Consider the following 52,780-nt stretch of genomic DNA (forward strand, 5'->3'; position numbering starts at 1 on the left):
CCGGCCCACGGCCGCCGGGTCTTCCTGCGTCCCGACCTCCCAGCACAGCAGACCACGATCCAGGAACAGGCACCAAGTTTCCAAATAAGTGGATTTTGCTCAGCCCCTCCCGGTCCGGCGTAGGCGGGTCAGCGGCAGGGCGGAAGGCGTGGCCACCCGGGCGGGGGCGGGGTTACCGACGGGAAGTGGTCACCCCGAAAGGAGGCGTGGTTATTGATGGGGCGTGGTCAAACCGGAGGGAGCCGCGGCTGCTGATAGGGCGTGGTCACCCAGCGGGAGGCGTGGTTGTTGGTGGGCGTGGTCGTCCAGGAGGGAGGCGTGGTCAGCCCTCAGCGCCGCGGGGCCCGCCTCCGCCCGCAGGAATGCACCGCCCCGCCCGCCCCGCCCCCGGCCGCCAACCCTTGCTCCAGGTCTCGCAGTCCGGCTCCGTGGCGTCCTCCCCCGCGGTCTGCGGCAGTCCCTGGAATGCAGGCGGGCCTCACTAACTAGCCGAGTGTGACTTCACAACGCGCACGTGTAACAGGACCTCGGGGAGGCCGCGCTCTGGTGTCCGCGCCCCAGGAAGCCCGACCTCCTGGGTTGAAGTTCCAGGAAGGCGCCAGAAGCCCGTCCGGGAGGCCGGGAGTTCACTCACCCAGGCCGGGGATGGGATCTGAAGGGATCGCCCCCCACCCCCCGCCATGGGCTTCCTCAGCGCGCCAGTGTCGTCCCTCCCCGAGATGCCCTCCGACGACTCGGGGGCCTTTATGCCTTTGGGGCTGAGCATCTGCTCGCTTCTCACCAGAGGCCATCTGACAAGGAGCCCCCACACTGCCCGCCCGGCCCCCCACCCCCGATAGATCAGGGCGGGCCCCCCTTTCCCAGGGAGCCCCAGGAACCCTCTGAACCCTAGAGACCCAGACCACAGGGTGGTTCCGGATCCTCCCTGCGCCAGTCAGTAGTGGGGACCCTGTGGAGCTGAACACAAAAGTATGGTTTTCTTTGAGAGAGGGAAAAAAGAGAAATCTGGAAGTGGGCCGCACACAGCTGCTTGAGGCCACGTTGGGGGAGTCGCTGCGGCTGCCTGTCTCCACTTCCTCCCTCCCAGGTCTGCTTGGAAATTGGAGTCAGCCAACTGCGTGATCTTCCAGGAGGTTTGGAGGGGGAAAGGGGGCGGAGGCCATGTCCTTGCTGCTCTCTGCTCTTTTCTGCTGACAAGCAAGATGGAGAAGGGGTGAGCAGGTTCTGATGCCTCCTCCCAGCTGCCTGAGTGCTGGCAGGCAGGGACGGCAGTGACAGCAGCTGCAGGAGCATCTATTTTGGCTGCCACAGCCTAGGATGGCGGCTCTGGATGTTTGGCAGACTCCTGACTCTGGAGGCAGAGCCAGAGGGTGGAACCTCACCCCCACCTCTGGAAGTCGTTCTCAGAGGCCCAGTCCAGAGCCTTGTGTCTAGTGTCAGCCTTGCTTAGATTATCTGCAGTGGTTCTGCTCCCTGCACCCTGATGGCCACATGTTTGGCTGCCACAAATGATGTGGCCTTATCGGCACTGGTGCGGGTGGTGTGGTGATGGGTGGTGTGGCTGCCCTCCAGCTAAAGACCACAGGAGCACACCTATCACCGAACAAGTTGGCCTTACTCTGGGCACTCCGCTGGCAGACCAGAGGTTAGAACTCCTCACTTCCCCTTCAGGGTCAATCCCTGGTCTGGGAACTAATAATAAGATCCGACATGCTGTGAGGCACAACCAAAAAAGAAAAGTTGACTTTTCTCTGCAGTTACAATAAGGGGAACACACACCCGGGAGCCATGAAGTTTCTCAGTTGGTTATGGCCTTGCACGAGGCGATTTTGTTGTTGTTCAGTCGCTCAGTCGTGTCAGGCTCTTTGCAACCCCATGGACTGCAGCACACCAGGCTTCCCTGTCCTTCTCTATCTCCCAGAGTTTGCTCAAACTCATGTCCATTGAGTCAATGTGAATGAGTGTGAGTCCACTGAGTGATGTCATCCAACCATCTCATCCTCTGTCATCCCCTTCTCCTGTCTTCAATCTTTCCCAGCATCAGGGTGTTTTCCAATGAGTCCATTCTTCGCATCAGGTGGCCAAAGTGTTGGAGCTTCAGCTTCAGCACAGAGCTGGTTATGGGCTTGTATGAGGTGGTTTTGGTGAAAGTTGAATCGGAAGCAGGGCTTTGCTCTGGATTAGATGCTGTGGGGAAGTGGGGGAAATTACATGCTTGAATATCGTAACAACTCATCTCTGAGGAGGGAAGCCTGCACTTGGTAAAGAAGCATTCATCACTCATAGTAGCTAAGAGTGGAGAGTGTTGGATCATTTTTTGTGGATTTGAAAGCATTCACACTTTTGTCTGTGTTTGGACCTGATTACAGAGCGCTCTTGTTTTTGTCTTGATCCACACCGATCACGTCCTGTGAACTTGTTTCTGCTCAGCGGGAGGCCACCGCGGTGTCACTGTGAGGGCAGGCCGGCACGCAGGCAGGCAGTGTGCATCTCTGTGGGCTGGGAGGCTGGTGACCCTGTGCTACGACCGCCGGACGTTTGGTGAACTCGTGTTCCTCGGTGCCTTTGAAGGTAGACCACGTGCCTCAGGAGTCTGTCAACATCTGCTCGTAGGCTGTCTCTCTTACCTCCTCCGCCTGCCCGGTCTCCCACCCACAGTCCAGACCTGTGGCCTCACGGGGAGGGCCTTATGACTAGTTGATTGAGGAGGAAAAACCTCGCTCCTGCTTTACGGATGGTCCAGAAGTGGATGGCTGCAGCCCTACAGTCCCACCTAGAGGTGGCCCTAAAGGAGAGCGATGAAAGAAAAGTCTCCCTGTGGTCTTCACTTCAAGCATTCAAGTGCTGGGTTGCTGACCACTTTGCCTGGACTGCAAGGTGGTGAGAAGTATGGCTCTACATTTGATTAATGGGCAGTTGCTACTGGGTTGGGCTGGACCATCAGAGAGTTGGAAAAAACAAGACTGGAAGACTGGTAATGGGGTGACCTGGGGAAGAGACAGGAGGCTGGACCTCCTTCAACTGTGAAGGGACTTTACCACATGTGAATACCCACCCTCAGGCACCTCTGCAGAGGAGGATCTCAAGAGTCAGTTGGGCAAGACAGTCTGTCCTGTGCCATTCAGCCACTTTAGCCATGCCCCCAGGTGCTTGTCCAGTGGGCCCATGCTCGAAACAACCAAGGCTGCAGGGATGGAGGCTACGAATGGGCCCCGCATCACGGACTTTGCCTCAAAACATCTGACCCGGCTTCATCACCATCAAGGATCTAACCTGCCCGCAGCAGAGACCAACACTGAGCCCCTATTATGGTGTCATCTTCCAAGGGAACACTAGTCACTTGGTGAAAAGTCAGTGACATTAGATTTCTTCCCCTGGGGAAGGAGCAGCTGCTTGCCGTCCCTGGGGCGGACGTTTATTCTGGATATGGCTTTGCCTTCCTGCCTCTGATGCTTCTGCCAGCACCACCATCGCAGATTTGCAGGATGCCTTGTAGACCTTCCTGGTACCCAGCAGACTATTTCTGTGACCAAAGGATTGATTTTACAGCAGAAGAAACGAAGTAATAGGCGATGCCCATGGAAGGCAATGGCCCTGTTTCTATGTGCTCACCGGAAGTAGCTGCCTGATGGGAAGGCGAAGTGGCCTCTGAAGACAAGGCAGTGCCAGCTGGGAGGCTGCACTCGGAGAGGACGGGGCTCCATCTTACGGCTTCTGACGTGATCTTTTATCAGGGGCTAATATTTGGTGCTGTTTTCCCCACGGTCAGAATACAGGAGTTTGGGAGCTGAGGGGTGGTGGAGGAACTCTAACCGTTGTACCCAGAGACCGAGTGGGTTCTTTGAGATGCCTCTTGGTATTTCCGTTCCAATAGTAAAAGGTTATCACAAAGCGGTATCAACCAAAAAGTGGCAGAAACCTACCCAGGACTCGTATCCTTTGGGAATGTATGCCTGGGTCTTTCTACTGGGTCAAGAACTCTAATCAGCCGAGGTCCGGGCTGAGAGGAAAGAAAACATGGAGTGGATAGGGAACAGAGGATAAAACTCATACTCAAAGTTGCTGGGAGAGTAGATCTTTAATGTTCTTATCACAACAACAACCCAAATGATAATCATGGGAGGTGAAGGATGTGTATTCTAACCGAACTGTGTTAATCATTTTGTACTGATAACATACATGTGTATCAAACCGTCACTCTGTGCACTGTTAATGTGTACACAGCATGACAGTGTACATTACACAGTGTTCTGTGTCAGATATATCTCAGTAAAACTGGGGGAGAAAATCAACTATGTTGTCAATGAAATACTAGCAAAGAGAATTTAACAACACATAAAAAGGAGGAATTTATTCCTGGAATGCATGAGGGGTTCAACACACAAAAATTAATCCATGTGGGACTTCCCTGGTGGTCTAGTGGTTAAGACTCCGCCCTTCTAACACAGGGGGTGTGGGTTCATTCCTGGTTGGGGAGCTAAGATCCCATATGCCCAGGGGAACAAAGACCCAGTGTAGACAAAATTTAAAAACAAAAAAATCAATGTATATACCATATTTAATTGATGCCCAAAAAATAATTTGACAAAATTCAAACCCTTTCACGAAAAAAACACTCAACAAACTAGAAATAGAAGGAAATTACCTAAATGTAATAGAAACTGAATATATAAAAGCCTGCAGTGAATATTATACTCAGAGATGAAAGGCTGAAAACTCTTCCTCTAAGATCAGGAGCAGGAACAGGGCAGAGATGTCTGCTTGCACCACTTCTATTCAACATTGTACCGGAATCTTAGCCAGAGTAATTAGGGCAAGTAAAACAAATAAAAGGCACCCAAATTGGAAAGGAAGAGGTTGAAGTATCTCTGCTCACATGATCTTATGTGGAGAAACCGGTAAAGATTCCACGAAAGAGAAACAACTCAAAACTGTTCAGTTCAGTTCAGTTCAATTGCTCAGTTGTGTCCGACTCTTTGCGGTGGTAAATTCAACAAAGCAGCAGGATACAAAGTCAACAGACAGAAATCAGTTGCATTTCTATACACTAACAATGAACAATCCAAAAAGGAAATTAAGTAAACAATTCCATTTACAATACCATCAGAAAGAGTAAAGTACTAGAAATAAACTTAACCAAAGAGGTGGAGAGACTTGTACAATGAAGATGACAATCCGTTGCTAAAAAGTTAAAAGACACAAATAAATGGATTCCATGTTTATGATTGGAAGACCTCATCTCATTAACATATCAATACTACACAAAGCAACCCATAGATTCAATGCAATCCCTATAAAAATTCCAATGAGATCTTTTCAGAAATAGAAAAACTTACTGTAAAATTCATATGGCGTGCTAAGGGATCCCAAACAGCCAAAGCAACCTGGAAAAAGAATAAAGCTGGAAGACATACTTCCTGGTTTCAAAACTGCTACAATACTTTAGTAACCAGAACAGTACAGTACCCGCATAGAAGACAAAATATAGGCCAAAGGTATAGAATAGTCCTAAACCTATGTTTTCATATGTCCAAACTTGGAAACTTTGAATTTGGCAGTGATTTATTTGAAATGATGCCAAAGGCACAGACAACAAAAGAAAAGCTGGACAATTGGATTTCATGAAAAAATTTGAATTTTGTGCACCAAAATACATTATCAACAGAGTAAAAGGGCAACCCACAGAATGGGAAATAATATTTGCAAATCACATACCTGATACAAAATTAACTTCCAGAATATGTAGAGACCTCCTAAAATTTAACAATGGAAAAATAACCTGATTCAAAAATGGGCAAAGAGGGACTTCCCTGGTAGTCTAGTGGCTAAGACTCCAGACTCCCAATGCAGGGGGCAAGGGTTTGATCCCTGGTTGGGAACTCAGATCCCGAATGCTACATGGCATGGCTGAAATATAGAAAAAAAAAATCTCCGAAAGAATTCTCAGCATCACCAGTTCCCTGGTGGTCCAGTGGTTAGGACTTGGCGCTTTCACTGCTGAGGGCCCAAGTTTGATCCCTGGTTAGGGAAGTGAGATCCTGCAAAAAACAAAAAAACTTACATCACCCACAATCTGAATAACACAAACTGAAACCATAACACATTGCCAAGAAAAAGATCTGTCCATGCCGAGTGGTGGGGCACTTGGAGACTCGGAAGCACTCACCCTGCTTGTGGGTAAGTGACTGTTCCGTCCTCTTTGGAAACCAGCTTCGCATTCCCCAGTTATACCAGGCGCCGAGCACACAGTCTACAACCCTGTCTTATGTGAAGGGCTGGAGATCTGAGCACCCCTTCCCAGCTGGCAAGTCAGGCTGCCACAGTTTCACTGCCCCTCACCCGGGCACAGTGCTTCCAGTACCACGGCACCCTGACAAGGGGTCCTGTCAGCCACTTGCTAACTCACCAAGGCCAGAGGGATGCAGGCAACTTGTAAGGAACGTAAATAAATTAGAAACTAGAAATGCGGGAAGAGAAAGAAAATCAGGGTGTGGGTCTTTAATTGTGTGTGCGCGCGTGCATATACACCCAGAAAGCTGCTTCATGCATAGTCCTGTGGTCACAGGAGCTCATCACATGGGCCCAGTCATTCGTGTTGACTGGTCATGACCGGTCAGTTAGGAACGCCCCTGGCCTCCAAGCCGGACACCTGGATCTGAGTGGTAGTCTGAGACGAGTCTAGTAATTTAAAGAAAGAAATGGCTGTATGTGCATTTTTTTCCTGAATCAGGCCTGATATCCAGAGGGCCTGAGATCCAGGGACACAAAACCTCCCCAGAGCCCACAGCATAAGCAATTGGAGTAAGGCAGGGCGAAGGGGTCGCCCACTTCCAGTCCTGGGGACCCAGCTCTCAGGGCTGGGAGGGGACTGCTGTTCACCTTCCCACTCCCATGGCTCCCCCAGCCACCCCGGGCTTTCTCTGTGCAGCCCACATCTGGTCAGGGAAGGGTCTTGGGTTTTTACCTCCGCTTCAGCAGGAGGAGGGGGCAGTGTGGGAATAAGATGAGGCCAGGAGAGGCTTCCTGACTGCCCACCCCTCCCCCCTCCCTGTGTCTGAACCATCCCCTTGGAGAAATGATGATTCCGGAAGGGGGTGTGAGGTAACACTGCCAGGAGCAGTGACCCCAGGAGAGAGGGTCAGAGGAGAGCCGTAGGCTAGCTGGGTTTCAAGGCTCGAAAGGAAGCACCCAGCCACCCCATCCCCAACGTCCAGGGGAAAGAGAAAGCAGTAAGAGACAGGGGAGGTCCCGGCCTAGCCCCCTCCTTGGGGTAAACTAGTTCTCAGGCACTGTGAGGTTCGAAAATATTTGTGTGTGTGTTAAAATCCATTCTTCTAGTCAAACATGATATGTAAATATAACACCCAGAGCCTAGTATAACCGCCACTCTGTAACTTTCCTTTAATGGAATTATTTTAGACCTCAGGCAGAGCTTTGTTGTTATATTTTTTTCTTAGAAAGATGTTCAAATGGCTATGGGCTTCCCTGGTGGCTCAACTGGTAAAGAATCCGCCTGCAATGTGGGAGACCTGGGCTCAATCCCTAAGTTGGGAAGATCCCCTGGAGAAGGGAACAGTTACCCACTCCAGTATCCTGGCCAGGAGAACTCCATGGACTATATAGTCCATGGGATCGCAAAGAGTCGGACTCAACTGAGAGACTTTCACTTCACATGGCTAAGCTAGTTCCTAAATTTTAAAAGTTGGTTGCGGTGGGGGAGGTAAAATTGCTAACTTGTGCAAATAAACACAAGCAACTCATATCAAAGACTAATTTTTTAAATTAAGCCAGTGCAAGAAAGATATCTACTATCATTATGTGAAAACTATACAAAAAGATTCATGTTTTGTTTCTATTTCAGTACTGGTGTTAAACTAGGCAGGTATTCAGACAACATATCTGACTCTGGCAAGAGACAAGTAAAAAAAAAACTTGCAATTGAAAGCACTTCTGCAGAAACAAAGATGCGGGGCCATTTTCACTCTAGTAACTAACTTGTCCTGGAAAATAACTGAAAAGCAAAGATATGGTGTACAGAAACCTTAGGAACTGGAGCTTAAGTTTTAGAAAGACAAATATCAAAAACTATCGACTTCTAAAGTCATTTTATTTTCACTTAATCGACAGATCGACAGATGCAGAAATCGACTAGATGTCAATTACAAAACTGAAGGCAGATCTGAGCTATCTCTGCCCGAGTACACAGTTGATTTTTCCCCTCCCAGAGTATACAGTATCCCTTTCAAACCATGGCTATGTATGTCATAACTATATTTAGAAGTACGCAGAGAGGAAAATACTACTGCAATTCAAGGCTGTAAATGAAAGGGAAACACATCAGAGCCTCATGGAATGGAAAGCTGAAACGTCAGTTCGTGTTCCTCAATCAATATCAAACGTCAGATGACACTGGAAGGTGTTAATTATGACCAAAAAAAAAAAAATCCTGTAACAAATTCCACTGAAGAAAAGGGTAGGCTTTCTTCATACAGGAGGTAAAAAATTGATTTTTGGTTTCTCCTCCCAGCACTGTCAGAAGTAAACACAGTTGCAAAGTTCTCAACAAATATTTAAGAAGCTCTGTGGACAGTCTGAGGCACGGATTTGAGTCAATATATAGAAGTAACCACTTGTTTACAGCGGAATAACTTTCTTTAAAAACGCAGAGGAGCAAAGGGAGCTTCAGAAATCACGAAAAGCGACGAATACAGGCAAGAGGAACCGCCGCGCGTCAGCCGATGAATCTTTCGGACGGCCACGTCTCCTGCGCGTTGGTGGGGACCGCCGGAACCACTTCCTCGGGCGGGGCCAGGGCCTCCATCTCGCGCACCACCTGCGTGAACACCTGGTCCACCATCAGTTTGCTCTTGGCCGTGACCTCCAGGAACGGGCACCGCCACTCGCGGGCCAGCGCGCGGCCCTGCGCCGTCAGCACCTGGCGCTGGGCGTCCAGGTCGGCCTTGGTGCCCACGAGCACCAGCGGCACGGCCTTGGGCCCCCGCAGCCGGCCCATGCGCTCGCGCAGCGGCCGCACCGCCTCGAACGAGGCCTCGCTGCACACGCTGTAGAGCACCACGAAGCCGTCGCTGTTCTTGATGTACAGGTCCTTGAGAGTGACCAGGTGCTCGGCGCCCACCGTGTCCACGATCTCCAGAAGGGCGGGCGCCGCGTTCACCTCGATCACCTTGCTGAAGAGCTCCTCCACCGACGGCTCGCACTGCTCGGGGAAGCTGCCGCAGGCGAACTGCGTGGCGAGCGCCGTCTTGCCCACCGCCACGCTGCCCAGCAGCACCACCCGGTAGCCCTTGGCCGGTCGCAGTCCCAGGCCCGCCATGGCCGAAGAGCGCGGCTGGCGGGACGCGCGGCGGCAGGAATGGCGCGCGGAGGCGGGGGCCTGGCGGGGGCCGCGCGGGGCGGGGGGCGGGGAGGGAGGGGCGAGGGGAGGGGCGGGACCCGGGGGCCGGGGCGCGGGCTCCGGGCCGGGGCGCGGGCTCCAGCCCGGGCACGGGTAAGCTAACCCCTCTGCGCCCAAGCCCGCCCTGCCCGGCCCAGCTCTGCCCCCTGCGGCTCAGAGGCCACCCGCCCCAGACCCTGGGCCCCGCGCGCCCCTCCGCCGGCCCCAGTTCCCTCGCCCCGCGCAGCGTCTGCCCCGCCCCCGGCCCGAGCGGCCCGGTGCCGGCCTCGCCCACCGGCCGCGCCGCCCTGGCCTCTGTCTCGGCTCGGTCCGAGCTGCCCGGCCCCGCTCCGCCTTCCCCAGGACCCCGCGGGCGGGCCGGCGGGGACCCCGCCCTCAGCCCGGGCTCCCTGCCCTCCCTCCGAGGAGAACCCCTTCCGTCCCGGAGCAGATGGTAACCGGATACCTTCCACGTCAACCGGGAAATAGCCGCATTTCTTCACATTTAAGATCCAGTCTCGTGGCCCGAAGCCAGACTGGCCTCACTCAAGGTCAGGCCTGGGGAGCCGCGGCCCCTCTGCAGGCCTGGGGACCCCAGGGAAGAGGTAGCGTGTGAAGGAGCTTCAGGCCGAGGGTCCCTCGTCACTCCCTCCTGGCACCCATTCCATGGCCTGGGCCCCTCTTGCCCCTCCCTGCCTTCCCTCGGGCCCCGCCAGCCCCCTCTTGTCACTGAGCGGAGTCCAGAGTCCAACTTTTATAAAGTCCAGAACTCTATAAAACGTTGATCACATTTCACTCCCCTACTTAAACCCTCCTGGCTTTCTGTTGCGCCCTCCTAACCTTAGAGTAGAGATCACGTAACTCCATCCCAACCCAGACAATGGAAGCGTGTACCCATTCATCCAGCAGCAGGCAGCCAGGGAAAGCCCTGGGCATCCGCGCTTTGGGGTCATCTAAAGGGGATCCCCAAGTCTGACTCCCCTGCCCCAGTCATTTTCGAGCTTCTACACCGGCCACACAACCGTCTTGCTGTTCCTTGATGTCAGAGGAGAAAGGCTGTGCGGGGATAGAGGGGACAGGGCATGCAGTCCTGGGATTGCACACCTGAGTAAGCCCCGCCCACTGTCCGCTGCAGGCACTCACAGATGCCCGAGGGCTTCAGGAGACCTGCAGGCCTGGGCTGGAAGTGGAGATGAGATAGCCCTCCCCTAGGCTTGGGGTACCGATGAATCTCCCTCGTTCCAGTGCAGCCTGAGGGGCAGCACCCCAAGACCGACGGAGCTGAGGTTTTCTGCCTCCCTGGCAGCACAGACTCAAAGTTTAAGTGACAGTAAGACATCCTGCACTTAACTGTCTGTGGTCAGTGACAGAATGTGCTTTTCTATAAATAGCACAGAACATCTGCAGTGTATAATATGAAACATATACTTATTACAACAGACAACTTGGTTTCTAAACAGATATTACAAGACTTATTCTCTGACTGCAGGATAACAAAACTAAAAAAATGTTTAAAAGATAAGCTGTAAATATTCTCTGGAGAAATGCAAGTTCCACACAGGTTTCAACAACTCCCCTTGGATAACTTTTGAGGGAACTTAGGCAACTCAGGGTCAAAACAAGTCACAAAACACAGGAGGAAAACTTCACTCTGAGTGCCAGCCGATGGAAACACCAGACAATAAAATCACATCCAGAAACCTGCGGATATTAGTATTATTAGACATACAAAATAATTATGTTATATGTGTTTAAAGATTTAAAAGAAAAGCTTAAAAATATGAGCAAGGAATAAGAGACTATAAACTATGGTCAAATAATTTGAAAGAAATTCTACCCTTACCCCGCCCCCCCCCCCCCAAAAAAAAGTACCTTTGGCCACCTGATGCAAAGACCTGACTCATTAGAAAAGGCCCTGATGCTGGGAAAGATTGAAGGCAAAAGGAGAAAAGGGCGGCAGAGGATGAGATGGCTAGATAGCATCGCCAATTCAATGGACTTGAATCTGAGCAAACTCCAGGAGATGGTGAAGGACAGAGAAGCCTGCTGTGCTGCAGTCCATGGGGTCCCGAAGAGTTGGATGTAAGTTAACGACCAAACAACAACAAACCTTCTAGAAATGGAAAATATAATAATTTATTATTTTACTTAACACAAAACACCCATTGATAGGTTACATAGAAGTTTAAACATGGTTGAAGAGAGAAATAGAACCAACATTATTCAGCGATGTGAATAGCCCTGGACTGGTTTCCACGGTACAGTGCCCTGCGCCTGCAGCAGGCAAGGGTTTCTTCAGGCTGCCGTGAGACTAACGGACATTCGCAGAGTGCCTTAAGTTGACAGTTGGCTGGTTTGAGCCTGTCATTATTATCTGAGGCTTTTAAAACCCTTAACAAAGTCAGCCAGCCCCGTAGTCTATCTTATTACCGTTGCCTCAATGCAGTTAAAGTTCCGCTGCTAGCATGGAGGCCCATGCTTCCCCTGCCGCCCGAATCACATCCTAATCCAGCCCTAGCAAGTCATCAGAACTGTGCCACAGGCCAGAGCTCATCACCGGCTCACTCAGCACCAGCAGTAAGGGCCCTACCATGGGTCTGAAGCGTGTGTGATGCATCTTAGAATTCTACCCCTAAGTTTTGCTTTCTACAGCCTCTTCTGGTACTAACTCTCTTAATTCAGATTCCCTCCCAAAGCAGAATCTATGACATGGGACTTGGTCTAGTGGGCGAATAGTTTATTTTTGGAAGTGATCACTGGGATCCAGAATGGAGGCGCTGGAAGAGAGAAACAGGGAAGGTGCGGGGAATCCCACACCACGTGTATTCTTGAGTTATCGCTGTGCAGTACTTGAGAAAAGGTGTAGGATGTCAGAATTGTCCACTGATGCACAGAAGCCCGGGAGGCATGTATCCACTGGCACCCATTCCTCACGGCTCCAGGGTTGCCCTGCGAACTCCCTCTTCCAAGGTGCACATGTGCCCAGGAGGTTGAGTGAACTCCAGAAGCATCCAAGCAGCAGCAGTGGAGACCCAGGGGTGTGCAGTGCAGCTGAGGCAAGTGGCAGCCAGGCTCCACCCGCACAGCCAGATGGCTGCTGCAGCCATGACTAGGGCAAGAAAGTGGACCCAGGGGACATGAGACTCAAGCATAAGAGACAACCGACTCAGCTCTATTTACTTCTAAATTGAAGTACAGTTGCTTTACGATGTTGTGCCAATGTCTGCTGTATAGCAAAGGACTCAGTTATACACATATATGTTCTTTTAAAAATTATTTCCCATTATGATTCAGCCCAGGAGATTGGATATAGTTTCCTGTGGTATATAATAGGACCTTGCTGTTTTATGGTTGTTGTTTATCCATCCTAAATGTAATAATTTGCATCTACCAACCCCAAACTCCCGGTTTATCCCTCTCCCTCCTCCCCTCCCCCTTCACAGCTGTAAGTCTGATCTCTGTATATGTGTGGTTCAGTTCTAATTGCTGAAAATACCTCATTGTGGGGGTGTGTGTGTAGGAACATATTATCTGCAAAGGAGGAGAATATTACTTATTTCCTCTTCTTTTATTGCTTTAGCAAATATAACAATATTGAACCAAAATAACAATATTGAACCAAAGAGGTAATTGCTGGCATCCCTCCACATTTCTGAACAACAGAAGTGTCTTGACATTGTGTGAGTAATATGCTGTATGCTTGTGTACTCCGATACTTTTTACCATAAGAGAAGGTTATTGTCTACTTATACCTTAGCATTTTTACTGGGAACAACAGCAGTTTTTTGTTTGTTTTGGTTTTGGTTTTTTGGACTCTGACAGATTCATAAGGTTTTTCTTCTTTAATTTTGAGAATTCAATAATTGTAAGTTGATGGATTTCCTGTTGATGAATCATTCTGTTTCTCACCTCCTCTCTTACCACCCTTCTCACTGCCTTCTCGACACAACGCCCTGTTCCTCTGGCAGGACAATCTCTTTTCCCATCACAGAATTCTCATATTCGCTCTTCTCTCCCCCTAGAATTCTGTTCCTCAGATGTCTGCCTGGCTCACTCCCTCATTTTTAAAAACATTTATTTGGATGCACCAGGTCTTAGCTGCGGCGTGCAGGCTCTTCTTTGTGGCATGCGGGATCTAGTTCCTTGTTGTTGGTCAGTCACTCAGCCATGTCCAGCGCTTTGCAACCCCATAGACTGCAGCATGCCAGGCTTCACTGTCCTTCACCGTCTCCCAGAGTTTGATCAAACCCATGTCCACTGAGTTCAGTGATGCCGTCCACCATCTCATCCTCTGCAACCCTCTTCTCCTCCTGCCCTCAATCTTTCCCGGCATCAGGGTCTTTCCCAATGAGTTGGCTCTTCACATTAAGTGGCCAAAATAGTGGAGCTTCGGATTCAGCATCAGTTCTTCCGTGAATATTCAGGACTGATTTCCTTTAGGATTGACTGGTTTGATCTCCTTGCAGTCCAGGGGACTCTCAAGAGTCTTCTCTAGCTCCACAGCTCAAAAGCATCAATTCTTCGTCCCTGACCAGGGATTGAACCTGAGCCCCCTGCATTGGCCGCATGTAGTCTGAACCACTAGACCACCAGGGAGGTCCTTTACTCCATCCATTTTATTTAAGGCTCTTGCTCAAATATCACTTACTGAAAGGGGTCTTCCCTTATCCCTTTAGTAAGTTACAGGTGGAATTGTATCCCCCCAAATCCATGCATTGAAGTTTTAGCCTTCAATACTTCCGAATGTGACTTTATTTGGAAATAGGGTTTTTTCAGATATACTCAGTTAAGATGAGGTGCTACTGGAGCAGGGTGAGCCCCACTCTAGGATGACTGGTGCCTCATGAAAGGGGACATGTGGGCGCAGACACAGACAGGAAGAGCAGCACGTGGAGAGGAGGGCAGACTGGGGTGGCGTTTCTGCAGCCGAGGACGCCAAAGGTTGCTAGAAAATCACTAAAGATTGAGGGAAAGGCATGGCACGAGTTCTTCCTCACAGCCCACGGAAGGAATGAACCCTGCCAACACCCTGATCTGAGGGTTCTGGCCTCCAGACTGTGAGACTGTAAGTTTCTGTGTGAGTCACCCAGTTAACAGCAGCCCAAGGAACTAACACCTCAACCTGTAAGAGGGCTAGGGCTTCAGCCCAGGAATCTGGGGGGATACAACTCCACCTGCCATGAACCCACAGCTCACTGCCCTGCTGAGCTCCTTTGGGCTGCTGTGACAGAACCCCGGAGACTGGGTATTCATCGCGCACGTTTCTGGAGACTGGGAAATCTAAGGCCGAGGCACCAGCAGACTCGGCATCTGGTGAGAGACGCTTCCTGGCTCATTCGTAACTGTCTTCTTGCGGAGTCCTCCTGTGGTGGAAGGGCAAGGGAGCTTGGGCAGGGGTGGGAGGGGTCCATTTTATAGAAACACTAATTCCGTCCAGGAGGCTCCTCTCTCAGGACCTAATCACCCCCAAAGGCCTCACCTCCAAACACCATCACCGTGGGGGTTAGGTGTCAACGTGTGAACTTGGGGGGAAGGTGGTATGCAAATTATATGAAATGAAATTGATTATTTGTTTATTGTTTCCCTCATTACAATATCTCCCATGAGGGCAGAAACACTATACTGCTGAACCTACTGTGCGTCGGGCAGTGCCTCCCACACAGTAGATGCTCCACAACTACAGTCCTGCTCTGATGCTTGCTTTGAAAACGTGAATCTGTTCCAACACCATTTAACAATTAGGAAACAGTTCGAGCATAATGTGAATTTTGCGTTTTGCGTGATTTTGTTTACAAGAAACCCTACGTGAACACCGAAAACTCCACCGGCTGAACTGAGGTGTGTAGGAGAACACACTCAACACTTCAGATGTCTCCCAGTTTCCTTCTAACCCTCGTCCACACTGGAGTTATGACTTTCCAACCACCTCACCAATACCTCAGAAGCTGCAATTCTTCTGATGCCTACTTCCAGCTTCAAGCTTCAGATAAAGAATCAAGCTTCAGATGAAGGATCATATCTTTTGCAGTGAAAAAAAAAAGTGAAAGTGTTAGTTGCTCACTCGTGTCCCATTCTTTTCAACTCCATGGACTGTAGCCCACCCGGCTCCTCTGTCCATGGGACTCTCCAGGCCAGAATACTGGAGTGGTTGCCATTTCCTTCTTCAGGAGACTGAACCCAGGTCTCCTGCATGCAAGAGGATTCTTTATCATCTGAGCCACTAGGGAAGCCCCCTAGTATTTATGTCTTTTTTAAAAACAATTTAACTTGTGCAACTGTGTTAACCTTTTTTTTACTAGGTTCCCATCTTTATTCATTTTTGGCTGTGCTGGATCTCCACTGCTGAATGCAGGCTTTCTCTGGTTGCAGCGCGTGGGCTTCTCGTTGCAGTGGCATCTCTTGTTGCGGAGTATGGGCTCAGTAGGGGTTGGGTGTGGGCTTAGTTGCCTCACGGCAGGTGGAATCTCCCCCAACCAGGGATTGAGCCTGTGTCCCCTACACTGGCAGACAATTTCTTAACCACTGGGCCGCCAGGGAAGTCCCATGCTCCCATCTTTTTAAAACTGTATCATTGATGAAGTATTTTGAGTATCCTGCCCTAACCTCATTTCCCCCGTAAGTCCTGTATTTTTTATTATGCAATTTTGTATGACACCCTGAATTTTAAGAATGCTTCTGATACATCTTAGCTAAACTGACCATATTTGTTGAATAGCTGGATAAATGCTTGCCTTTCTGAATGAAACCCCAATTTATCCTGGTATTTCTTTTCAGTATACTAATGAAATAAATTTGCTAATTGCTTGTTGAGGCTGTTTGCATGCAAAAGACTGTGTAGAACCATACAGGATAAAAGAAAGAAAAGAAAGTCGCTCAGTCATGTCCAACTCTTTGCGACCCCATGGACAGAGGAGCCCGGTAGGTGGTAGGAGACCTCCCCAACTAGACATGTGCAGAAAGGCTCTGTGGAGGTCAAAGGGGTATGATGCTAAGTGTTGCTGACTACCCACAGGCGTCTTCCGTGAAATCCATCTTGGCTGAGAGCTGTACGTGCTCGCGTGGGAGGATCGTACGGCATACCAAATGTGGACTCTGAACCAGGCAAATTCAGAGATTGGCCAGGGCTTCCCCGGGGGCTCAGTTTTAAAGAATCCGCCTGCCAATGCAGGAGACTTGGGTTAGATCCCTGATCCGGGAAGATCTCACATGCTGCGGAGCAACTAAGCCTGAGCGTGTGTGTAAGTCGCTTCTGTCATGCCCAGCTCTGCAACCCTTCAGTCATGTTCGACTCTGCAGCCCACCAGTCTCCTCCATCCATGGGATTCTCCAGGCAAGGATACTGGAGTGGCTTGCACTGCCCTTCTCCAGGGGCTCTTCCCAACTAAGGATCGAACCCACGTCTCTTACCTCTCCTGCATTGGTAGGCAAGTTCTTTACCATTAGAGCCACCTGGGAAGCCCTAACTAAGCCTGTGGGCCACAACTACTGAGCCTGCGCTCTAGAGCCCGGGCTCCGATACAGAAGAAGCCACAGCAACGAGAAGCCACCGCTCGCTGCAGCTAGAGAAAGCCCGTACACAGCAACAAAGACCCAGTGCAGCCAAAATAATAAATAATTTAAAAAATGATTGGCCCAAGGAAAACGGGAAGAAATGCCCCATAAAAGTGATTCAATCTGCCACAGGGGCTTGACTCAAGGGCTCTCTTGAGTCTGTCCACACATACTCTACTCTTTTTCCTCCTAATAAATACTTGTTTCACTAATTCCCATCTTTGTGCAAGTTTTTTTTCTGCCAAGTCAAAGAGTCAGGCCCTTGTCACTGACCACTGATCTAGGGGCTAGGATTCGGTGCCCTTACCGCCTAGACCTGACCTCAGTCTCCGGCCAGGAGCCGAAGCCCCGCTTCAAGCCACTGCAGGCTGAGACCATTCCAGATCAACACTAAGTAAAAACACTGGCTTTCGCAGAATACAGTTACCCAGGTAAGTGGCATCAAGAACTGACCTCACTGTCTCAGCCTGCGTTCATGGGGCTCCAGCTCCCACTCAGAAGGCTGCAGGCCACTCCTGTCCTTCCGTTCCTGCCCTGTGGACTCGAAGCGCCAGCATCAGTCCCGGAGACCCCCACAAGAGCCCCCACTACGGCTATCTTGCCTGAGTTCTCCTCCTCAGACAAGACCTGGACACGCAGCTGCCTGGCCCTGACAGGGGCCCTGGCTGGAATAAGGAGCAGGTCTCTTCCTGGTGCTCTGTCCTTCCCTCCAAGGTCGCTGCCCGGCAGTCTGGCCCCTCTCGACAAAGTCAGGTTAGGAAATCATCATCGCAGCCACTGAACACTATATATGTATTCAGAACATGTCAACTAGAGCCAAGACATCCAGTTTCTAACCAAGTTTGCTCTTAAATAAACATGCCTGAGAGAAAACAGACAGAAGTGCTACTTGGGTTTGCAGTGATTTGCTTAAAGGAAGCTTTATCTATTCTAAAGCAAACTGTGAATTGCCTTTCCTTTGTCTCCCTGGAAACTGTGACCAAGGAGCACTGGACCTGGGCCAACTGCCAGGGGAGCCCTTCTCTGAAAGGAGGGCGTGCCTGGCGAGAGGACAGGAGCGCAGGGGACCCCGGTGTCCCCAGCGCTTTCTCGGGGAGGTAGGTTTCAGGAAAGAGCTCATATGGGAGCCCAGAAACTGGCAGTGGGTTCCTTTAGAGCTGCAGGTCCCTGCCAGTCCTTGAAAAGTTCTGGTACTCCTCAGAATGCTGGAGAAGACGTGTGCTAGCGTGGGGCGTGGGAGGACAGACATTCCTGAGTCGAAATCCAGGTTCCCAGTGGAAGAGACGGAAATGATTCCAAAGGCTTCCTCGATTCAACCTAATCGGCGCCTCTAGCGGTGCAGTTTCAGAGCCAGAGGCCAGGACACCCACGGCCGCCTTTTGCTCATTCGGGCTGTTCTGGGACATCCAGGCTGGAGGGGGACTCGCCAGGGGTCGCCAGCCCGCCTCCAGCTCCTCCAGCAACCCCTCGTGGAGTCCGCCGGGGGTGAGGGAGAGGGGTCTCCCTGAGGCCCTCTCCCGCCACTCCCTACAGCGCCTCCTTTCTCTCCGCTCCGGGATCACCCTTCTCGGCAGCCTTCTCCCACCCCACTACCCGCCTGGCGTTCCACGGCCCGCGGTCTGAGGCTCGGGAGGACGGACTTGGCATTTCGAGGCCGGGGGACGGGCCGGGGAGCGCGCGGCCGCGGGCGGAGCTGGGCCCGCGTTGGGGGCGGGGCGGGCTCCTGGGGCCCCTGAGACCCCCGGGCCCCCCAACCCCGGCCCCCTCTCTTCCTGCCCGAGCAGAACCGCGCTTCCTCCTCGCCCCCGGAAGGGAGGTGCCCCGCCACGTCCCCGCGAGCCCCTCCCCGCGTGGCCCGCGCGCCCCCCCGCGGCTCTGATGGGCCGCTTGGGGGCGCCGGTGCGGAGCGCGCGCGCGCGCGTAGTCCCGCAGGACGCGTGGGCGCCACTCGCTGGGGCTCGTCCTCCGGGGAGTCCAGCTCTGGACGAGGGGCCGCCGGAGGCGGCGGGCCGGCCTGTCCCTGCGCCCGCCCACCGCCTCGGCTGCCCCTTCGAGGCCCCCGATGCTCCAGCAGGGTTCCTAGGAGCCCCGGTGCCCACTCTCCCCAGCGGGCGGGGGGCACGAGGTGATCAGGGAGGAGGACCGGGATGCGGAGAGGGGGTAGGGGACAAGCCGCTTCTTTCCTCAGCAGCAGGTACGGGTCTGGGCTCCCGGTGTCTGCCCACGGCCTCCCACAGCCACACACGCTTCTCCTAGAGCAGGGCTCAGAAGGCAAAAGGAAGCGGCAGGGGTTCCCTTCGCACCTTGTGAGGAGGACCGACCGCCACACAGGCCGGATGGCCCGGCCCTCCCCAGCCTCTGACCCGGACTCCCCAGGCTAGACCAGCTGTCTGGACGGGTGTGTGTGTGTGTGCGCGCGCGCATGTGTGCTCAATCTGACGTGTGTCTGTGTGTCCAGCTGTTTGTGTGTGCGTGTGTCCAGCTGTCTGGACGGGATGTGTGTGTGTGTGTCCAGTTGTGTTTGTGTGTGTGTCTACGCGTGCTCAGTCCGATTCTTTGCGACCCCACGGACTGCAGCTCGCCAGGCTCTTCCGTCCAAGAATTCTGGAGTGGGTTGCCATTTCGTCCTCCAGGGGGTCTTCCCCACCTGGGGATCGAATCCACCTCTCTTGCATCTCCTGCGTTGCCCGGCGGGGTTTTTTTTTTTTTTTTTTTTACCACTCGTTTCTCCGGGGAAGCTGTCCCAGAGACCTCCTGGGACGTTCAGGGATGGGCCAGGGCGCCCTCTGCTGGCCAGTGAGGCCAAGGTTGGAAAAAAGCTGGGTGATGGAGGAGACTGGGTTCCTGTGTATTGGGCCCCCACAGTGATGCCCTCCCCACCCTGCTGAGGGTCTTTATGGGGGAAGGACACAGACTGACCCTGAGCATAGTCCCAGGGAGGGACCAGGCCGTTGTCTATAGGCAAAGCCTGCTGGGAAGGGGGCACTAGGGTTACAGGCTGATGGGGGAAGGGGGTGGTGGTGATCTGGCACATTCCACCAGTCTCAGGGCTCCCAGAGATCTTCCGTGTCAGTGCAGCTGGGGCCCCAGGCCCAGGACAGTTCCATGGGGACAGGGGGATGATGTGAAGGCCAGGCTTGTCCTTCCAGCCCGAGATGGAGGAGGGCCAGGGCTGGCACAGAGCTGCCAGGGCCATACTCTCACAACCCTTCCCAGGGAGATGGAGGAGGGCCAGGGCCGGCACAGAGCTGGCGGGCCCATACTCTCACAACCCTTCCTAGGGAACCTCTGTGAGCATCTTGACATACTTCCCTCCCCCAAACTATAATACGTTCCAAGAAATAAAACCATATAGACAACATTCTGTGATAACGCATAGTAAAACCAAAAGATAAAAACAAATCAGAAAACAAAAAGAACCTCCCCCCTGGAAATTTAAATTTAAAAACTCTTTGAGGACTTCCCTGGTGGTCCATGGTTAAGAGTCCATTTGTTAATGCAGGAGACACAGGTTTGATCCTTGGTCTGGGATGATCCCTCATGCCGCGGGGCAACTAAGCCCGTATGCCCCTACTGAAGCCTGAGCTCTCTGGAGCCTGTGCTCCTAAACCAGAGAAGCCACCGCAACGAAACGCCCGCGTGCCTTAACACGACAGTAGACCCTGATCATCAAAACTAGAGAAAGTCCATGTCCAGCAATGAAGACCCGGCCCAACCGAAAACAAAAACAAAAAGTAAAGTAAAAACACTTGGACATCTCTAGGGTCAAAAAGGAATCATAGTCCTGAACCGTAAATTTCTTTTAAAATATACGAAAATACTATATAGCTGAGCCTATGGGACCAGCTAAAACAGTGTTTAAATTCTTAAACCAATTCTAGGTCTCAGCCCAAAACATGGCTGTATGAGAGTTACTCTTTTATTTCCTAGAAGGAGAAGGAAAAGGAGATAAAAAAAAATGACTTGACTGCAGGCAGCTTCTGCTCATGCTTTTTTAAAATTAACTGGAAGGGGATTTCCCTGGTGGTCCAGGGCTTAAGACTCTGTGCTTTCCCTTCAGGGGGCAAGGGTTCGACCCCTGAGCAGGGAACTAAGATTCCACATGCTGCAATGTGCAGCCAAAATAAGAAATAGGTTAAAAAATTTTTTTGAATTAACTGAATCGTTATTCCCAATAGCCAAGAGCTCAGTTCAGTTCGGTCGCTCAGTCACGTCTCTTTGCGACCCCATGGAGTACAGCGCGCCAGGCTTCCCTGTCCATCACCAACACATATGACACTATGACCAGCCTAAACAGCATATTAAAAATCAGAGACATCACTGCCAGCAAAGGTCCTTCTAGTCAAAGCCATGGTTTTTCCAGTAGTCATGTACGGATGTGAGAGTTGGACCATAAAGAAAGCTGAGCACCAAAGAATTGATGCTTTTGAACTGTGGTGTTGGAGAAGACTCTTGAGAGTCCCTTGGGTTACAAGGAGATCAAACCAATTGATCCTAAAGGAAATATTCATTGGAATATTCATTGGAAAGACTGATGCTTAAGCTGAAACTCCAATACTTTGGCCACCTGATACGAAGAGTGGACTCATTAGAAAAGACCCTGATGCTGAAAAAGATTGAGGGCAGGAAGAGAAGGGGACTACAGAGGATGAGATGGTTGGATGGCATCACCGACTCGATGGACATGAGTTTGAGCAAGCTCTGTGAGATGATGAAGGACAGGGAAGCCTGGCATGCTGCAGTCCCTGGGGTTGCAAAGAGTCGGACGCAACTGATTGACTGAACAATGACAGCATGGTGTCCACTGAGAAAAAGTCTGAGTTCTGATGTAGTCAAATTTGTTGCTTTTTATCATATTGATTATGCTTTTGTCCAGATGTTAGAAAGATTCTTCTGCATTTCCTTCTAACTTCATATTTTTACCTTTCTTCTCTCTCAAGTCCCTCTGTGTATGTGGGGTTAAGTAAGGACCATTTATACTTTCTGCTGATGGTGGGGACCCCGGGTATGCGGCAAAGGCCTCCTCCTACTGCTCCCCCGCTCCTCTCTGACTGTGACTTTGCCTTTGTCTTCCCATCAGATATCCTCGAGTTTTACACCGATTTGGCCATGTGGTGATGTAGTCCATCCCTTTTTAAAAATTATGTATTTATTTTATGTTATCGGTCACTCTGTGCCGCTTGTGGGATCTTAGCTCCCTGTCCTGGGACTGGACTCGTGCCTGGCAGTGGAAGCGCTGAGTCTGTGCCCCTGGCCCGCCAGGGGAGTCCCTGCCTCCTCACTTTTCCACTCAGTAAACCTCGGTGTGTTTCCTGAGCTCCCGAGGATCTCCATGGCGTTTGATGGGGTGACTTTGGGTTTGTAGCTTACATGGGTGATACTGTCATGATTCTGTCAAACCATCCGAGGCAGGTGACACCCCTGTCACCCAGATCCCCTCAGTGGGGTGAGCCGCCAGGACGGCAAGTTGGTGTGTGTGTGCGGGGTGCTCTCTCTGGGTGAGGACCTGCGTCCTCCGGTGCTCTGGGGTACAGCTGACTAGCCCGGGGTCCTGGGGTTGGTTGATGGCGGGACCAGTGGAGCCAGGCTCCGGGTCTTCCCTCCACGCATCTCTCACCTTTGCCCTCATGGTGAAAGGATGTTGACCAACCCCTCCGTGGTCCCGCAACTGCATCCGGGGCAGGAAGCACACGTGCCTTCTGGGGACCCTGTCAAGTAGCGCCCAGAGGTCCCCACCTCCCCTTCGGGGACATCCTTCTGTCTCTTTCTCTGGCCTGAGTCTGTCACCTCCTGGCCGCCCATCTGGGCCCGGGGAGGCCCCAAGGAAGGGGGAGGCTGCCCAGGCTGGCCGTCCTGTCCCGCCCTCGTCTTCTCCCCACAAGCCCGGCTCGCTGTGAGGTGCGTGCGGCAGTGGGCTGCGGCCGGCTCTGCACCATTTCCCCAGCTGGAGGGAGGGAGGAACTTGGGGGGGCTAGTCCCAGGCCTAGCGTTGGAGCTGAGTGTTCTTGTCACAATCCACCCAGGGGATGGGCGTGGGGACAGGCGGAAATTCCTCCTGAGAGGTCTCTGTCGGGGGGAACCCTGGTTCAGACCACAGTGGTCCGTGCAGGGGCTCCCTGAAGACCCAGGGCCCTCCAGGAGCTTGAAGAGTTTGCCAAATGTTTAAGGACAGTGAAGGACCCCCAGAGCTCCTTCATTGTCACCTCGGGTTCTCACACTGCCCCCTCCTGTGACCAAGCTCTCGTCCCCGCTATTGTCTGAGGCTGACAGGGTACCCCTCACGCCCACCCCCCGGGACCTGAGCACTGCAGCTCTCTCCAAGCCTGGAGCCTGAGGAAGGCCTGGGAGTAGGGGCTGCCTCTAGGACCCTTGGTCACCAGGGGATGGGTTGCCCACAAAGGCTGGGCTTTGGCGCCCTCTGGTGGGCACTGGTACCATCTGCGGGGACTGGTACCATCCGAGGACCACTCTCAAGGACTGAGGGGTGGGCAGTCCCTGGGTTTGTCCCCACACCCACAATGAAGAGCAGGCTGGCCCTGAACAAGTTGCACTCCACTCTGAGCCTCAGTCTTCTCATCTGTAAAATCAGTAGCAGTCGGGTCTATGTCAAAATGTTGTCAGAGATGAGGCAGTGCAGACAAGACGGTGCAAGTGACCCACAAGATGACCCACAGCAGAATATACGGTATATTCAAGATGGTGCAAGTGACCCACAGCGCCCAGTCCTCCTCCCCTCCTGGGGGGACAGAGGCACTGAGCCCCGCGAACAGAGGGTCACGGCATCTTGCCCAGCCCTCCATCCTCTGCCAGCAGCTGCAGGGCCAATAGGCCACACGGGGTCACCCCTTGATGGAAGCCCTTCAGCTACTGCTGCCCGCAGTCCTGAGCGTGCTGGCCTGGCACAAGGGCTCCCGGGTCGCCTGCCTGCCCCCATTTCCGGCTGCCCCTGCACCTGCCTCAGCTGTGCACCCACCCAGCTCCCGCCCGTCTGTCTCTCCTCGCCCACCTTCCCCGTGTGCACTCATAAACTCCTACCCGCCTTCTAACCCTGGTGGGGGGGCGGCATCCCGGCTTGCCCCCTGCAGCCCAGCCCACCCAGTGCCCTGCTGCAAACCAGCGCCCCCTGCGGGCTCAGCCCTCCTCCCTTGGGGCGCGGGTCCTGTGCCGTCTCACTCCCGCACTCTCTCCATTTGTGTGTCTCCCCTACAGTCAGGCCTCCTGATAAAGATCCTCCAGGTCTCGGTTTTCGCGGGGGCCGAGGGAGCCTGCACACAGGTGCTGCAACCTCCGCCCACCTGGGGCAGTGCATCGGCAGTGGAGCAGGGTCACCTGCAGGCAGTCCCCTCAGCAGCCCCCAGCCTGCCCCCACCAAGAGCGGGCCTATTTCTGGGTGGCCAGTGTCCATCCCGTTGAAGCCATGGGTTGGGGTGGGGGGAGTCTCGTAAGGGACTTGAATCTAGAATATATATATTTTTTAAAAACTCTTATAGCTCAATAACAAAAGCCCGAATAACCTAACTTATAATCAGTAGTTTCTGAATAGATATTTATCAAAGAAAATATACATATGGCCCATAAGCACACGAAAAGATGCTCAACATTGTTATTCATCAGAGAAGATGCAAATCAAAACCACAGTGAGGAGCTTCCCTGGTGACTCGGTGGTAAAGAATCCATCTGCCAATGCAGGGGATACAGGTTCCAACCCTGATCTGGGAAGACCCCACGCGCCGTGGAGCAACTAAGCCCCAGGGCCACAGCTCTTGAACCACAACTACTGAGCCCACACACTGCAACTACGGAGTGAACCCACGGGCCCGGAGCCAGGGCTCCTCAAGAGAGGCCACGGCGAGGAGAGGCCGGAGCAGCGCCACCAGAGGGGGTCCCTGCTCTCCGCAACTGCAGCCAAGGCTGCTCAGCAAAAAAGACCCAGGGCAGACAAAAATTAAACTGAAGAAGTAAATAAGTAAATAAAACCACTTCACACCCGCGAGGGTGGGTATCATCACAAAGTCTGACATAAGGAATGTTGATGAGGGTATGGAGACGCTGGGCCCCTCATACCTCGCTGGTATGCTTCGGAGAAATACTCCACAGTTTCTCAAAAAGTTAAACGCGGAGTCACCATTTGACCCAGGAATTGCACTCCTCGGTGGAACACAGGAGGACTAAAAACACATGTCTACACAAAATGTTGTGCACATGTGTTCATAGCAGCATTATTCACAGCAGCCCCAAACGGGAAACAACTCGAATGCCCATCAACGAATGTCTGACTAAACCGAGTATAAAACCGAGTATCAGCTATAAAAATGAATGGGGAAGTAACTGCCTTGGTGGGCCAACGGCTACGACTCTACGCTCCCAGTGCAGGGGGCCTGGGTTCGATGCCTGGTCAGGGAACTAGATCCTACATTTTGCAACTGAGAGTTCGAGTGGCACAACGGAAAAGATGCCACAACTAAGACCCAGCACAGCCACATAGGGAAGGAAAAAACGTAAAAAACGGGCGGAAATGGATGCGAGTCACACCGATGAACCCTGAAGCATAACGATGAGCGAAAGAAGCGAAAGAAGCTGGTCACAAAAGGTGACGCCTCATGTAATTCACTTCATGAGACGTGCCCGGAACAGACACATGTATGTGGCCAGAAAGCAGAGCAGAGCCTGCCCAGGGCGGGGGGCACGGCGGGAAGAGGGGCTTGGGGTCATGCCGACAAGGTTACAGGTCCTTTCTAGGGATGAAGATGTCCCAACATGGCCTGCGGTGATGGCTGTACAACTGTGAACATGCTAAAAACCACTGAATGGTACGTGCAACTTCAGTGGGTGAACCACACGGCATGTGAATTGCATGTCAGTGAAGCTGTGGTCCGCGCAGGAGAGGGCCCTCGGCCAGGCTGGTGGGACGCTCCCGTGCCTGCCCTCTGCCCGCCCCGCCCTTGGCCTCCGCAGCTTCTGGTGGACTGTGGAGGAGGCTGGCCTTTCATAGCCTGGTGTCTGACTCAGGATCCTCTGGTGGAGGAGTCCGGGCTTGAGAACGACGGCTTCCTTCTGGATTTCAGACTGCTGCCTGTGAAGGGGTCAGGGGCACTCACATCCTTCACCTTAACCAGGTCCCAGAGCCACACCACGTCCAGAGCCCCAGGGGGAGAGGCTCCTTGAAACGAGAGCTCACTTCCATTTCCTCTTGGGGCGGCCAGTGGGCGCCGAGGAGATGAGGACAAACGTCTGTCTGGTCCCCCAGACATGAGGCTGGTCCTCCGCCGTGAAGACTTTTGCCAGGCAACAGACAGGACAGATCTCAGCCAAGACAATGGTGACGGCCATCTCCAGACAGGAACTGAATAAAACAGACTGGTGGGGGGTTGTCTAGGAGCCAGACCTAGAGGGAGGAGAATTTCAGCAGGTGGGAAGGGCATTCCAGTGAATTTCTATTATTTTTTTCCAAACACCTTATATAAATGAATTAATATTTCTCAGTTTTAATTTCAAATAATGGAACTATCAATCGATATAACCACATAAGCTACAGTTCTTCAGTTCAAAATATTCAAGAACCACTGGCTCAGGGCCTGGGGAGCTGCCTGCAGGCGGGCGGTGCAGTGTCCGCTTCAAGCCACTGGGCCCTCCCTCCAGCCCAGCCCCTCAGCCTGGTTTCCCCCGAGACCCCCAAGCCCATGCCCCAGCCACCCTGCCCAAGGCTGGATCCTGACCTACCAGCGTCCCTGGAGACGGCCCTGGAGCCCTCACCCCCTCGGTCACCTTGTGAAAGTCGTGAGGAAGCCCCAGTAGCAAGGGCAGCAGCTCCTGAGCTCAGGCTCCTCGGGCTGGCCCTGTGTGCTGAGCAACAGGAAGAGGGCTCTCTGTACCCGTGGGCACGCAAACGAAGACGACAGTGGAGTCTAGAGCAACGTCTTCCGGGGCAGCTGGGACCGCAGGCGGTTCCCGAAGTCCCCAAACCCCGGCCACCACCAACCACGACCCCAGGACGCTTAGACAGCCTACCGGGGAGCCCTGGACACCAGGAAGGGATCTGGACTGGGCCGCTCCGAGGGTCCAGCTGGGTGGATCTCAGCGTCAGGAGGCGGAGAGACCAGGGAGGGGCCTGCACCGGCCTGCGGGGGACCCTGGGCAAGTCCTTGCCCTTCTCTGGCCTTGGATTCCCTCCTGAGGACAGGAGGCGCTGAGATGTGCGCTTTGGCACAAGGCTCCCAGTCTCTGCCGGCAACTCACCCTTCACACCCTTCATACCCTTCATGCCCTTCATGCCCTTCCTACTCACCCTTCACATGCCGGCACCCTTAGCTCAGTCCCGCCTCCGCCCAGGCCCGGGCTGAGCCCCCTGCAGGCTCCCCCGTCTACTTGCCTCCCTTCTGTCTCTCACCTCACATAGTCTGGGAACCTGTCCCTGAAGGAGGCCAGCCATTCATCCAGACACACGCTGCCCTGCTCCCCGCTGAGCTGGAAGACCTCCACGAAGGCCTCCAGGCCAGGGGCTCCATCACCGAGGCCCTGCGGAGAGGAGCTCCCAGCCTCACCCAGGGCAGGCCTAACCCGGGGTCACCGCACAGGCCCCGGGCTGGCCCTGCTGGGGAGAGCAGGGTCCTACATGCCCGTGTCACCTCCTGAGCCCCCCAGGCTTCCCCCCCAGGTCCTGCCTCCCCTCTGCCCAGGGCTCCCAGGGCCACCCTGAGAGACCGGCCTGGCACAGACAGGCCCGGCAGGGCAGGAGGGACGGCCGGCTCCAGGCCGGTCAGGGGAGAAGAGAGACTCACCGGGAAGGGGAAGGCGGCCCCTCGGAAGCCCCCGAGGGTCCCGGGCTCACCTCCTGCCTCCCGAAAGCCTCACGCAGCTCCCGGACGTCCGTTTCCACCTGACCCCGGTGGTCTTCCCACTTCCGGGGCTTCAGCCTCTTGAGATGGGTGACCAAGGCCTGGAGGTACTCAGTGAATACCGCTTTGTACAGACTTTGCACAAGGCTCTGCCCCCACAAAAGAAAGAGAATGCAGAAGGCCGGAGAGAAGCTGTCCCAGGACAAGGTCTCGTGGCCTCAGGGGCTCAGCCTAGGGGGTGGGGGCAGCAGAGTGGTCCACAAAGCCCCTCTAGCTGGGTCTGTGGGGCCTGGCCCCCAACTCTGCAGGCCTAACCCCTGACCACTGGGCTTCCACAACAAAGCCACTCCTTCCCGGGGTGACCGCCAGCTGGCCCCTCACCTCCCCGGAGACCGAGAGCTGGACTGACGACCAGGGCCATGCAGCCCTGCCTGCCTCTGGCCCTGGGCCGCCCTGTTGGCAGGACGGTGCCCACAGCCCGGGGGAGGGGGGACGCCAGCAGCCACACAGAGCTGACCCCCCGGGAGCCCCCTTCTGCTCCTTCCTACCTTGTTCGTGGGAGGAGGAAGCAGACCGGCATAGCGCTCCAGGCCCCGCCGGAGGGATCGCAGAGCGTGAGCCAGCTCCTTGTCTTCCCTCCCGAAGTGATGCCGCAGTAGGCTCTGAGCACAGGAGTGTCACGGTCACTGAGGCCTGAGCCCAGCCTGTCTCCTGTCCTTGCCCTTTCTCTCTTCCAGCCCTGCAGGCCCCACCTCCCCAGCCCTGCTCCCCGCTAGGGGCACAGCCCTGGACCAGAAGGGCCCGCATCCCAGGAGCCAGAGGCTCGCCCACTGTCTGCCCCCAAGCTCGGTCCACCTTCTCCTGCCGACTCCTGGAAGCCTCCCAGAGTCCATCTGCAACCCTTGATGCCGCATCCTCCCCAGAGCCCTCCCGAGTCTTCCTGGAGCCCCTCACTCTCTTCTGGGTCCCCAGCAAACCACAGCATGGCACGAGGTCTCAGGGAGGCCTCCCCCCCTAGTCTCAGCTCCAGAGACCTGTGGCAGGGGTCACAGCTAGACCCACCCTGCGGGCAGCCCTGGCCACTCATGTCTCAGGGGAACACCAGACCAGATGTGCAGCCGGGGGACCTCCAACACCCCATCTGCACAATGCAGCCTCTTCAGCATCGTCTGTAAAACTCAGAGCCAAGTCCCGCCAATTGGCTGGGACTGCCAGGAGCTCTGACCAGACAGTGGGGCTCCATCTGCCCCCAGAGCAGCAGAACGTGGGGCTCGATTAGCAAGGTCTGCCACAGCTCGGGGCGAGGCCCTGGCAGTGTTCTCGTCAGCCTTGGCACCCTGGGAGGTGACCTGTCGGGGTCACTCCAGCTCTGGATCTTTCTGTGTCTCGCTGAGCCAGGTGCTCATATCTCTGGAAAATCCAATGGCAACCGCCTCAGAAGGCCCTGGACCCCGTGGTTTCCACATCTGGGAGGCCGCCATGCCCTCTCAAGGCTTCAGCTCCTGGGCCCGGCCCTTGGCATCTCCTGGGACCCCTGGGCTCTGGGCAAGGCCCTACCCTGGAGGCAGCCAGTGCTTAGGGGGAGGCATGGAGACCCTGGGAACACCGTAGAGGGGGCTTCACCTGCCTGGGAGGCACATGGGGCAGAGTGGGATGGGGCAGGGGGCAGGGCGTCAGGCCTCTGCTGGCCTGGCAGGACAGGTGGCTCCACAGGTAGACAGAGCCAAGAGCGGGTCTGCCCGTGGACAGGAGACTGCAAACGTGGACACTGCCCAGGCAGGTGCCCTCTGTGAGGGTGGAGCCGAGCCTCCTGAGTGGAGGCAAGGCCAGCCCCAGCCCCATCAGCTGGGTGGGGCCCCTCTCTGGCCGACAGGAAGCTGAGCCATCCTTCTCCCACTTCAGACCAAGGCCCGGGCAGGGCGGAGGCTGGACGCAGGCAACTCAAAGCTAGCTGTGCCTGGGCTTTGCTGTATCCCCGTCATTGCCCTGGGCTGGAGAGAGCCCGGGAGACAGAGGCACCCTCTGGCCACACCACTGGGAGCAGCAGAGGCCCCTGCAAGGGCTGGAGTTGGGGGTACGTCACCTGGCACAGGCTTCTGACCCCGGACACAAGGTCGTCCTGGCTCTGGTCCTCGATGGCGCTGATGGTGCTCAGCACCAAGTCCGCCAGGGGAGTGTGGGCCTGGCCCAGATCCTGCCACACTTTCCTGTTAGAGGAAACCCAAAGGGCCTGTGGGGCCTGGCCGGGAGCCCTGAGGGCCCAGCTGCAGCCCTGAGCCTTGCGCACCCCCTCGCCGCTGACCCTCTATGTGCCCTCGGGCAGACAGACTGACTTCTGCGCCTGGTTGTCTACTTCATCCCCACTCTTTTTTATTTACGGAATAAGTGTTACATTTCCGTAGCATGAAATGCAAAAGGTACAAGAGAAAAACTCCTTCCAGCGCAGCCAGTGTTCCTGGCATCTGGCGTTTCCTGTATGAAATCCCGCAACTGTGTATCCAGGTTGGGGCGGGGCGGGGCGGGGGGCGGTGTCATCCCCCGCTTCTCACACAGGCACCCGGTCTGCCGTCCATACAGAGCGGCCCACCGGGTCCGAGGCTGCCCACCCCGCCCGCGCCCGGGTCACACTGGGACCCACCTGAGGACGCAGCAGTTCTGCAGCACGTGCAGCTGGGGGGAGGGTCCGGCACCGGCCTGCTGCTGGAGGAAGTGGGCGGTACCCTCAGCCCGGTACCTGCGTGTGAAGGCGGAGATGCAGGCGCCGCCCCTTGAGTCAGCCCCACCCAGCAGTGCGGGCTGTCCCTCTTCTCAGCCTAACTGCTGCTTCTTCCATGAAACAGCAGGTGTGGGTGGTCGTGGTCAACATGTGGACAACTGGGGCTGGCTCTGTGCCAGGCGCTGGAGCGGACGCTTCCCAAGAATCTTTTCCTGTAATGCTGTCCCCGGCCCTCTGCGGTAAATGCTTCTAGAACCGGACGGGACTGGGTTTCTCCTGTGGTCTGGAATCACAGCTAACGCGCACTCAGGTCAAGGAAGAGGGAGGAAACAAGGCCTCTGGGAGTGTCTGGAGTGCCCACAGGGAGGGGAGGGGGCACCCCACACCCTGCCTGGGCCATTGCAACCCCCCCCAGCAGAGTGGGGAGAGAGGAGTCAGGAGAGGCAGGTATACCCCTGCTCCTCAAAGGCAGGAAAGAAGGGGCGCCTTTAAATTCCTAGAACACAAATCAATCACGATCTCAAACTAGCCATCCTGTGGTGGTTGGTTAACCATTTAAAACCTGGCTGATTTCATCTAAAAATTCACATCTCTGGCCTCTCATGAGTAACCTGCCTGGCGCCAGGCCCTTCAGAGACCCTTTGAAGGTGAACACAGCCACACTGGAAATCCCGGAAAAGGGGGCCCCGTGATGCTCTGGTACACAGCGCTGTGCCCCAAACTTCCTTCTGACTAAGTCTGGGCAACCCTGGCTACAGCTGCCCTCACCTGAGCCCCCTGGGAGAGAGGGAGACCCCCCAAATCCAGGGCCAGGGCAGAGCTGGGTGTGGACCGAGGAGACTGACAGCAAGTCCTGCTGGGAAAACCAGAGCAGGGAGTGAGGCTCTCAGCTCAGCCGCAAGGTTTAAAGGAGCGCCCTGAAATCCAGTAACCGAGAGATACGGTACTGCATCGCAGTTTTTAAAGCTCGATGGCAATTCCCTGGCGGTCTGGTGGTTGGGACTCTGCGATTCTACTGCTCTAATTATAATCCCTGGTTGGGGAACAACATCCCACAAGCCGTATTTGGCCAAAAAAGAAGATGAAACAAACAAAAAAACCCTCAAAAGCAGTGTAACAAAATCCAGGATGCACAAATTTTAAAGGAAACTGGGTTCCCCCTAAGCTCGCCCTGCTGTGCAACAGAGCCACGAGCCCCATGCCCCCCATGCTGTTCAAACATCAGTTAGTTAAAATGAAATACAATTTAAACCTCATGCCCCCTTAGAACTAGCTGGACAGCTGCCGGGCCAGGGCCTCCAGGCTGGACGTTTCCGCGGTCACACAGGACTGCCTCCAGAGCCAGGGCGAGACGTGGAGCGGGCAGGACGAGGGGCACCTGGAGCCAACCAGCCCTCCCCCTGCATTTTGTGAACTGGCCCGGGCCTGGCGGCTGGTGGCAAGGTGAGCGCTCTGACATGGGTTAGCTGAACCGAGGCCAGGCCTCCCTACCTGGGCAGGGCTGCCTTTTCACTTACCTTTTCAGAAACTCTGAGAACGTGTTCAGAACCATGGCTTGAACCCGGCTGGTAATGGGAGGCCCGATGTCTTGCACCGAATCTATGGTTCCTTTCAACAGCTGTCGGTCAAAGCAAATGGACTCTCGGGGGACAGGGACAGACCGCTGGGAGGATGCGACTCCCCGACTCTGCGCCTTTCCCAGCTGCCCCCACACCTTGCCCCCTTCCAAGCCTGCAGATGGCAAGGGGCAGACCCCTCCCACCAGGCTCCCCCTGTGTCCTCAGGCCTCCCCACTCGCATCCAGACTGGGTCCTGCCCTCAGCCTCACACACCCGGAGTTTCTCCCATTTGACACACACCCTGAGGCTGCACCAGCCTCCTCAGCAGGAGCTGCCAGCTCTCCCCCAGCCCATGCCCCAGCCCAACTCCCTCCCGATGCTCTCAGCAGGACGTCTCTGCGTAAAGGCTTTGAGGATGCTGTGTCTCATTGTGGTCTCTCTGTCTAGCCCCAGCAGTCAAAAGAATCAACAGAAACACCAACTCACCCCTGAGAAGGCGGCCAAACACATGCACACGCACACATACAAACATGTGCTTACGTATATACACACAGGCACACATACAGAGGCACACACATATGCTTACAGACACGCGTATGCACACACACATGCTCACACACGCATATACATGTGCACACATGTATACACACGTGCTTATACATCCACGCTCCTATACAGGCACACACGCATATACATACGTACACACATGTGCACACATTCATATACATGCACGCACATGTTCACACTCATGCTCACAGACCAAACATTTTACACCAGGTAGACTGCACAATGTCTCCTGGAGTCTCAGGGCCCTCCCCACTGAAGCCCCACCCTCCCCAGACACCCATCTCTCCCAGGTCCTAAGTGAGACCCAGGAGTGGGTCCTCATGAGATGAGAGGTTCCCCGCAGAGGCTCCTCCCCAAAAGATACACCCTGCACCCCAGCACCGGGACCCCACCATCCAAGAGACAGGCCTCGGCTGAGTGCTGCCTGCTCCGCTCCTCACCTAGCCTCAGGCACCACGCACCCCCCAGCACCTCCCCGCCCAGCCCCGCTCCAGTGCCCAGCAGCGCCGCCTCCCCCTCTCCCTCCTCCACTCAGCCCCTCCTGTCCGCACCACACCCCCGCCCCTCCCAGCACCCCAGTCCTTCCAGGCCCCTCCTCCTCCAGGCCGGCCACCCAGGAAGGTGCCAGGGGCCCTCATGGTGGGCATACCTGGAAGATTTTGAGGAACGCCTGGCAGGGAGAGGTGGCCCACTCTTTCTGATCACAGGTCAGGACATTTTCTAGTTGCTTTTCCAACTCTTTCTGCTCAGAACACAATAAAAGCAACTTCCATCCCTGTGTTCTCGCTGGGGCACAGCCAGGTCCAGCCCCCCCTACAGCTGAGCCTGGGGACAGGAGTGAGGGGCAAGTCTTCAACCAGCCCAGGGATCCCCACCAACCAGCAGCCTGAAATGCCCCCACCTGGGGGACCCAGTTTCCCAGGTAAAGCCCTTCTTCCACAGCCCACATCCATCAACCCGTCACGGGAGGCCTGACACCTTCCGGATCCGCCCCACCCCTAAGTCCAGAGAAGACAACCGCTCTGTCATCACCACTCAGTCGGGGGCGGGGGGATGAACAGCTACCCTCGTTGGGGACCAGGGTCACTGCAGTGACCAGGTCAGACAGGGGTGCCCAGATACCAACAGACTGGGGGTCAAGAGGACATGGGACGCCAGGCCTGACAAGGCCTGGGCCACAGCTCGGAGGCTACCACAGCCTGTGGAGACCTGGCTGGGCTGGGGATCCCCAGGCCACTGGTGCCCTGCTGAAAATCTTGGGGTGACCCCTCAGGCAGGCTCAAGGCGAGGACAAAGGCTCAGGAGGAAGCCCCTTCCCACACCGCCAGCCAGAGCACCGCCAGGGAGCTGCAGTCGGAGGGGCCGTGTGCTTCCTCACGACCTACCACGTGCCTGCGGGCGCCCAGGTGGGGGCCGGCTTACCGGGGGCCCCGGGCCGAGGACACTTTCCTCCACGCCTGCTCAGCACTCAGTTCTCCACTCTTAGCCCTGCCCCCTCTCACGCCCCCACACCCCCATGTCCCTAAAGCAGCAGGAACCTTATAGGGCTGGTGGTATAGGGCAGGGAGAGGGCGCCCCACCCCTTGGCACTCGTCTCCGGGGGAGGGTGGCTGGAGTGGGGGGCAGCGTGGGGACCCAGCAGCGGGACCCTTTACTCCTGCCTGGGGGTCTGAACTGACACCTGGCAGCTCTGCTCAGCTCAGCTCAGTGGACGAGTGTGGAAGGCAGAGAACGACAAGGCCCGGATTCTCAGGCAGAGACTCCAAGAGCAGGAGGCTCTGACCCGGGTGCTTCAAGGGGACAGAGCCTTGAGTTAGGCCAGCACGGCTGTGCGCACCGAGAAGGCCGGGCATGTGTATCAGTGACAGGAAAACTGCAGTTTCAATGTACACATGTCCTGTGCTCGCTTGTGACAGCGAATCACGTTTTTAAAAAATGGTAGCGGTAGAAAAATTGTGATGACACTTTAAGTGCTCACCGTGTTGAATGAGAGGAGGAGGAAATGGCAACCTACTCCAGTATCCTTGTCCGGAAAACTCCAGGGACAGAGGAGCCCCCTGGGCTACAGCCTCACGGTGTCTGCCATGGATTAACTGCCTGCGCCCTCCAGGGACAATCGACTCCCCATCTAAGCCTCCCAGTCTCTGGGGTCGCTCACTGGGGCCTGGAGAGCCAGACTGCACTGCTGGTCAAGGCCGCGACGGGGCCTGGTGTGGAGTCCCCACGGGCCGTTTTGTAACATGTCCTGTGACGCAGACCTACGGGGCAGTGGTCGAGGGCCCGGATCTGTCCTAGGGGTGAACTTGGGGTCCTGCTCAACCCCCAGATGCAGGACAAGGAGGCTGGGCGGCGGACGCTCCTGGAAGCCAGTTACCTGGGTCAGCTCCACCAGCCGGCTCTGCACCTGGGACATCCAGGTGGCAAACATCAGAGGGTCCAGGAGTTTCCTGGCAGCGGCGGGCCTTGGCGTCGTCCTGCTGGATTGGAAGCAGCCGTGAGGGGCACAGGCCCGGCTGCGGAGCGGGGAGGGCTGGCTCAGAGCTGAGGGTGGTGCACTCCGGGCCGGTCCCCACCCCTGCTCAGGGAGAGGACAGCTGGGGGCCACGCACGGGAACTAAAGTCTCCGCGGTCATATCTGAGTGTGAGCTCGTGACGTGAGCTCCCCATACACTCACCGACAGGCTCACACACCCGTACCCATGGCACACCAGGAACATACCGACACACATACCCACAGACATGCACGTGTGAGCTCAGGCTGTCCCCTGAGTTTGCTCCCGCCCCAGGAGGCCCTTCTGAAGGGCCCTGCACTGACCGCAGCCCTGGCCTGAGGATCCTCACGCCAGGGCAGTGTCCTGGCCCAAGACCCCAAGGCCCCGAGGCGGACTCACGGCAGCTGCCCAAACAAGGTCTTCCCGGCCCAGGTGTAGAGCTCCCGGCAGCTGTCCCGGTCTCCACTGCGGGTCAGGAGCATGGAGAGGCGGCCCAGGAGCACCTCCTGGAAGCACTCTCTGTCGGTCGCTGAGAGGCGGGCTCCCAGCCGGCCTGCCCTCTGGGGGCCCAGGCCACGATCCACGGCCTTGGCCAGCTCCGCCAGGTACCCGCCCAGCTGGTCCCCCGGGCTCAGGGGCACTCGGTCTCCAGGGCTCGGGGGCACCCGGTTCTCAGCGTCATTCCTCAGCCGTGTCCGCAGCTGGCAGTCCCAGGAGGCCAGGTCTCCACCCAGCTCCCGGGAGGCGCCCCGGGCCCACTCCACTGTGGCTGCCACCGACCTGAGCTTCGTCTGCAGCTTCCGGCCGCCCCCGCCGCCCTCCAGCGCCTCCTGGACGACCTGCCACATGCCCTGGGCCACGACCTGGTACTGGGAGCCACGGTCCTGCCCTTCCTCTGCTGAGGATGAGATGCTCTGACAGGCTTCCAGGAAGCGGCCCTCCAAGACCAGCTGTGAGAATCCTAGAAGGAGGGAACCCGAGGCCAGTGGCTCAGGGGGTGCTGCAGGAGGGGGCAGCAGGTGAGGGGGCGGGGGCTGCCACGGGGCTCCTCGGGGTGACCTCGTTTGCCTGGGGGTGCCTGTGCTGAACTCGCCATCTGTCGGAGGAACCAGCAAGATGAGGCGGCCTGTTTGAAGAGCCTTTGGGGACCAGGTCTAGGGGCCAGACAGGAGCAGAAGGGCACAGGGTTCTCCAGGTAAACTTTGCACGTGGTCCCCTTCAGAGCCCGGCGTGACACCTGTGAGCCTCTACGCTCCAGGGTGGATCAAGATCTGAGTCTCCGTCAGGTGACTGAATGGTTATCAGCATCCTGCCAGCACAGGTGGTTAACCCGGCATCCAGGAGGGAGCCCCCAGAGCTGGGAGCAGATATTCCAGCACAGGGGTTCTCTGCATTAATGCACAGCAGGACCCCCCAGGGCCATTCATGCCCAGGTAGGGAGCCTGCTTTGCTGCCAGGTTTCACGGTGGTACAGGTGGTGCTGGGCCCGGAATCGCACTGGAGACCTGCTTCTCAACGGTATCCAAGGGGCGACCAACCCCCGCCTCTTTCCACACACGGGACAGGCAGTGAGAGAGACGATCGACAGATACACAAGTAAGAAACAGATGATACATAAAGGCGGAAGACAGATAGTAGACAGAAACATAGACGATAGGGAGACGATAGTGAGGGATCGATAATGGATAGATGACAGACAAACGACAGAAGATGGAGACAGACAGAGACGCAGCTGCCACAGACCATCCCGGACAGACAAACAACAGAAGATAGAGACAGACAGAGACGCAGCTGTCACAGAAGCATCCCGGGAGGGCAGGGTGGGACAGCTTGCACCTTCCATTTCCCTCCCTGGGTGCCGGGGGCTCCCCAAGTTCAGCCCCTTCTCCAGACAAAGAAGCAACCCAGGCCTGAGCAGCAGCTGGAGGCAAAGCCTCTGAGATGAGGTGCTTGGTCTTCTCCCCGAAAGTTCAGAGAAAAAGTGACCTTGGCCACATCAGGCCAGCCCAGCGATGGACAGGTGGATGGACAGGAGAGGCCCCCCACTGGGGCTGGTGCCCGCTCAAGCCCTTGGACACGGGGTGGGCTCCTCGTGGTCCCCTCATCTCCATTCTCACCTCTGCCCACTGCCCTGCCTGCCCCTCCCCGTATAGCACCCCATTCTCGGGAGCCCCAGTACCACCTGTGACCCGGCCACCCTGGGCTGTTCACAGAGACCACTTCACCCAAGCAGGCACCCAGACCGGTTATGTGGCCCAGGTGGTGGCTCTTTCCAGGACTAATGGGTGTGTAATGGGGGCACAGGCTGGGAAGCCCTCAGACCACAGGGAGAGGGGCAGGACCCCCCACCGGCATGGGGCCAGCCTGGGCGGTACGGACAAGAAGGGTCACCCCTGTCCTGCTGGGGCCCATGGGTGCCACACCCTGGACTGGGGACCCGGAGGGCCAGAGAGGCTTTGACACAGCACAGGGGAAGCATCCCCCGGCAGATAGCCACCCAGGGCCCAGGAGCATCTGGACGGTCCAGCAGCTGACAGCCTCAAAGGCCTCAGTGGCTCAATATGCAGGCTCGGGGGCAGCAGCTCATGATGAAGCTGGCGGGCACACTGCCTCTCAGCTCACCCTCAGTGAGCACAAAGTCGCCAAGAATCGGCTTGGAGAAAAAAATGAAGAGGTTTGGGAAATGCTGGAAGGGAAAAGGATGACACCTCGAAGTTCCAGGACAAAGCGCTTAGGGGCGATGGATGACCTGACTTCCTAAACGCTGTGGGTGTCAGGCAGGGAAGGGATGGTCTGAGGACCCCTCCAGGCAGGGAGAGACCAGAAGGGCAGAAATCCGCCTTGGATCCCAAAGGTCCTCAGCAACACAGCCCAGCCCGCAGCCACAGGAGGCAGCTTCTGGTGAGACTCGGGGCCGAAAGGACTAAGGGTGGGAGGAGGGTGATTCAAAGGCACCTGAACACTTCAGCATCTGTTCTCAGGGACTTTAACCTGAAAGGGCATTCACTTTAACTTCTAAATTTCCAAGTGGGAAAGGAGTTGTATTTCAAGTTGGGTCTTGGGCCTTTCCATTGTCAAGGGCAAAGGCATGTTCTTCCCTTCCCCAGTCCTCCTTCCTGACTTCTGGATGCACGTGTGAAAACAGGAGCAGGGCAGCCATCCTGAGCTACGAGGCAGGAGCCCCACCTAGTAGCAGTTGGCAGCAGAATACAGGGTAAAAGTCTGGGTCCCTGAGCTCTAGGGTCCCTGAGCTGTGACCAACCTAGAGAGCATATTAAAAACTAAAGACATTGCTTTGCCGACAAAGGTCTGTCTAGTCAAAGCTATGGTTTTTCCAGTAGTCATGTATGGATGTGAGAGTTGGACTTTAAAGAAAGCTGAGCACTGAAGAATTGATGCTTTTGAACTGTGGTGTTGGGGATGACTCTGGAGACTCCCTTGGACTGCAAGGAGATCAAACCAGTCAATCCTAAAGGAAATCAGTCCTAAATATTCATTGGAAGGACTGATGCTGAAGCTGAAACGCCAATACTTTGGCTACCTGATATGAAAAACTGACTCTTTGGAAAAGCCCCTGATGCTGGCAAAGATTGAAGGCAGGAGGAGAAGGGGATGACAGAGGATGAGATGGTTGGATGGCATCACTGACTCGATGGACATGAGTTTGAACAAGTTCCAGGAGCTGGTGATGGACAGGGAAGCCTAGTGTGCTAAAGTCCATGGGGTTGAAAAGAGCTGGACAAGACTGAGCGACTGAACTGAACTGAACTGAGCTCTATGGAGCACTGGTGTGTATGTGCTAAGTCTCTTTAGTTGTGTCTGACTCTTTGTGACCCTATGGACTGTAGCCCGCCATACTCCTCTATCCATGGGATTCTCCAGGCAAGAATACTGGAGTGGATTGCCAGTCCTCCAAGGGATCTTCCTGACCCAGTGATCAAACCAGCATGAGTCTCTTGCATTGACAGGCAGATCCTTTATCATTGAGCCACCTTGGAAAGCCCTAAAAAATATGTAAATTTTATCTTGCTTAAACCACTGTTTTGTTGGGTCTCTCAGTGAAAGCAGGTGAATGTACATTGTAATAAAGAAAAACTTAGAACCAGGGCCTATTGGATCAGGACAGCCTCCAATTATATTTGACTACGTTGGCAGGGGTGAAGAGTCCGTACGTACTCCTAGTAAATAGCTCCGTTCTTTTTTTTAATTAATTAACTTTTTATTGGAGGACAATTGCTTTACACTGTTGTGTTAGGTTTTGCCCTAAAACAACGTGAATCGGTCATAACTACATATACATCCTCTGCTTCTTGAGCCTCCTGCCCACGCCCCCATCGCACCCGTCTAGGCCGGGCTCCCGGCCCTACAGCAGCTTCCCACCAGCTGTCTATTTTACACGCAAGGTAGTATAGTTATGCTAATGCTACTCTCTCAATTCATCCCACTCCTTCCCCCACTTAGCTCCTTTATCATAATGAATTAGCTTAGATTCGAAAACAGGAAATCTAGCCCCTGGAGTCTCTGTGATGTTAGCCACCCCGGCATCACCGCCCTTCTTTCCAGAGAGGCGTTGTGCAGGGAGCAGCCACGAGCCACACGTGGCCACTGGGCACTTGTACGGTTCAAACTGGACTGTGCTCTCCGTGCGAAGCCCACATCAGTTTTCCCAGACTGAGTAGGAAAAAAGGAATGTAAAATATCTCACGAGGTTTTGTTTGTTTGCTTGAATGGCTGTGGTTCGCAGTACATTGGATCTTAGTTCCCCAGCCCTGGACGGAACCCAAGCGCACTGCATGGGAGGGGCAGAGTCTTAACCACTGGACCACCGGGGAAATCTCTAAAACATCTTAACAGTGATAATGCTGATTGGATGTTGAAGCATGCTGAAATACTACTTTAGCCTAATAAAACAAATCAGTAAAATAATTTCACCTATTTCTGTTTTTACTTGCTCCCGTGACTATTAAAGCTTCCCGTGTGTGGTTCACGCTGTATCTCCACGGGACAGCCCTCTCCTGGAGCTCGCACACCGCCCCCTTCCGAACCTGAGAGGAAACCCCTGTTGATCCCGCCCCACCCTGGCTCCCCTCTGGGTGGGAGCACCGATCCCCCTCCCCAAAAAGACCAGCCACCCTTACAAAATCCTGAGGTCCCTCAGGGTTCCGACGAACACGACTGTATTGATGCTGTCAGCAGGAATACTGGCGGGGACGGGGTGAGGCCAACGAAGGTCAGACATGGGGTGGTGGCCCCTGCTGTCTCCACACACGCCCAAGCGATTGGGTGAAGGCAGACAGGCCCGGCCAGTGCCCACCATGCCCTCCGCCGGCCGGGAGCCTGAGGGCAGCTCAGCTGCCCTGGACCACCTGACCATCTCCCGGTTTCCCCACCAGCCACACATGGGCCACCACAGTTGGGAAAGGAAGGGAAATGACCCTGGCACAGTGACCATCCTGGCAAAAGTGCCCGAATGTCACCAGGCTAGTGAGGACCCGGGAGACCCCCTCCGAGATCCCATCTCCTGTGAGTCGACTGAAAAATGCTTGTCCCTTAGGGGATGATGCTGGTCACTGTCCAGATATCAGACATAATGCCGGTGGGGCGCCCTATCCCCCACGACCCTGGGCTCCCACCGCAATTCTGCAACTTCCCACTGCCCACACAGAAAACCTGGAAAACCATGGAAGCCTTTCTCTTCAGGAGAATTCTCTCTAGCTTATAAAAGCACCAGCCCCTCCAAAATAACCCCAGCCTCCCCAAGCGCCCCCCCAGGACCAGGGCCTTAATTAACAGGGCAGTTCAGCCCCACTCCCCACTCAAGGCCATCCAGCGAGCTTCCCCGGACGCAGACCCAAGCTGTGGGGACACAGGTGTGGGTCCCCCACAAAGACACACCCAGCCCCACACCCCCCCACTCCTCTTCTCTCACTCCCGCGCCCCAGAGCCGGGGGCACAACCCTGTACCCAGTTCTGGTTGTCTGGATGGGAACACTGACCCCCTCACTTGCTGGGCAAGTGACTCAGCCTCTCAGAACCTCTGTTGCCCCAGCTTTGAAACGAGCTTCACATGAAATCCACGGTGAGGCGCATCTCACGAGAGGGAGGCCTCTTGGCTGACAGACTCTGTGTGGGCACCATTCCTGCCCGCCGTGTGAGCGCGAGTCCCCCCCGCCCTGCCCCCGGCCCGGGGCTTGGCTCCATCCCACCCCCGTGGCAGCCGAATGTCAACAAGCCTGCACCCCCACCCCAGGTGCGTCCTCCAGGCTTGGCAAGGAGGGGTCTCATCACTCTGCTGGGTCCCCCCAAACCCTCAGCGTGACAGCCTAGAGCAAAAAACACTGAAAGAAGGGATGGATGAGGAACAAAGGAATGAACGCCCCGAGAAGGAAGAGACAGACACGCCTTTCTGCCAGATGGAAAAGACAAGGGTGACCCGGGTACCTCCAGAGCTTCCTGCCGGAGGAGCAGCAGCGCGCCGGGGGTCTCGATGCCTGCGGAACCAGGCCAGAATCGCCCATCGTCTATTTTTGGGCTGGCTTTTGAGTCTTCTCTCTGCTTCTTCCCTTTCCTCTCTTGATCTCTTTTTCCACCGACCCATCTCCCTCCCTTGACCGTCCAGCTCGGCAGACAGCCGCTCAAGGCTTCTGAGTCACTAGCTTTCTTAGTCATTCTCTATCAAACAACAGAAATTAAAGGCGGGAAGTTGGATGACAGCCTGAGAAACTTCCTCTGCAACTTTGTAGGCTTTCCCGAGTCTCCCTGACCAGGGCTCCCTTCTAATGGCAGGTCCATTAATTAGCCCGTGGATGCTTCCCTGGTGTCTTGGGTCAACTCTCGGATGGAGCAAAGGCCAGGCAACTGGGCAGGCCACGCGAATCCTGTGCTCACAGCGGACCACACCACCAGCACACTCCCACCCCATCACTGCCGTCAGTGGGAAGAGTGCACTTTTGTTTAGGTTGTTTTTTTTTAATCTGTCATTAAAGAGAAATTATTTATAGCTGTGATTTCTTTCTTTTTAAAACAAATTGTGGTAAAATATATACAACACAAAATTTCCATTTCGATCATTTTTAAGTGTTCAGTTGAGCAACATTAACTAATACACATTTTTGGGCAACCACCACCATCATTCCCTCCAAAACTCCTCTCTTGCAAAACTGAAACTCTGTCTCCATACTGACTCCCCACGCTCCCCGAGCCCCTGCCAACCTCTCTTCTCTTTTCTGTCTCCATGAATTGAGTATTGTAGGAACTTCGCGTGGGAGAAGGCAATGGCACCCCACTCCAGTACTCTTGCCTGGAAAATCCCATGGACGGAGGAGCCTGATGGGCTGCGGTCCATGGAGTCGCTAAGAGTCGGACACGACTGAGCAACTTCACTTTCACTTTTCACTTTTATGCATTGGAGAAGGAAATGGCAACCCACTCCAGTGTTCTTGCCTGGAGAATCCCAGGGACGGGGGAGCCTGGTGGGCTGCTGTCTATGGGGTCACACAGAGTCGGACACGACTGAAGCGACTTAGCAGCAGCAGCAGCAGGAACTTCATGTAAGTGGAACAAACAGTATTTGTTCTTTAGTGGTGATTTATTTCAACTCAGTTTAAAGTCCTCCAGGTTCATCCATGTTATAGTATGTGTTAGCCTTGCCTTCCTTGTAAAAAAAAAAAAAAAACGAAGGGCTATGACCATCGCCTGTGGACCACCCGCTAAGATCCTGCAGTCCTAAGGGAGGGGCCTGGGTTCTATCCCTGCTCAGGGAACTAGACGCACGCCGCAACAGAGATTGCTCCCGTGTGCCACAGCTAAGACCCGGCTCAGCCAAACAAATAAATATTTTCTAATATATATGAAACTTTATTATCAATTCACTTTTTACAATTATTTTATTGTGTCAAAACACACATATCTTTTACCATCTTCTCTAATAAGGAGCTGACTTTTTACATTTTTATGTATTTATTTTTGGCTGTGCTGTTTCGCTGTCACTGCTCGAGGGCTTTCTCTGTTGCCGCGAGCGGGGCTCCTCTCTGGTTGAGGTGCGGGGCCTCTCATTGCCGCGGTTTCTCTGTGGGCGGAGCACAGGCTCGCGGTGCGCTGGCTCCAGGAGCTGCGGCTCGCGAGCGCTAGAGCACAGGCTCGGTGGTGGTGGCGCACAGGCTTCGTCGCTCGGGAGCACGTGGGATCCTCCCAGACCAGGGAGCTAACACGTGTCCCCTGCATTGGCAGGCGGGTTCTCTATTGCAATTACTCTTTTAAGTAGATAAATTAAGCTTTTAGTTGGAGTTTCAATATCAAACTCAAAAATAAATAGAATGAGTAGATAGAAAAGTAGAAAGATAGAGTAGATCTGAAAAGCACTATGAACCAGTTCAATGTAATTAGAGGGTTTCCCTGGTGGTTCAGATGGTAAAGAATCCACCTGCAGTGCAGGAGACCCAGCTTCGATCTCTGGGTCAGGAAGATCCCCTGGAGAAGAGAATGGCTATCCGCTCCAGTATTCTTGCCAGGAGAATTCCATGGACAGAGGAGCCTGGTGGGCTACAGTCAACAGGGTCATAAAGAGTTGGACACAACTGAGCGACTAATACTTTCAATATCAAACTCTCAAAAATAAACAATGAATAGACAGAAAGCAGAAGGCTGGAGTAGACCTGAAAAGCACTATGAACCAAATCAACATAAGTAAGGTTTATACAATTTTCACACAACAGTAGGACAATTCTATTCAAGTTCCCATAAACTATAAACCAGGAGACGTGGGAACATATCCAGGTCCCTAAAAAACAAAGGTGCAAAAATTTCATCGCCCAAAGGTGTTGAAATCATACAGTCTGTTCTCTTATCACTGTAGCATTATGTTAGAAATTAACATCAAAAGATATTAAAAAAATAACACTTATTTTCAAGTGCAATGTGAAGTTTACCAAGAGAGAACTTTAACTTAGCCATTGAAAGCCTCAATGAAGTCATAAGACTGAAAAAACAGAGAGGATGATTGCAGAGGAGAAAGCATTTAAATGAGAAATTAACATCAAAATGAGAAGTTACTACCAAAGATATTTTAAAAACCCCATGTATTTGGAATTTAAATGTCCACTTTTAAATGATAGGTCTATCTAAGAAGCCATAACAAGGAAAATTTGAAAATATTTGTAACAATAAAAATGAAAACAGAATTTATCAGAATTTGTTGCGTGTAGCTGAAGCTGCTCAATGTGACTGGCAGGTAGATTCTTAACCAGGGGACCAGAAATCCTCACTCACCATTTTAACTGTTAGGTGAACCAATGTGGGTTGTGAAAGAATTCATAGAAGTGTTAACAAGAGAAGAAAAGAAAGTTTTTATTCACTTTTCCAGGGAGGAAAGGGGCAGATGCATAGAGTGGCTCTGGCCTTGGAGGCAGAGGGTTGAGTCTTTTATGGAGTTTAAGGGGCAAAATGCAGGAAAGAGGGGGAGCGCTCACGTCTATTCTGGACTCCAGCAGCATCCGGGCAGGCTGCTGTCTATAAGATGTGGTTTTTCTGGGAATCTGTAACGTCTTGTCTTCAGTAATTTTCCAGTTCTTGGGTGTCTGCATGAGACTTGATAGTGGCCCTTGACAGACGTTACTCTATTCTGAACAGTGTTAGATGAGTTTACATTTCCCCCTCGGAATAGTAACTTATTCTTCAGTGTTACATGCGCTTCCCTGATGGCTCTGTGGTAAAGAATCTGCTTACAGCTTTAGAGATTCTGGAGACCTGGGTTCGATCCCTGGTCAGGAAGATCCCCCTGGAGGAGGAAATGGCAACCCACTTCAGTATTCTTGCTGGGAAAACCCCACAGGCAGAGGAGCCTGGTGGGCTGCCGTCCGTGGGGCCAGAGTCGGACACGACTGAGGCAACTGGGCATGCCTGTGCCCGAGTGCTACATGGGACTCAACTGACCCATTTTGGGGAACTGAGGCTGAGGTCTCCTTTTCCATAACTTCTCCCCACTGAGCTGGGAATGGAGCTGTTTTCCTTGGGAGGCCAGGTGGGTTGTCTTGGAGGTGAATGAAGACCCTTGACAGGGAAGAAAGGTTTGGTAAGGGCAGTGAGATGGATTTTTTAAGAAAAGAGGAGAAACCTGATAAGACAGGAGCCGGGGTACTTGGCTGGTGGTCCAGTGGTTAAGACTCCTCCTTGCAATGCAGGGAATGCGAGTTCAATCCCTGGTTGGGGAACTAAGATCCCACATGCCGAGGGGCAGCTAAGCCCATGCTCCACAACTACTGAGTTTGTACTCGAGAGTCTATGCTCGGCAGCTAGAGGTCTGTGCCCCACCAGGAAAGATGCCGCATGGCAACGAAGGTCCCTATGCTGCAACTAAGATCCGACACGGCCAAATAAATGAATAAAGATTTTAAAAAGAAAAAGACAGGAGCCCGAATGAAGGAGCAGAGTCTGGCAGTTATGGCTGAGTGCTTGATGGCTGCAGTGCTGCCCCTGAAGCCAGAGCTGTGGCCTCAGTTACCGGGACCGACAGAGGTTCTCGTTTAGTCCAGTATCTGCAAAGGTGGGCGAGAGGCCCCCACCTGGTGCGGGGGTGCATCGGGGTTACAGGGGCACGACGGTGTGGGTTTGGATCCAGGTAGGAGGTGTACAGAGATATGCCAAGGTCCAGACGGAGGGTGTGCAGGCTGTAAGAGTCATGTTCAGGAGGAAGCTTGTACATGAGCCTTCTAGCAGGGGGCAGATGGCAGTCGGACAAGTCCCGCCAAGGGGTTAAGCAGGCAGAAGCTTTGGGAAGGCTGGAGGTGTTATTTTCCCAGGTGAGACGCTATTATCAAAAAGCAAAGCCCCAAGCTTTGGGGGAAAGAAAGAGCCGATGTGTCTGGGGCAGGTCCCACACTCTCCTGCGTAGGGAAGGCGCTGCGGGTCGTCTACAGGCGAGGCCAGGCGGCAGTGGTGCATTTGACAGGATGACAGACACAAGTACTGCGAGACAGCCGTTGGTTCAGGAGGATGTTGGTGTTGCGTCGTGCTCAGTCGCTCAGTCCTGTCTGACTCTGCGACTCCACAGACTGTAGCCCGCTGGCTCCTCTGTCCGTGGGATTCTCCAGGCAAGAATACTGGAGTGGGTTGCCTCCTCCAGGGGATCTTGCCGACCCAGGGACCGAACCCTTGTCTCTTATGTCTCCTGCATGGGCGGTGGGTTCTTTACCACTAGCGCCCCCTGGGAAGCCTCTTAATGTCTAGAGCTTGAGACACCTGTTGGGTAACTTAAGAGGTGAAACCTGGGTAATACTTTTGTCCTGAGACTCCCGGGCGATCCCTCTTCTCACAATTGTATCGTAGGAAGGGCTTCTCCGAGTCTGGGAGGGCCAGGGCCGGGGCGGAGGTGAGGGCTGTCTGGAGGGAGGAAAAGGCTGACAGGAGAGAAGAGTTCCCCTCCAGGGGTTCATTTCCAAGTCCCTGGAGGGCCTCAGAAAGAGGTCCCTTTATCAGGCCACAATGTGGTATCCAGATGCGAAAGGAACCAGTGAGGCCCAGAACCGCCCTTAATTCCTTTTCGTTATGACGCAGGAGAGAGGCTATAAGCTCTTTGTGTTGAATAGTGACTGCTTGCTGTCCTGGGGACAAGAGAAATTCTAGATGTTTGACTGGGGCTTGGTTAGTTTGTGCTCCGGAAGGAGAAACTCAGTAGCCCCGCAGAGCTGAGTGGACGAGGAGGGCAGTGGTGTTGGTCAGGGTGGTCCAGGCAACAGAGGAGGAAGGAGGCCATCAGCGCAGTACCTGAGATGTGAGAATGAAGTTAGAGCACTCCCAACATTGTACGCAAAAACAAACTCAAAACGGATTAAGACCTAAACATAAGCCAGAAACTATAAAACTCTTAAAGGTAAACACAGGCAGAACACTCTCTGACATAAATCCCAGCAAGATCTTTGACCCACCTCCCAGAGTAACAGAAATGAAAACTAAGATGACCAAGTGGGACCTAATTAAACTTAGAAGCTTTTGCACAGCAAAGAAAACTAAAAACAAGGTGAAAAGACAACCCTCTGAGTGGGAGAAAATAATCGCAAAGGAAGAAACCAACAAAGGATTAACATCTAAAATATACAAGCAGCTCAACGTCAGAAAAACAAACAACCCAATCGAAAAATGGGCAGAAGACCTACATAGACATTTCTCCAAAGGAGACATACGATCGGCCGACAAACACAGGAAAAGATGCGTACCAGCGCTCATTATTAGAGAAATGCAAATCAAAACTGAAATGAGATACCACCCCGGGTGGGTCAGAGTGGCCATCATCAAAAGAATCTACCAACAATGAGTGCTGGAGAGGATGCAGAGACGAGGGAGCCCTCCTGCTCTGTTGGTGGGAATGTAAATCGATACAGCCACTGTGGAGAAGAGTATTCCTTAAGAAACTGGGAATTAAACTACCACATGACCCAGCAATCCCGCTACTGGGCATATACCCTGAGAAAAATGATCATTCAAAAAAGACAGATGTGCCCCAATGTTCAGTGCAGCACTATTTATGATAGTCAGGAGATGGAAGCAACATAGGTGTTCATTGACAGATAAATGGATAATGAAGATATCAGATAAATGGTACATATATACACTGGAATATTACTCAGCCACAAAAAAGAACAAATTCGAGTCAGTTGTAGTGAGGCAGATGAACTTAGTCTGTCATATAGGGTGAAGTAAGTCAGAAAGAGAAAAACAAATGTTGTTCATTAGTGTATATATTTGGAATCTAGAAAAATGGTTCTGATGAACTACTGGCAGGGCAGGAAGAGAGATGCGGACACGGAGAAGGGGCCTGTGTGTTGAGGCAGTCTGCATGCGGGTCGGAGAAGAATTTCTAGACAGAGAGCATTTTAGAACGGAGTGAGTTTATAAGAACAAAGGGCAGAGATCGTGTGAGCACTGTGGGCCAACCTCCTGACAGACCAGGGAGAGTCTACAGTTACTGTGAGTTAATAGCCAATTTTTACAGCCTCAAGACAAAATGTTTGCTGGAAGGTTGGCATTAGATGATTGGTTAGGGTGCTACAGGGCGTTAGCTGGAGCTGGCATCTTTGCCTAATTTGCAGTCAGGAAGCCTGCTAGTGATGATCAGGAGGCTTTTGGCAATAGTTACAGAGGGGCTCAGTCAGCTGTGGAGGTGACCTTGGTTCTGGGCTCCACTTCTGTGGCCTTGGTACAAGACTCGCACCTGTGGGCTTGGGGCAGGACTCGACACTGTGGACAGCGGGGGAAGGAGAGGATGGGACAATTGAGAGAGACGCATGGACGTATGTACACAGCCATGCGTAAAACAGCCAGCTAGTGGGGAGCTGCTGAATAGCACAGGAAGCTCAACTCAGGGCTCTGTGAGGACCTAGAGGGGCGGGATGGGGGTGGGAGGGAGGCTCAAGAGGGAGGGGATACATGTATGGCTGTACAGCAGAAACTAACATGGCACTCTAAAGCAATTAGCCTTCAATTAAAACTTTTTTTTAAAGAAATAAATTACTTACCCACAACAAGGAATAGAGGAATCTTAAATGCATATTGCTATGTGAAAGAATCCAGTCTAAAAAGGCTATATACTGTAGGATTCCAACTATACAACATTCTGGGAAAGGCAAAGCTAGAGAGAGAGCAGCAAAAAGATCGGTTTCCAGGGGTTTGGGGAGGGAGTGGACTAGACAGGGGATTTTTAGAACAATGAGGCTATTCTCATGGTGCTGCAATGGTGCCTATGTGACATCGGCTATTTGTCAAAACCAACAGAATCTTACAAAACAAAGAGTGAATTGTAATGTATGCAATTTTTTTTTTAATTGGAGAGATCTGGATATATCACAAAAAAATGCAGACTGCAATGCAGAATCAAGAGACTCTAACTGTATTCCAAATACATGAAACAACCTCACTGAAGGAATCGGGGCAGGGGGAATTTGCTAACTTAACTTTTGAAGGGAAGAGGCTGTAAGGTGAAGGGCGAAAGAAACTGCACGTGCAGTGTTCTACGGTTGACGAAACTGCTTCCCGCGGGAGAACGGGGATTGTGACCCGGCTCTACACACGCGGCGGTAGTCCACTTGCTCAGTCGTCTCCGACTTCTGTGGCCCCGTGAACTGTAGCCCGCCAGGCTCCTCTGTCCATGGCATTTCCCAGGCCAGAATACTGGAGTGGGTTGCCAATTCCTCCTCCAGGGGATCTTCCCAACCCATGGATTGAACCCAGGTATCCTGCATTGCAGGCAGATTCTTTACTGACTGAGCCACCAGGGAAGATTTACTCTACATGCATAGAGGATTTGAACAGTTTAATGAATTGATGACAATGCAGGAGCCAGGTTTCTCTCTGGGAAGTGGGAATTTAGAAATCAGCAAGGGTAGGAGGCGAGAATGATCCGTGTAACGGATTGGCATTGGAGATATCAGTGAGACATCAGTGAGAACTCATGTTTAACTTAATGTAGACACAAATGACAGGAATACGCACCTATGTGTACGCACAGGTGATCGGGATTGCTGTGGCTGTGTAACCATCACCACAATGGGTTGCTAAAAGCAAGCAAAATGCCAGGAGCCGCAAGGCCAAGGTCAGCGCGTCAGCAGGACTGCCTCTTTGGAGGCCCCGGGGGAGAGTCTGTCCCTGCTTCTTCAGGTTCTGGCTTCAGGCATCCCTTGGCTTGTGGCCGCCTCACCCCAGTCTCACCTCCAGGACCACATCACCTCCTGTTTGTGCGTCTCCCTTCTCTGTGTGTCTCTCCTCTTTGTGTCTCTTTTATAAGGACATAGGCTGTGGCATTTAGGGCCCACCCAGATAATCCAGGGTTATCTCCATATTTGCAAGACCCTTAACTTAATCACAATTGCAAAGATCATTTTCCCAAATAATGTACATTCCAGAGGATCCAGGGACTTAAGGTAGATATCTTTGTTTTGGAGGTGGGGGAGCATCTTCAGCCCACTACATGCAGGCTAGTACACACCCATATTTCTCGTCCCTGTCGGCTGAGGAGGCCTAAGCAAGCATGACCTGGCGGCAGCAAGTAGGCCCATTGCCCAGACTTCGGTTTCTAAGTCCGTGATCTGGTGGAGGCAACTGGGGCCCTTTGGATCAAGGGCTGATCCTACGACCCAGGTAGGATACATACAAGCCTTCTAGTGCCTTCTCAAATGACAACAATAATAACACATTTATAGGAGTATTTCAAAGTGGCAAAGGAGCCAGCTGAGAGTGTTCTCAATGGCCAGAGCTGGGGAAATTTGAACAAGAACAGCAAATAATACTCAATTACGACCCAAAGTATAAAATCACTATCCATGAGTCTGTATTGGCATAAATAAATGACTGAGCAAACCAATAAGCTGGACAAATCTCCCATGAAGAATTCTGAATAACTTGTGTAGACACTTTACCTAAAGGAGGAGAATGTGATGACGCATCCTTGAGTGTGGGCTGTAAATAGTGGCTGCCTTCCAAGCAGAACATTATGGAAAAGGGAGGTAAGAAGGTCACTTCCCGCTGGAGAAACCTGACAAATACTGCTTCAGCTGGGTGATGAAGGCCAGCGTCAGTGGTCATAATGCACGGTGATGGTTTGTACTGTTGATGCAGCATAAGGAAAATGACACTTCACCTCTGAGCTCTTCCTTCCAGAACCCAAAACCCTAGTTATCATGATAAAAAACATGAGGCATGTGTGAAATAGATCGCTAGTGGGAAGCTGCTGTATAACAGGGAGCTCAGCCCAGCGCTCTGGGACGACCCAGCGGGATAGGATGGTGGGTGGCTGGGGGAGGCTCAGGGGAGGGTATGTACGTATACCCATATGGCTGGTTCACATTGTTGTATGGCAGAAACCAACACAACATTGTAAAGCAATTGTCCCCCGACTAAAAAAGAAAACTGAGGGACATTCTACAAAATACCTCACCTGTACTCCTCAAAACGTTGAGGTCTTTGAAGACAAGGAAAGTCTAAGAAGCCGTCACAGCCAGGAGGAGCCTAAGGAGGCATCACAATTAGCCATGGTGTCTTAGACGATGTCCTGGAATGGAAAATGGACATTAGGGAAAAATGAAAGAAATCTGAATAGAGTGTGGGCTTAATTTAATAATATGTATATGTACTAATTCGCTCAGTTGTGTCCGACTCTTTGCAACCCCAGGACTGTAACCCACCAGGCTCCTCTGTCCATGGAATTTCCCAGTCAAGAATACTGGAGTGGGTAGCCATTCCCTTTTCCAGGGGATCTTCCTGACCCAGGGAGCGAATGTGTGTCTCCTGCATTGCAGGCAGATTCTTTACCATCGGAGCCACCAGGGAAGCCCCAAGTTAATAATAATGCATTAACATTGGCTCATTGTCACAAATATGCCACACTACTATTTTCTATCAGTAAAATGTGACTAATAGAAGCAAGGTGCGCAGAGGTGGGGGTAACATATTGGCACTATCTGTATGATGTGCTCAATTTTTCCTGTAAATATTGTATCCAAGAACAAAGTCTGTTGATAAAAAAAAAAATACTGAATAAGCGTGCTGCGTGGAAGCACTAGGGTGGATGAATCAGAGGCTCAGGCTTGACCAAAGAGGCGGGGGCTCTTTAAATCCCCGAGGGAGGGAGGGCCAGGTGAGTTGTTGAGAGTGTCAGAGTCCATCCATGTAAAAGCACATATATCCTGAGACTCTCAGGAGAGAGGGATAGTGAAGAAAGCATCTTTTAGAGGGAGGACAGTAAAGGCCTGAGTGTTAGGAGGCGTTGAACCGAGGATGGTATTGGGATTTGGGACTGCAGAGTGGAGAAGGACCACCTCCTCGTTAGCGATGTGAAGATCCTGGGCTGGACCATAGAGGCCACCTGCCTTTTGATGGGCAGAATAGGGAGCTCTAAGGGGGGCTGGTGGATCCAAGGAGTCCAGCATGTAGAAATTTGTTACTGAGGGGTCTTTGAGTTCTAAGACCCCTCAGATCTTCCACTTCCACAGGATGTTAAGAGCGACGGGGACAGTGAGAGAGGTGCCCCATGGTCATAGTGACAGGAGGTTAGGTGAGAGGCCCTCCCGGGGGTCCATGTCCCACACAAATGAGGGAATCTATTTATTTCTAGTGGGAGGGGGGAGTGCTGAGCATCAGAGGACGAGCCTCCTAAGATTCCAGGGAAGGAGGCTTGTGGCTGGAGAATCAGCTGATCATTTGGTCATAAGGCCCCTGCCTACGAGTGGGGTGGGAGAATTGGGAAAGACAGGAGAGGATGCAAGATCTGATCTCCAGTGAGCATACTAAGTCAAAGGTTTGGAACATAGGTTGAGTTGTGCTTTCTCCTCCTATAACGGTGATAGGCAAGGGAATCAAGGAACCCGAAAGCTCGAGAAGAACAGAGTGAGGGTCTTCTGTATCAACTAAGAAATTGATTTCTTTACCTGCTATCAAGAGAGGTACCTGAGGCTCGGCCAAGTCTATCTGACATTGTGGAGCCAGGGAGGGCAGCGTCGGGCCGGATAGTCAGAAGGTTGTAGAAGTCCTCAAAGAGCTGCGGGGGAAGAGGAGTTCACCTCAGGGGCATCGCTGCTTCCAGAAGGGGATTTTGTCCCCTCGAATCGAGGAGAGGCAATCTCGCTTCCGGTGCCCTGTTAGTTTACAAACTGGGCACAGTCCCGGGGGCACCTTTCCCAGGT

The 52,780-nt window shown here is 53.6% G+C and overlaps 2 protein-coding genes and 1 long non-coding RNA gene across 3 annotated transcripts; 1 reads left to right on the top strand and 2 right to left on the bottom strand.

The window, feature by feature from the left end:
• The first annotated feature begins 405 nt into the window (after positions 1-405).
• LOC113879878 lies at positions 406-4,292 on the top strand. Its single transcript, XR_003507503.1, has 2 exons — positions 406-1,133; positions 2,370-4,292. It is a non-coding gene; the product is annotated as an uncharacterized LOC113879878 (long non-coding RNA).
• Positions 4,293-8,088: 3,796 nt separating this feature from the next.
• Positions 8,089-9,399, bottom strand: LOC113879739 (ras-related protein Rap-2c-like). The gene has a single exon (XM_027521484.1). It carries the CDS (start codon positions 9,332-9,334, stop codon positions 8,732-8,734), a length of 603 nt encoding a protein of 200 aa, XP_027377285.1. The 5' UTR covers positions 9,335-9,399; the 3' UTR covers positions 8,089-8,731.
• Positions 9,400-25,530: 16,131 nt separating this feature from the next.
• Positions 25,531-41,757, bottom strand: LOC113879866. The gene is made up of 13 exons (XM_027521691.1): positions 41,556-41,757; positions 35,514-36,075; positions 34,997-35,096; positions 33,272-33,364; positions 32,014-32,114; positions 30,419-30,514; positions 29,864-29,987; positions 28,329-28,442; positions 27,774-27,929; positions 27,333-27,460; positions 26,954-27,115; positions 26,666-26,788; positions 25,531-26,330 (listed from the first exon to the last, which is right to left on the bottom strand). The coding sequence occupies exons 1-12, from the start codon at positions 41,710-41,712 to the stop codon at positions 26,707-26,709; spliced, it is 1,875 nt and encodes a 624-aa protein (XP_027377492.1). The 5' UTR covers positions 41,713-41,757; the 3' UTR covers positions 25,531-26,330; positions 26,666-26,706.
• Positions 41,758-52,780: the final 11,023 nt, after the last annotated feature.

The sequence above is a fragment of the Bos indicus x Bos taurus genome, chromosome 21, assembly GCF_003369695.1.
Source record: "Bos indicus x Bos taurus breed Angus x Brahman F1 hybrid chromosome 21, Bos_hybrid_MaternalHap_v2.0, whole genome shotgun sequence".
Taxonomy (NCBI): domain Eukaryota; kingdom Metazoa; phylum Chordata; class Mammalia; order Artiodactyla; family Bovidae; genus Bos; species Bos indicus x Bos taurus.

What these genes read in the sequence shown, in the direction of transcription:
- LOC113879866 (XM_027521691.1), bottom strand. Translation starts at nt 41,712, where the DNA reads ATGGGTCGGTGGAAAAAGAGATCAAGAGAGGAAAGGGAAGAAGCAGAG. An exon ending in TCCGGCAGGAAGCTCTGGAG is followed by an intron (nt 36,076 to 41,555) that starts GTACCCGGGTCA and finishes CCCTCCTTCTAG; the next exon opens with GATTCTCACAGCTGGTCTTG. An exon ending in AGGTTCCCAGACTATGTGAG is followed by an intron (nt 27,116 to 27,332) that starts GTGAGAGACAGA and finishes TCCTGTCCTCAG; the next exon opens with GAGGGAATCCAAGGCCAGAG.
- LOC113879739 (XM_027521484.1), bottom strand. Translation starts at nt 9,334, where the DNA reads ATGGCGGGCCTGGGACTGCGACCGGCCAAGGGCTACCGGGTGGTGCTG.